At 49.0% G+C, this 71335-nt stretch overlaps 6 protein-coding genes and 1 pseudogene across 6 annotated transcripts; all 7 read left to right on the plus strand.

Annotated features, from left to right (window-relative positions):
• Positions 1 to 13715: 13715 nt before the first annotated feature.
• On the plus strand, positions 13716 to 14924 carry LOC123170537 (uncharacterized). The gene has a single exon (XM_044588395.1). The coding sequence runs from the start codon at positions 14092 to 14094 to the stop codon at positions 14803 to 14805; it is 714 nt and encodes a 237-aa protein (XP_044444330.1). The 5' UTR covers positions 13716 to 14091; the 3' UTR covers positions 14806 to 14924.
• A 968-nt stretch (positions 14925 to 15892) lies between these two features.
• Positions 15893 to 16977, plus strand: LOC123170320 (uncharacterized). Its single transcript, XM_044588170.1, has one exon. It carries the CDS (start codon positions 16199 to 16201, stop codon positions 16919 to 16921), a length of 723 nt encoding a protein of 240 aa, XP_044444105.1. The 5' UTR covers positions 15893 to 16198; the 3' UTR covers positions 16922 to 16977.
• Positions 16978 to 21985: 5008 nt separating this feature from the next.
• LOC123164105 (uncharacterized) lies at positions 21986 to 22889 on the plus strand. The gene has a single exon (XM_044581519.1). The coding sequence runs from the start codon at positions 22051 to 22053 to the stop codon at positions 22762 to 22764; it is 714 nt and encodes a 237-aa protein (XP_044437454.1). The 5' UTR covers positions 21986 to 22050; the 3' UTR covers positions 22765 to 22889.
• An 18226-nt stretch (positions 22890 to 41115) lies between these two features.
• On the plus strand, positions 41116 to 41961 carry LOC123164107 (uncharacterized). The gene has a single exon (XM_044581520.1). It carries the CDS (start codon positions 41123 to 41125, stop codon positions 41834 to 41836), a length of 714 nt encoding a protein of 237 aa, XP_044437455.1. The 5' UTR covers positions 41116 to 41122; the 3' UTR covers positions 41837 to 41961.
• A 1074-nt stretch (positions 41962 to 43035) lies between these two features.
• Positions 43036 to 43816, plus strand: LOC123171067 (uncharacterized). The gene has a single exon (XM_044588727.1). The coding sequence runs from the start codon at positions 43100 to 43102 to the stop codon at positions 43814 to 43816; it is 717 nt and encodes a 238-aa protein (XP_044444662.1). The 5' UTR covers positions 43036 to 43099.
• A 15711-nt stretch (positions 43817 to 59527) lies between these two features.
• Positions 59528 to 60388, plus strand: LOC123163761 (uncharacterized). The gene has a single exon (XM_044581147.1). The coding sequence runs from the start codon at positions 59567 to 59569 to the stop codon at positions 60275 to 60277; it is 711 nt and encodes a 236-aa protein (XP_044437082.1). The 5' UTR covers positions 59528 to 59566; the 3' UTR covers positions 60278 to 60388.
• A 2133-nt stretch (positions 60389 to 62521) lies between these two features.
• Positions 62522 to 68807, plus strand: LOC123165298 (uncharacterized; annotated as a pseudogene).
• Positions 68808 to 71335: the final 2528 nt, after the last annotated feature.

Raw genomic sequence — 71335 nt, forward strand, 5'->3', positions numbered from 1 at the left:
TGTGTCGCTGCCGCGTCGCCCCTTCGGGTCGTAGTGCTGCGATACATGGTCCCCGCCGCCGCCCCGAGGCCGTCCCCGCGGTTGCACCGACTCGCGAACCGCCGTTGCGTCGCCCCTTCGGGCCGCAGCGTCGCGGCCCGCGGTCCCCGCCGCTGCCCGAGGTCTTCCCGCCGTCGCCCCGACCCACCTGCCGCCGCTGCGTCGCCCCTTCGGGCCGTAGCGCCGCGGCCCGCGGTCCACTCCGCCGTCACCACGCGTCGACCTCCCATGGTATGCGCCGCGCCGTCTCCCTTGGCGCGGGAACGCCACCATCCGCGCCAGTCTTCATCACGCTGTCAGGGTTCTTCGCCTACTTCGAGCACCACCGCCGCACTCCTAACCTAGCCGCCGCCGCTGCCGTCAGGCTGCCGCCGCCGCTCTTCTTTGGCCGCCGCGGCCGCTATCTCCGTAGCCACCGCCGCCGCCCGTCCACCCCCTTCGTCTTCGTCCAGCACCAGCTCGTCGCTAGCGTCGCCGTCATCTACCCCGACCGCTTCATCTACTCCGACAACCGCGGGCGACATTGGCCCCGCCGATTGGCGCCACAACCGTCGTCGAGTCCTTCTCTGCTGGCCTCTCTGACCTCTTCGACATGGCGTACAGCTCGTGCAGGTCCCTCGTCTACGTATGCCCGGTGCTGGCAACACCGATGTGTGCCTTCATCCACGACGTGTCCCCGGGCCTGGCAAGCCTGGTCGGCGCTTCGTCAACTTCGTCTTCGTCCGTCTACGCATGCCCGATGTTGGCAACACCGGTGCGTGCCTTCGTCCACGATGTGTCCCCGAGCTTGGCAAACCCGCCGCGACGCGTCGTCAACAACATCTTCTTCCTGACGTATGTAGCGACCAGACCTCAAATGGTCTGTGCTGCTGTGCACCAGTGTCATCCCTGGATCAGTAATGCTGACACGCACAGTACAAATGGAGGATTTATAACAGAGTAGCAATCACACACTTATTACATCGAAAATCTCCAAAGAGATTAAGTATGATAAACATGGCTTAAGGCCATCTAAAACGATAACAGCGGAAGACTTGGAAGATAAGTGAGTCCATCAACTCCAGCGGCATCACTGAGTATAAGACCACGACCTAAGGCACCTTACTCGTCGTCTGAAAAGTCTGCAACATGAAACGTTGCAGCCCGAAAACGGGTCAGCACATAGAATATGCTGGCAATGTAACACATAAAGAATAATGAACAATAATAATGCTATACTACATGCATATATGGCTGGTGGAAAGCTCTATGGTTACAGTTTTGCGAAAAACCAATTTTATCCTACTTCAAAGGAATAAATTTTATTTAACTATCATGGTGGTTGTGAAACATTGAGATGGTTGACAGCATCTCAATCCCAATTAAATGACATCAATAACCCAACAAAATTAATTAGAAGTAACATAGTGATGAGATTCACATGATAATCCAAGTACTAGATACTCAAGTTGTCCATAACCGGGGACACGGCTAACCATGATTAGTTTGTACACTCTGCAGAGGTTTGTGCACTTTTCCACACAAGACTCGATCTCCTCCGTTGGATTACTCGCACTACATGGTGTTTGAGTAACGGATGACCGAGACACAGTCTTTCAGAAGTGTTTGCACCTTACGTATGGGTAGACAGTTACACCTACTTTCCCCTACATCTGCTAGTCTCCCACTGTAAGAGTTCACACAACTTAGTCAACTATGCTAGAGCCCATAATAGCTTGCGGCTGCACACGGAAGTTTCTAGCATGAACAATCTCATGATCCCTTTGAACCTGGGTGGCGGTCCAAAAGAAAAACAGGCAATCCTAGAATACCCAGGTACCTCAATCCACCCAGATGTGAGTTTTAGTTGCCACCTTAAGTAAACCATTATTAACAATCTCACATCTGTCATGAAAATCTCTCAAACCCAATCCACGTCTACGAGCATAGCATGGCAATATAATAGCAACGTAGAAGTAACTCCCAAGGGTTTGATAAGAAAACAGGTAATAGGTACTAACTCAACTACTTCCCAAAACCCACAATTTAATTAGATCCTAATCATGCAAGTGTTTGAGGAAAATAGATCTAATGCAATAAAAACTGGGTATGGAAGGTATATGATCAAAGTGTTACTTGCCTTGCTGATGATCCGCAAAACCTAGCGATTCGAAGTAACAAGCGGCACACTCCGGGTACTCTATCGCAAACAAACAAGCATACAATCAGTACTCATCTAATGCACAGGTAAAACTCGAATGAAAGATCCAACCAGAAAGTTCAACTTAAGAACTCCGGTTTGCAAAAAGAATCAACTCGAAAGAAGCAACGGAAGTCAAACTGCGAAAGAAACAAGCTTCATTTACTAATCTGGATCTAGGTCAAATTTTACAGTAGCAAAATCTTGTTTGAGTAGGTTAAACGGAAAGAGAATTTCGAGACGAAACTCTAGGCGCTTGAATCGCCTGATTCCGATAAACGAGCGAGAAGTTAAACAGAAACGAAGATTCGATCAGAAATCGAATCTGAGATAATCGCAGAAAAATCCGACAAAAAAGAAAAACGGACGAACGGTTAAAGAATGGACGTTCGTTAACAGAGAAAATCCGACGAACGCGTTCGTTAAAACGAACGGTTCGGTGAACGCTCGCAAAATAATAAAACCGAAAAAAACCGATCTAGGGTTTTTTTAAAAGAAAACCGGCAACGAGGCGAGGTGCGGCTACCTCATCGGGGGCGTGCTCCGGCGGGGCTTGGCTGGCTCCGGCGAGAGGCGGCGAGGGCGGCGGGGGTGCGGGGCTCGGGGAAGGGCGAGGGGCGGCGAGGGGCGGCGGCAAACGGCGGCGGCGGCGGCGGCTCGGCGGGTGCAGGCGGCGGCGGGCGAGGTGAGAGAGAGAGGGGGGGTGCGGGGTATATAAAGGGGAGGGGATGCGAGGCTTGGAGGAGGGGGCAAGCTCCGGCGGCGGCTCGGACTCCCGTGTCCGCCATGGACACGGCGGCGGCGGCGCGTCCCGTGCGCGAGGAGGAGAGGGGCGCGGGGTGGGCCGGCGGCCTGGCGCGCGCGTTTTTTTAAAACGTTCCGGGGAAAAATATTCGTAGAAAAATAAATAAAAGTCCAAAAAATATAAAATAATTTTTCCCCGTCTAGTTAGAAAATCTAGAATAGGGTGAACATTTTGTTAACACAAAATAAATATTTTGAAAACATGCAATATTTTTAATGCAATAAAAATTGCAAATAAATTCCAATAAATGATTTTAACATTTTACCTCGAGTATTTCAATTGTTTTGGAGAAGTCATGTTTTCTCCTCTCATTTATTTTTTAAAATGAAATATTTTTCCGGAGAGAAAATAATTAAAACCAAAATCCTCGTCTTATTATTTGATGAAAATCAAATATGAAAATTCGAGAAAATCCCCAACTCTCTCCGAGGGTCCTTGAGTTGCTTAGGATTTATCGAGGATTTATCAAAATGCAATAAAATATGATATGCAATGATGATCTATGTATAACATACCAAATTGAAAATTTGGGATGTTACAAACCTACCCCCCTTAAGATGAATCTCGCCCTCGAGATTCGGGTTGGCTAGAAAACAGGTGGGAGTAGTCCTTCCGTAGATCTTCCTCTCGCTCCCAGGTGGCTTCATCTTCCGTGTGGTGGCTCCACTGGACTTTGCAAAACTTGATAACCTTGCTGCGGGTAACTCGGCTGGCATACTCAAGAATCTTAACTGGTTTCTCCTCATAGGTCAAATCACTTTCCAGCTGAATTGCTTCCAGTGGCACAGTATCTCTCAGTGGTACCTCAGCCATCTCTGCGTGGCACTTCTTCAACTGAGAAACGTGAAATACATCATGAACTCCAGACAATCCTTCGGGCAATTCCAGCTTGTAGGCAACCTCTCCCATACGTTCCACAACTCTGTATGGTCCGATAAAACAGGGCGCTAACTTTCCCTTAACTCCAAAGCGCTTCACTCCTCGGAGTGGTGATACTCGAAGATAAACTCGGTCTCCGACTTCGCGAACTGTCTCTTTTCGTTTGGAATCAGCATAACTCTTCTGCCTGGACTGGGCTACCTTGAGCCTATCGCGAATCAACCTCACTTTCTGTTCAGACTCCTTAATCAAATCTGGTCCAAACAACTGACGGTCTCCAACTTCGTCCCATAACAACGGTGTTCTACACCTCCTTCCGTACAAGGCTTCGAAAGGGGCCATCTTCAAACTGGTCTGATAACGTTGTTATAAGAAAACTCCGCATATGGCAAGTTGTCGTCCCAACTAGATCCATAATCTAGTGCACAAGCTCTTAACATGTCCTTCAAAATCTGGTTGACTCTCTCGGTCTGTCCATCTGTCTGCGGGTGAAAAGCTGTACTAAATTCCAACCCGGTTCCCAATGTTTCATGTAACTGCTTCCAAAACTTCGAGGTAAATTGGGTTCCTCTGTCTGATACAATGGTCCTCGGAACTCCATGCAAACATACGATCCTGGTCATGTATATCTTTGCCAACTTAGCACTGGTGTAAGTGGTCTTTACTGGAATGAAATGAGCCACTTTCGTCAAACGGTCGACTACAACCCATATCGAGTCATAGCCTGAACGAGTCCTGGGTAATCCCGTGATAAAATCCATGCCTATTTTATCCCACTTCCATTCGGGTATCGGCAATGGTTGTAGCAATCCTGCTGGCTTCTGATGCTCTGCCTTCACTCTCTGACACACATCACATACTGCTACATATTCTGCAATATCCTTCTTCATTCCGGTCCACCAGAAAGTATTCTTCAAATCCAAATACATCTTCGTATTCCCTGGGTGAATCGAGTACGGTGAATCGTGGGCTTCTTGCAAAATCAACTTCCTGATCTCCGGATCATTTGGCACATATACGCGGTCCTCAAACCATAAGGTATCGTGCTCATCCTCACGAAATCCCTTGGCTTTACGTTTGCTCATCTTCTCCTTTATCTCTTCAATCTCCTTGTCTGTCTTTTGAGCTTCTCTGATCCTTTCCATCAAGGTAGACTGAATCTCCAATGTCGCTAAATAGCCTCTTGGGACTATCTCCAAACATAGCTCGCGAAGGTCCTCGGCTAACTCCTGAGGTAACTCTCCTGTCAGGAGGGTGTTGACATGACTCTTGCGGCTCAACGCGTCTGCTACTACGTTAGCCTTTCCTGGGTGATAATGCAATCTCATATCATAATCTTTAATGAGCTCCAACCATCTCCTCTGTCTGAGATTTAACTCCTTCTGCGTGAAAATATATTTCAAACTCTTGTGATCCGTGTACACCTCACAATGGTTTCCGATGAGAAAATGTCTCCATGTCTTCAACGCATGCACCACGGCTGCTAACTCCAAATCATGCGTAGCATAATTCTTCTCATGAGGTTTAAGTTGTCGTGAAGCATATGACACAACTCTTCCTTCCTGCATAAGCACTGCTCCAAGTCCTCGACGAGAAGCGTCGCAATAAACTTCATAATCCTTGCGTTGATCTGGCAGAATCAACACTGGTGATGTAACCAATCGTTTCTTCAACTCTTGGAAACTAGCTTCACAATCCTCAGTCCAATTGAATTTGGTGTCCTTCTTCAATAGCTCAGTCATGGGCTTAGCAATCTTTGAGAAATTCTCGATGAATCTCCGGTAGTATCCTGCAAGTCCAAGAAAACTCCGGATTTCTCCAACTGTCGTGGGTGATTCCCAACTTGTCACTGTGTCAACCTTGGCAGGGTCTACTGCTATTCCTTCTCCAGAAATAACATGTCCAAGGAATCCAACTTCCTTCAGCCAAAATTCACATTTGCTGAACTTGGCATATAACTGATGTTCTCTGAGCTTCTCAAGTACCAATCGTAAATGCTCCTCATGCTCTTCCTCATCCTTGGAAAAGATTAAAATATCATCAATGAACACCACGACGAACTTATCCAGAAATTCCATAAACACTTTGTTCATCAGGTTCATAAAATAGGCAGGTGCGTTAGTCAGACCAAATGACATAACGATATACTCATACAATCCATATCTGGTGGTAAATGCCGTCTTGGGTATATCCTGCTCTCGAATCTTTAACTGATGGTATCCTGATCGTAGATCGATCTTTGAAAATACTTTAGCTCCTTGTAGGCGGTCAAACAAATCATTGATCATCGGCAGCGGGTACTTGTTTTTGATGGTCACTTCATTCAATCCTCGGTAATCAACAACCATCCTCAGCGATCCATCTTTCTTCTCCACTAGAAGTACTGGTGATCCCCAAGGTGACGAACTTGGGCGAATATAGCCTTTATCCAGTAACTCCTTGATATGCTTCTTAATTTCCTTCAAATCTTTTGCGGGCATCCTGTACGGTCTCTTAGATATTGGCCCTGTGCCTGGCAAAAGTTCAATCAAGAACTCAATGTCTCTATCTGGTGGCATGCCTGGCAACTCTTCTGGAAATACATCCGGATAATCCTTCACCACTGGTACTTCCTCCTGTACAACTCCTGATAAGGAATTTACTTGAGTCCTCTTCGGCATATGCCGGGATACATACTTGATCCTTTTTCCTTCCGGGGTGGTAAGCAAAATCGTCTTGCTGGCACAATCGATGTTTCCTCCATACAACGATAGCCAATCCATTCCCAAAATCACATCCAAACCTTGCGACTCCAAAACTATGAGGTCTGAGGGGAAAACATGCCTACCAATGGCCAATGGTATCTGAAAACATCCTTGGGTTGCCATATACTCTGCTCCTGGCGAGGTTACTAACATAGGGGTTCTGAGAACTTTGGTGGACAGCTTAAATTTATTCACAAATCCCCTTGATATGTATGAATGCGATGCACCAGTATCGAAAAGAACGGTTGCAGTAAATGACTTAACCAAAAACTTACCTATTACTGCATCAGGCTGAGCTTCAACCTCCTCCATGCTCACGTGGTTCACATGTCCTTTGTTGAACGGGTTCGGCTTCTTCCCAGAGCTTCCATTGCCATTTCCATTTTGGGCTTCAGGACATTCATTGGCATAATGTCCATTCTTCTGGCACTTAAAGCAAGTGACTTTGCTCAGGTCCCTCTTGGCTGGGGTAGATGGGTTGGTGCGGTTCTGTCCGTTGCTTCCTCCATTCCCATTACCATTTTTAGAGCCATTATGGTTGTGCGAACTACCTCCTCCATGGGTATGCTGAAACTGTCCTCCTGGCTTCGGGGCAAAACGAGGCTTCTGCTGAGCTCCGGAATTATACTTCCCTTGTCCATACTTCCTCTTACGGTTTTCAATCTGCTGTTGCTTTCCTTCAATCATGAGAGCTCTATCTACCAGCTCCTGGTAGTTGTTGAAAGTTGCTACCATCAACTGCATACTCAGCTCATCATTCAGTCCTTCCAAAAACTTCTCCTGCTTGGCTGCATCTGTAGCAACGTCATCTGGTGCATAACGTGCTAACTTACTGAAATCCTCCACATACTGGCCTACGGTGCGTCCTCCTTGGCGTAGGTTGCGAAACTCACGCTTCTTCATAGCCATAGCTCCTGCTGAAACATGAGCTGTACGGAAAGCTTGCTGAAACTGGTCCCATGTGACAGTGTCAATAGGGTGCGTGGCTGTATAATTCTCCCACCATGATGCTGCGGGTCCATCAAGCTGATGTGCGGCAAAACGCACTCTTTCCGCATCTGTGCATCCTGCAGTGGTCAACTCCCTTCCAACTTTGCGGAGCCAATCATCTGCTACAATCGGCTCGGTGCTACTGGAAAACACCGGCGGGTTTAGCCTTAAGAAACGGGCTAAGTGATCAACAGGTGGTGGTGGCGGTGGGTTGTTGTTGTTGTTGTTGCCTTGGTTCTGCACTAACACTTGCATCAGGGCATTTTGTTGTTGAATCAACTGGGTGATCTCTGGCGGGAAAACAAATCCGGTGTCGCGTCTCGGAGGCATCTGATAGGTTTAGAAAAGATGAGAGTTAAGAATAGAATGAGGTCTAGAGAGAAAACACTACCCATATGCTCATGAGACAAATTCATTCAATATCACTCAATCAATTCAAACAAGGCAAAACAATCGATCTAACTAGCGTTACAAAGTGCTTGAACTATACTATTAAATGGGGGAAACTACTACTGATATGGTGGTCTAATAAAATTCTAATCCGTTGAAGACTCCATGATGTCCGCTCCAGCTTCATCAACGAAGTCATCTTCACTTGGTTCCGAGTCGGTGTCGTCGATGATGATGTAGTTATCCGGACAAGTGCATTCGTCGACTTCTGCTTTTGGCACTGGATTTCCCATGAATACTCCAATCTTCTTCTCCAGGTCGTCATTCTTCCCTACTAGTGCGATGATATCCTCCATATAATCCTCGCGTGTAGCCTTGAGTTCTTCTTGGAGCTCCTTGATCTTCGTTAATGCCTTCTTCAGTTCTTCCTTGTCCGTGCACATCTGGTTCTCCTGGCGACGAATATGTTGGTTCTACTCCTAGATGAAAGCTGCAATTGATCCATCCTTCTTGGTTCTGATCATCTCCCATTGTGCATCTCGGCGTCCACAAATTTGGTAGATTGTATCCTTAAGCTCCTGGTGATAGACTTCTCCAATGCGTCCCATGGCAATGTGTGCAGCCATGCTCTTCCCTAAACTCCAGGTTGGTGCTTCGAAAACCAATCTTATGGGTTCAGTAACTGGCACAAACGTCCTTCCTGGAATGTGAACTTGAATCTTCCAGCTCTCCTCTTCAGGTAATGTGGCGTTGTAGGTTCCGGTGATGCTTGGTATTCCTATGTTCAAGTACTTAGTGACTTCCTTCAAGTGTCGTCCAAACGGCGTGTCTTCATCTGGTTGCATGAACTTGCTCCTTGCATCCGCCATTCCTAAAAGAGTAGAAAGTGGGGAGGGGTCAGAAATGAGAAGAGAGAAGCTTTCTAGGGCTTAAGCTTAGTGGTCGTGTCCTACAGTCAACGTGTGCTCTGATACCAACTTTGTAGCGACCAGACCTCAAATGGTCTGTGCTGCTGTGCACCAGTGTCATCCCTGGATCAGTAATGCTGACACGCACAGTACAAATGGAGGATTTATAACAGAGTAGCAATCACACACTTATTACATCGAAAATCTCCAAAGAGATTAAGTATGATAAACATGGCTTAAGGCCATCTAAAACGATAACAGCGGAAGACTTGGAAGATAAGTGAGTCCATCAACTCCAGCGGCATCACTGAGTATAAGACCACGACCTAAGGCACCTTACTCGTCGTCTGAAAAGTCTGCAACATGAAACGTTGCAGCCCGAAAACGGGTCAGCACATAGAATATGCTGGCAATGTAACACATAGAGAATAATGAACAATAATAATGCTATACTACATGCATATATGGCTGGTGGAAAGCTCTATGGTTACAGTTTTGCGAAAAACCAATTTTATCCTACTTCAAAGGAATAAATTTTATTTAACTATCATGGTGGTTGTGAAACATTGAGATGGTTGACAGCATCTCAATCCCAATTAAATGACATCAATAACCCAACAAAATTAATTAGAAGTAACATAGTGATGAGATTCACATGATAATCCAAGTACTAGATACTCAAGTTGTCCATAACCGGGGACACGGCTAACCATGATTAGTTTGTACACTCTGCAGAGGTTTGTGCACTTTTCCCCACAAGACTCGATCTCCTCCGTTGGATTACTCGCACTACATGGTGTTTGAGTAACGGATGACCGAGACACAGTCTTTCAGAAGTGTTTGCACCTTACGTATGGGTAGACAGTTACACCTACTTTCCCCTACATCTGCTAGTCTACCACTGTAAGAGTTCACACAACTTAGTCAACTATGCTAGAGCCCATAATAGTTTGCGGCTGCACACGGAAGTTTCTAGCATGAACAATCTCATGATCCCTTTGAACCTGGGTGGCGGTCCAAAAGAAAAACAGGCAATCCTGGAATACCCAAGTACCTCAATCCACCCAGATGTGAGTTTTAGTTGCCACCTTAAGTAAACCATTATTAACAATCTCACATCTGTCATGAAAATCTCTCAAAACCAATCCACGTCTACGAGCATAGCATGGCAATATAATAGCAACGTAGAAGTAACTCCCAAGGGTTTGATAAGAAAACAGGTAATAGGTACTAACTCAACTACTTCCCAAAACCCACAATTTAATTAGATCCTAATCATGCAAGTGTTTGAGGAAAATAGATCTAATGCAATAAAAACTGGGTATGGAAGGTATATGATCAAAGTGTTACTTGCCTTGCTGATGATCCGCAAAACCTAGCGATTCGAAGTAACAAGCGGCACACTCCGGGTACTCTATCGCAAACAAACAAGCATACAATCAGTACTCATCTAATGCACAGGTAAAACTCGAATGAAAGATCCAACCAGAAAGTTCAACTTAAGAACTCCGGTTTGCAAAAAGAATCAACTCGAAAGAAGCAACGGAAGTCAAACTGCGAAAGAAACAAGCTTCATTTACTAATCTGGATCTAGGTCAAATTTTACAGTAGCAAAATCTTGTTTGAGTAGGTTAAACGGAAAGAGAATTTCGAGACGAAACTCTAGACGCTTGAATCGCCTGATTCCGATAAACGAGCGAGAAGTTAAACAGAAACGAAGATTCGATCAGAAATCGAATCTGAGATAATCGCAGAAAAATCCGACGAAAAAGAAAAACGGACGAACGGTTAAAGAACGGACGTTCGTTAACAGAGAAAATCCGACGAACGCGTTCGTTAAAACGAACGGTTCGGTGAACGCTCGCAAAATAATAAAACCGAAAAAAAACCGATCTAGGGTTTTTTTAAAAGAAAACCGACAACGAGGCGAGGTGCGGCTACCTCGTCGGGGGCGTGCTCCGGCGGGGCTTGGCCGGCTCCGGCGAGAGGCGGCGAGGGCGGCGGGGGTGCGGGGCTTGGGGAAGGGCGAGGGGCGGCGGCAAACGGCGGCGGCGGTGGCTCCCGTGCGGGCGGCGGCGGCGGGCAAGTGCGGCGGCGGCGGCTCGGCGGGTGCAGGCGGCGGCGGGCGAGGTGAGAGAGAGGGGGGGGCGCGGGGTACATAAAGGGGAGGGGGTGCGAGGCTTGGAGGAGGGGGCAAGCTCCGGCGGCGGCGGCGCGTCCCGTGCGCGAGGAGGAGAGGGGCGCGGGGTGGGCCGGCGGCCTGGCGCGGCTGGGCTCGACCCGGCGGGCGCGCGCGTTTTTTTTAAACGTTCGGCGGAAAAATATTCGTAGAAAAATAAATAAAATTCCAAAAAATATAAAATAATTTTTCCCCGTCTAGTTAGAAAATCTAGAATAGGGTGAACATTGTTTTAACACAAAATAAATATTTTGAAAACATGCAATATTTTTAATGCAATAAAAATTGCAAATAAAATCCAAATAAATTCCAATAAATGATTTTAACATTTTACCTCCAGTATTTCAATTGTTTTGGAGAAGTCATGTTTTCTCCTCTCATTTATTTTTTAAAATGAAATATTTTTCCGGAGAGAAAATAATTAAAACCAAAATCCTCGTCTTATTATTTGATGAAAATCAAATATGAAAATTCGAGAAAATCCCCAACTCTCTCCGAGGGTCTTTGAGTTGCTTAGGATTTATCGAGGATTTGTCAAAATGCAATAAAATATGATATGCAATGATGATCTATGTATAACATACCAAATTGAAAATTTGGGATGTTACAGCGTACCACTACTTCGACACCATTGCACCCGTGCTAACTTGGCGCCCCCTTGCGCCCGCGGCTCCACGGCGACTTCCTCGACACCGGCCACCTCGACTCGACATCGACCACGATATTCTTCGCACGGTTACCTCCACCACGGCTCCACCACCCACGCTCTCGGCTACCACGACAAACGTCACAATGGGCTACCGCCTTGCTTGAGCAACCTCGTCGGTTGCTACTCCAGCCACGACTCCGCGATGCGTCGGCCGTTACAACTGTGGGGGGTGTCTGTCGGCTTGCCTTCGGATTCTTTTTCAGTCTCACCGTCTGCGTCGCTACCGTTGTGACTGCGGGGGATGTTGAGTATCGTGATTGTATTAGGAAACATATGTTAGACTAGGAAATATTCTGGCTTGCCTTGTACTTCAAATAGATCATGTACTTCTATATATATGCCCACGAGGCTCAAACAATACAATAAACTATTCCACCAAATCCTGTCTCTCCTTTCTACTCCCTCCGTTCTGAATTACTCGTCGAGTAATTCGGAACGGAGGGAGTAATACTCTGTTCTGTTCTTGTCCGCCAGTTACATCTAATCCTAGCCACCTAGGTCAGATCGTAACACGACGGACCCACGTTCCATGTCTGGCTATCACTGGATTCCGTACGTAGGTAGTAGGAGTAGTACGTACGAGCGAGCTCAGTTTACTTGTGGGGTCCAGATGAGATGCCAAAGTATGATCGCAGTCGCAGCTACCTCCATCCTCCACCTGTGGCGCTGTGCGAGAGCATATATACAACCCTTGTGCGCGCCGCGCGTACCCATGCACGGTGCTGCGTGCGGTGTCATGTCGGGCGCCGGGCACCCTGCCGTGGCATCGCCATGTGCACGGGGAGAAACGTGGAGTGCCCTCCCGCGCGTGCAACGGCTACCGACGATGTCGTACGCAGGTACCCGGAGCGTTCCAACCGCAAGAGGTTGGGTGTAGCTGTAGCTGGACACATGGGGAGGCGTACGTCCAGCCACGCCGCCAACTCCAAGTCCAATGTAGCGGGCGAAGCTGCCGTGCATGCACAGATAAGGGTACGTGCATGATCCGTTTGAGCTCCATTTATCGTCCGTACCAACCACGCCTTTCCTTTCCCACGGAGCATCGTCGGCGCATACATGCATGCATGTATTTGAGGTTTCTTAAATGGAGCCGGGGATCCTTTGGGATCATCGAAGTCGGATCGGGTTCTAAACAAACTTTTTTTTGTTTGCCAGATACAGTACATACTTGTTGCTGGCCTGATATACACGGCGTGTGTGACGATAGATTCAGTGAGGCTGGCTGGCTGCTAACCATCAGAGATTGAGATTGGGAGAGATTTTGTTCGCTGTCTTCTCCTTCCTAGCACCTTACCTCAGTCTCAGGCTCAGGGGTACGTTACGTGTCTCTCTCTGGATCCAACTGCGGCACTAATTAATTAGTGCTGTTTCATTTTTCACGACGCATGTGTCAGCATGGGGACAGGCCACAAATCACGGTTATTTTCAAGATATAATTCAGATTGTGAACTCGGGTGTACAAATTTATATCAGCGAGTTCAGAGCCAAGCCAAATGTCGCACTAGCACTAGCAGATCGGTTGCTTCTTCTTCCCTTGGCCACACAAAATGCTGCTGCACATAGAAATACTTCCGTCATCTTGTCTTGGAAGTTACAGCAAACTGGGACTTCGCCATCTCCATTCCCTTGGACGCCACAGACCCTTTCTCATCCGGCAGCAAGAGGCCGAATCTCTTTCATCTGCAGCTACTCCCGGACATCCATACAGTTCTGTTCTGTGTTTCCATGTGTTGGCAACAACCAGGAAAGGAAGCAACCTTCCGTTCCATGTGTCCTCCAATGAGTTGGTCCATTCCATCACACAACGCTAGAACGTCGACGTTTTAGCAACTTTTTGAATATAAATATATGAGGGCAGGATCTTGCTTGCTTCGGATTGCCCCAACATGCCTCGGCACTAGAGAAATTTCCACGCACTTGAGCTATACTGTTTCTTGTGTTCATACTCATCTGAACCCAACAGACTCTTGAGCGTGCATCTTACCCTGCTGCCCATGACCACGAGGGAGAGCCATCTAATTTCAGTTAGGAACAGACAGGATGCTCTCTCGTGCAATCTGCCTTGTCGTCAACGGCACAACAAAACAGATAAGCAACAGCTTGTCTGGATGATATTCTTGGTGTCCACTGCTCTCTTCATCAACCAATTGCTTCAGCCTCTCCCATATAAATACAGGTACAGCCCCAAGGCTTCAGCACCAACAGCCTACAATTCTTTTCCATTACTACCATACACAAGAAAACATCACCAAACCTTCAGTCCTCAACAATGGCTTGCCATCTACGGTCGGCGAGCACGCCCTCCAGCCCTCGCTCCAGCAACACACAAGTCGAGCAGCAGCTCCAGAGCCTGAGCGCAACCGTCTCTTCGCCCTCAGCGACCATCGATACGATGTGCCATGGTTTGAGGAGGCTGGCAGAGATCTACAGCTGCATCGAGAACATGATGTGCACACCCAGCAGCCAAGCAAGTCTTTGCCACACCCTGCAAAGGGTGGCAGTGGAGGCAGAGCTCGGACGGTCCCTCGTCGTGCTCGACCTCTGCAACGCCATGCAGGAGACCTTCATGGAATTGAAGATGACTGTCCAAGAGCTCTTGTTGGCTCTCAAGAGAGGAGCTGACGCGTCTGCTCAAGTCAAGGCGTACGTCAGGCTAGCCAAGAAAGCACAAAAGCAGTTCAAGAAAATCAGCAAGAAGACTGCTTCCGACAAGAACGATTCCAGGGTGGTGATGCTACTTGCAGAAGCGAGGGAGATCACCATTTCGCTACTCGAGTCCACATCCTCGGTCTTGTCCAAGCAATTTGAGATGCCCAAGTGGTCTCTTGTCTCCAAAACATTGCACAAGAGCAAAGCCGTCTGCGAAGAGGAGCAACTGCAGGCATTGGAGCGCAGTATCGGAGATCTTGAGAGCGGAGTGGAGCTTCTGTACAGGAGATTGATCCAGAACAGAGTTTCTCTTCTCAACGCTCTTAGTTCATAGATACCCTGAGCTCTGGCTCCCTGCGGTTGGCATCCACCTTTTAAAGGATTAGTCAATCATCATGATAGCAATTTTGGTAGCATGTACACTTGTGGATATATGCAGAAAGTTCACTTAATCGAAAAGCAAAGAGAAACAATTTTGGCAATTTCATATTTTCTGGATTTTACCATTTATGCTGTTAACTGATTTTTGTTAAACAAGTGTCTAACAAAAGATCTCTCTCCTCAAACATACAATCTATTTACAAGCGACAGAACAATAACATGGAATTTGGGGCATTCTATTTTCAAAAAAAAAAAAAAGAATTTGGGGCATTCCTGTCACATAAAATGTTGTCTAGTTTATGATTTTACACTAGTGATGTTACAAGAAGTAATGGTGTTCCTAATGGCCTATGGGTCTCAGGTAATTATTTGCCAAGGGTCAAATTACGTGTCTCAAGCTCTAGCATGCTGAAACAAGCCAGCTCGAATCCACGACCTATAACCTTGTGATTATGCATTATCATTACCGAGGGGAATACCTAATGATGCTGATGACGAACAATAATTAAGCCAACACAGGCAACCAATAATACTGATCAAAACAAATCCACTGAAGATCCTTAATTCTTATCATGTTGTTGTACCTTCCCTTCTGCTTCCAAATGATACAATGAACTTCACGTTTTTATCACTATACTGGTTATGTTAAAAAAAATGGAAGCATGCACCATTAAGTAATATGTGCAATCAGAAGTCGACCAAACAAACGTCACTTGCACATTTTTAGTTTTCGCGACCCTAACTTTTCAAACATTTCGTTACATTCTTATTATTACATTTCTCGTTTATGCTTATCGTGCGTCATAAGTAATTTTCATTCAGACGATAACCTTAGACAGCCACGGCCAGATGAAATTTAATATGAAAACAAGAATGCATGTTGGTTATGTCAAGAATCTGTGTGCACTTAACATGGTTGTCCTTGCTGTGGATAGCTGAGACACGCCAGCGCTGCTGCACAAGCAGAAGACCTCACCCTAATGTTGAAAAATTAGCGCTGCTGCACAACCAGATGAATTATTCCTCTCAGCAACAGAAAACCTGCATTTTATTTCCTTGGACAATACTTCTTCATGATCATATATCGAGATCCGAAATCAAACGAAGCACCCGTGCACTGCACTGTGTTATCAATAACCAAGACATGCCAGCCATATATGCTAGCTCTCCTATGGAGGTTACCAGATGAGATTCTTGCTGTCGGCTGCTCTTTTCATCGTACATTGCTGTTGCCTCTCTGATATATATACAGGGAGAAGCCCAAGGCTTCAGCACCAACACACTGCCTACCATTCTCTTCCATTTCTATACAGAAGAAAACAGCAACAAAGCTTCAATCTCCAAGCATGGCTTACCATCTACGATCGGCAAGCACGCCTTCGAGCCCTCGCTCAAACAGAGCGGAAGTCGAGGAGCAGTTCCAGAGCCTGAGCACAACCATCTCTTCGCCCTCGGCGACCATCGATACGATGTGTGATGGCTTGAGGAGGCTCGGTGACATCTACAGCTGCATCGAGAAGATGATGTGCACACCAAGCAGCCAAGTCAGCCTTTGCCAGACCCTTCAAAGGGCGGCAGTGGAGGTGGAGCTTGGACGGTCCCTCGTCGTGCTCGACCTCTGCAACGGCATGCGTGAGAGCTTCATGGTATTGAAGATGACTGTCCAAGAGCTACTGTTGGCTCTTAGGAGAGGAGACGATGTGTCTTCTCAGGTCAAGGCATATGTCAGGCAGGCAAACAAGGTCCAAAAACAGTTCAAGAAGATCAGCAAGAAAACTGCTTCCAACAAGGACGACTGTAGGGTGGTGATGCTAGTGGTAGAAGCGAGAGAGATCACCATTTCGCTGCTCGAATCCACATCCTCAATCTTGTCGAAGCAAGTTGAGATGCCCAAGTGGTCTCTTGCCTCCAAAACATTCCAGAGGAGCAAAGTTGTGTGCCAAGAGGAGCAACTGCAGGCATTGGAGCACAGTATTGGAGATCTTGAGAGCGGAGTGGAACTTCTCTACAGGAGATTGATCCAAAACAGAGTTTCTCTTCTGAATGTTCTTAGCTCGTACATACCCTGAGCTCTAGTTCCCTGCGGTTGGCATCCACCTTTTAAAGGATTAGTCAGTCATGAGAACAATTTTGCATTGTGTATACTTTTGGATATGTATAGGAAGTTCACTGAACCGAAAAGCAAAGTCAATTTCATTTCCCTGAATTTTTTTCATTTCTGATAAACTCAAATATCATTCACATGGTTAGGTAGCTTGATACAACTATTTCAGTACAATGTGTGTCAGATAGAAATGATATTTATCATGGTAGACCCCACCTTCATTAATACTTTTGAGTATAAGATTACGGGTAGAGGCAACACCCAACACATAAACAAATATCTGGCACGGCAAGCTAAATGACCTGATAAACCTCAATTTTTTTGCGGGCAATTGTTTTGGTAGGTTGTGATTGCTTCCAACAAACAAACACGAAAAATATTGCTTCCCACTAATTACATATTTGCTTCCGATTTGTTTTTAGCGGGACAGATTTGCTTCCGATAAATAAACAAATAAATAAATTTAGTTGCTTCTGGATGATTTTTCTTTGCAACGCAAACGTGCCATGGAAACATTTTTTTATGGAAGCGCATGCAATGGAAATATATTATTCAGAAAAATCTGCTTCGAAAATAAAGGTACTTCAAAAATTCGTTCCAGATGTATATATTCTCAACTAAAAAAACAAGCGTATATATTCTCGATTGAAACTAGGACGTCTATACTGAAACATTGGGTTGTAGGCAACATGTAATCCCTTGAAGCATCAGGCAGTAATGCTGGAAGTATACCTGATTAGTGTGTAAGAGAAATTCATTTATTTGGGCGCATAGGAAGCCTAGTGTGCTGTTGTTTGAAGCATGGTTAGTATCTAACCCAAATTTTGTTGAACTGTGTAGGAAGCATAAATGTTTCGTGAAACCTACACCTCTTTGGTTATTGTGTTACCGAAGCTTCATTCTTTTGGGCAGGAAGCAAAATAGAGACATATGCGATACAAAATTAATAAGATGGTGTAGCATACATGCGCATCGAGGCCTGCCATGAGCATGCCCACATGCTGTTAAAATTTGGTGTAATTCGTGCTTGGCAAGAAGCACACCATGTTCAAAGGTGGTGGTTCGGATAGGCCGATAGGACAAGTCTGGATGCACAATTTTTCACATCAATAAAATAGACCCAAAATTTTTCCACACACTAGCATTACCATGCCAAGCATCCATGATAAATTTCATTGAGTTCTGACATTTCGTGCATTTTCTAGGGTTTTCCCGGTTAAAAAAATCCTAAAACACTAGCCGAATGTGACGCAACATGCGTTCGATGTCCAAATTCCTTCAAATTTGCATGGAGGCCTGCCATGAGCATGCCCACATGCTAGCAAAATTTGCTGTAATTTCGTGCGTGGCAAGAAGCACACCATGTTCAAAGGTAGTGGTTCAGATAGGTCGGTAGGGCAAGTCTGGATGCACTTTTTTTTTCACATCAATAAAATGGATCCAAAAAATTTCCACACATTAGTATTATCATGCCAAACATCCATGATAAATTTTATTAACTTCTGACATTTTATGCATTTTTTAGGGTTTTCTCGATGAAACCCCCTAAAACAATAGCCGAACGTGACGCAACATGCTTTTGGTGTCTGAATTCTGTCAAATTTTGCATGGAGGCCTGCCATGAGAATCCCCACATGCTAGAAAAATTTGGTGTCATTTTATGCATGAAAAGAAGCACACCATTGTACAAAGGTGATGGTTCGGGTAGGCCGGTAGGGCAAGTCTGGATGCATTTTTTTCACATCAATAAAATGGACCCAAATTTTTCCACACACTAGTATCATCATTCCAAGCATCCATTATAAATTTCATTGAGTTATGATATTTTATGTATTTTCTAGGGTCTTTCCGGTGAAAACCCCCAAAACACTAGCCGAACGTGACACAACGTGTGTTCTATGCCCGAATTCCTTCGATTTTTGCATGGAGGCTTGAAGTGAGCATGCCCACATGCTGGCAAAAATTTGTGTCATTTCATGCATGGAAAGAAGCACACCATGTTCAAATGTGGTGGTTCGGGTAGGCCGGCGGTAGGGCAAGTTTGGATGCACTTTTTTTTCACATCAATAAAATGGACTCGGATTTTTTTTCACACACTAGCATCACCATGCCAAGCATCCATGATAAATTTCATTGAGTTTTGGCATTTTTGCATTTTCTAGGGTTTTCCCCGTGAAAAGCCCCAAAACACTAGCCGAACGTGACGTAACGTGCTTGTATAAATGTTTATGAATTTGAAAAAAATACAGGCTTTTATAAAACATTTGTAAAAGTTGAAAGAGTTCCCGTATATGGAAAAAGTTCATGAATTTGAAAACAAAGTTTGCGAATTTAAGAAAATGTTCACGAATTTAAATGAAAAAGATTAGGGTAGAGCGTTCGGGTTGGACGAAAGGTTCCGTCTCAGAGTACATTTTTTCGACATTGTTCAAATTGACGAAATTTTTCTAGGGCCTTGCATCACCATTCTAAGGCAGCATGCCAAGTTTAAAAATCTGCATGGTAAGAAATAAAAATGATTGGAGGGAGTATAAAAAAGGATCGGAGAGAGTATTCCTTGCCAACAGAACATGTACGTGTTGTACTCCTTGCATGGTAAGAAATAAAACAAGAAATATATATTGATTTCCTTCCTTTCAAAGCAGCGCACATTTTTCTTATCTTCTACTGGAAGCATGGATGCATGAGTCCAACCGCATGCACAACAATAGGAGCAGGCTTGGGAAAAAGGTGCTACAAACCAGGAACGAGCAGAGTAAATAGGCAAAAAGGAAAACTACAGGAAAGATAAAAAGGATTGGAGGGAGTAATAAAAGCAACACAATTAAGGTGTCCTATTGGTTACGACTGTTAGTATTTTGTGTGGTGGTCTTGAGTTCGAATCACGTTGGATGCTGATTTTTTAAATTTTAATCATAAAGTAAAACTTGCGTAAATGGGCCAGCCCACGGCGGAGGTGGAAAATGTAATGTATGGGCGCAACCACGTACTTTCAAAAAAGACCATCCCGCTCTTTATTATGAAGGGGTATGGATTAATCTCAGCCATTGATGTGTTTAGGAGGATGTACCGAAGTAGAAGTCATTAAACTTTTGTCACTTCAGAATTTTCTGTACCCCAAAAGACCAAGGCAGTCTTGGCATTCAAGAGTTACATGTTCAAAATAAATGCATGCTTAGTAAATGGTTGCGTAAATTGCTTACCAAGAATGGGATCCGTGAATCGCTTCAAAACAAATACTTGTAGACCTCATCTAGCTCTTATACTCCGTTGTAATAACTCAATGTAAGTGCGACATAGGAGTATTACCCATGTCGGGGGCCTGAAGCTGGGAAACCTCCATATATCTCTTTTGTCTCCAACAAGATTAACTCGAACTCTGAACTCCCTCTCTGTACTGTCTTCCATGATCCCAGACACAAAGGACATGCCGACAGGTCGAGCTCCACCGCCCCCAATTAGCGGGATGACCACCGACGCCAAGGAAATGACACCACAGCAGAGTCCGGGAGTAAGATGGCCAAAGAGGAGGGTTGGGGGTAGCAGTAGGGCTCCCCATGGTGCTGCGAGATCTTTTAGAGTACCCCAAAATAAATATAGACCGTACATTTCTCTTGATCCAGTGGACATTATTGCTTGGTACTCCATCACTCATCCAACGGAGTACTAAGTTAAAAAGTACTGGAATACCTTGATTTAAGGGGCAAAACCGTAATCATATATAACATTCTAATATTATTTCATATTCGTGGTTCCCCTCATAACCTCCCATGTATTCTGGCATCTTCTTTTTTTCAATTACAAGCAAAACGTAGTATATTGATATGCACGCAGCGTCCGGAGATGCCGGGATGAGCCCATGCCGGCGGGCTATGCACGTCCTTCGTAGGTGAGTAACGGGAAAGCATCCGCGCCTGAGACGAGCCGGAACAAGATCTATGCCGTGAAGCCGATCGAGGACTCATTTCCGCAACCATGGCGCAGTACAGGGGTTGGCCGGTGGCGGCTCGACGGGCGGCGCAGCAGGGCGGCCTGCGGTAGCGAAGGATCAGGTTTGAGGACATTATTGCTTGGTACTCCATTGCTAGGCACCGAGCGATCGGGATTTCCGGCCGAACGAACGGGAGCTTTTTCTGGCACTCAATCTGGAGTTTCTGTTTTTCTTTTGGGAGCTGTATTTGGCATCCATGCGAGATCACAGGGAGAAAATCGGAAGTACCCGTGGGAAAATAACTAAGTTACCCTTCACAACGAACGGCAAGATCTGTTCGGTACTCCAGCACATGTTTTGGGAGTACCAAGGTACCGTAAAATAGCTCGGTGCTGATTGGACGGGGCACCACGACTGGCCAGTAGGTCGTTCTTCGACGAGTCTTCAACAGGATATTTTCAACCACAGGTATACATTGATATTTTCTTCTTATTACATTTCTCCTATATGCACCAAGCATGCTTCCATACGAATAGCGAACGAATATTTAAGGTAGCCAGCTTAAACTTAATATTAAAAGCAGGCAATACTGTTAGTGTAGTCGAGAATGTGCATCCACTTACATGGCTGTCCTTTTGTTGTGGGATAGCTGAAACACACCAGCGCTGCTGTGCAAGCAGTGCAACTCACCATAACGTTGGAGAACCAGCAGAGAACAAGACTAAACTAATCATTGCAGCAACACGAAACCCGCATTGCATTTCCTTGGCTAATCTTCCGTGATCACATATAACCCGTATCCAGATCCGAGATCAAACTGAACACTCGTGCAGTGCGCTGTGTCACCAATGACCTAGACATGCCAGGCACATAAGCTCACCGATTCACACTTGCTGCGCTAACCAAAAACACGTAGGCAACAGCTTTGTCTGATTGGGCTTTGGGTGGCCATGTTTCTTTCAACAGATCACCTTAACACGTATGGAGGTTAGTTGGATGAGATTCCTGCTGTCGACTGCTCTACCCATCATGCCATTGCTCCGTTATAAATACAGAGAGAAGCCAAGGATTGAGCATCAACAAACTGCAGCCCTTGTCTTGCCAACCTTTCTCCTCCATTTCCATACTGAAGAAAGTAGCATCAGAGCCTCAAAACCACAAGCATGGCTTACCACCTAAGATCTGGAAGCGCGCCTTCTAGCCCTCGCTCAAGCAAACCCCAAGTAGAGCAGCAGCTCCAGAGCCTGAGCGCAACCATCTCTTCGCCCTTGGCGACCATCGATACGACTTGCGAAGGTTTGAGGAAGCTGGCAGACATATACAGCTGCATTGAGGAGATGATGTGCGCACCCAGCAACCAAGTCAGCCTCTGCAGGACCCTGCAAAGGGTGGCAGTGGAGGCAGAGCTAGGGCGGTCCCTCGTCGTGCTCGACCTCTGCAACGCCATGCAGGAGACCTTGATGGAGCTGAAGATGACTGTCCAAGAGCTCTTGTTGGTTCTCAAGAGAGGAGAGGACACAACTTGCCAAGTCAAGGCATACATCCGTCTAGCCAAGAAAGCACAAAAGCAGTTCAAGAAGATCAGCAAGAAGACTACTTCCGACAAGAACGATTCTAGGGTGGTGATGCTAATGGCAGAAGCGAGAGAGATCACCATTTCACTTCTCGAATCCACATCCTGCATCTTGTTGAAGCAAATTGAGATGCCCAAGTGGTCTCTTGTCTCCAAAACATTGCAGAAGAGCAAAGTTCTGTGCGAAGAGGAGCAATTGCGGGCATTGGAGTGCAGTATCGAAGATCTTGAGAGCGGAGTGGAACTTCTGTACAGGAGATTGATCCAGAACAGAGTTTCTCTTCTCAATGCTCTTAGTTTGTAGATACCCTGAGCTCTAGTTCCTGCGGTTGGCATCCACCTTTTAAAGGATTATTAGTCAATCATCCTAACAGTTTTGCAATGTGTATGCATAGAAAGTTCAATAGCAAGCAAAAGCAATTTTGTCAATTTCCTATTTTCTGAATTTTATCATTTATGCAAGCTCCACGATATTAATCAGTATCCTGATTAAACGACTTGGTTTGTCCTCAAACATACTATGTACTTACAGGCAACAGAACAATAACTGATATAAATCAGTATCCTGCTTACATTACTTGGTTCAATAAAATGTTATCTACTTTATAGTTCTACACTACTGATGTTATAAGAAGTGATGGTGCCTCCAGAATCTGGAAGGTGAAACATGCCAGCTCCAACCCATGAGCTAGTGATAATGCATGATCATTATCGAGGGGAATACCTAATGATGCTGATGACTAACAATAATCAGGCCAACACATGCAATCGATAATACTGACCAGAACAAATCCACTGAAGATCCTTTCTTATCTTGTTGCTGTACCTTCCCTTCTGCTTCCTAATAGTACAATGAACTTCATGTTTCCGTCGTTGGATTAGTTTCAAAAAAAAAAAAAAATCAGTAGCATGCTTCTATTTTATGCATAGCATGCATCGTAGGTAATTTTCGTTCACACAATTATCTCAGAATTATACTTGCGTGTTGCGTCCAGAATCTGTGTGCACTTACATGGTTGTCCTTGCTGTGGATAGCTGAAACACGCCAGCAGTGCTGCACAGGCATAAGACCCCATCATAATGTAGAAAAATCAGCGAGCACAACAACAGAAAACCTGTATTGTATTTCCTTCAACAATACTTCATGATCACATATCAAGATCCGAAATCAAACGAAACACCCGTGCAGTATATTCTGTTACCAACAGCCAAGACATGCCAGGCATATAAGCTAACTCATTGATGTTTGCCACGCTAACCACAAGCAGATAAAGCAACACTCTCTTATGGAGGTTAGCAGATAGGATTCTTGCTGTCGGCTGCCCTGTTCATCGTGTCATTGCTGCTGCCTCTCTGATATATATACAGGGAGAACCCCAAGGCTTAAGCACCAACAAACTGCAGGTCATCTTGCCTACCATTCTCATCCATTTCTATACAAAAGAAAACAGCACCAAAGCTTCAATCTCCAAGCATGGCTTACCATCTACGATCGGCAAGCACGCCTTCGAGCCTTCGCTCGAACAAAACTGAAGTCGAGCAGCAGCTCCAGAGCCTGAGCACAACCATCTCTTCGCCCCCAGCGACCATTGATACGATGTGTGATGGCTTGAGGAGCCTCGGTGACATCTACAGCTGCATCGAGAAGATGATGTGCACACCAAGCAGCCAAGTCAGCCTTTGCCAGACCCTTCAAAGGGCGGCAGTGGAGGCGGAGCTTGGACGGTCCCTCGTCGTGCTCGATCTCTGCAACAGCATGCGGGATAGCTTCATGGAATTGAAGTTAACTGTCCAAGAGCTACTGTTGGCTCTCAGGAGAGGAGAAGGTGTGTCTTCTCAAGTCAAGGCATATGTCCGGCTAGCAAACAAGGTGCAAAAACAGTTCAAGAAGATCAGCAAGAAAACTGCTTCCGACAAGAACGACTCTAGGGTGGTGATGCTAATGGCAGAAGCAAGCCATTTCGCTGCTCGAATCCACATCCTCAATCTTGTCGAAGCAAGTTGAGATGCCCAAGTGGTCTCTTGCCTCCAAAACATTCCAGAGGAGCAAAGTTGTGTGCCAAGAGGAGCAAAGTTGTGTGCCAAGAGGAGCAATTGCAGGCACTGGAGCACAGTATTGGAGATCTTGAGAGCGGAGTGGAACTTCTCTACAGGATATTGATCCAAAACAGAGTCTCTCTTCTGAATGTTCTTAGCTCATAGATACCCTGAGCTCTAGTTCCATGCGGTTGGCATCCACCTTTTAAAGGATTGTTAATCAATCATGATAGAAATTTTGCAGTATGTATACGTGTGGATATGTATAGGAAGTTCACTGAACCGGAAAGCAAAGAAAAACAATTTTGTCAATTTCATTTCACTGAATTTTTCCATTTCTGCTAAACTCTAATATTATTTACATGGTTAGGTGCCTAGATACAACTATTTCAGTAGAATGTTTGTTAGATAGAAATGATATTTATTATAGTACACTCCACCTTTATTAAGACTTTTTGACTATAAGATTACGGGTAGAGACAACACATAAACAAATATCTGGCACGGCGAGGTAAAAGACCCGATAAATCTCAATGTTAACTTCAGTTAACACGCCACCATATTTCTTCATATCCTCGCTAAAAGAACTGCACCCAGCTGCACCGATCTCTGGAAAAAAAGTAGCGATGATGATGCTTCTAGAGATACCTAAAGGGGTTCGATTACACTTTTGTCTCTTCAGATTTTGGCGATAGGGGGAATTTTGTGTACCCCAAAAGACCAAGGCAGTCTGGGCATTCAAAAGTTAGATGTTAAAACTAAATTCAGGCCTAGTAAATGGATGTGTAAATTGCTTACCGAGAATGGGATCTGTCAATCGCGTGTTCGAAACAAATACTTGTAGACCCAATCTAGCTCTTATACTCCATTGTAATAACTCAATATCGATACACTGTAAGCGCGATATAGGACTATTACCCATGTCGGGGGCCTGAAGCTGGGCAACCTCCATATACCGAAAAAGGCTTTCGCCCCGCTTTATATATAAGGCAAACGCTTCATGATAAGCATAACTAGGGCTCCCCCCCCCCTCCTCGCTCTCGCGACCGCGTCGCCCCCCGCGGGCGGCCGGCCGCGCACCTCTCTCTCCCGCCTCCAGCCCCCCTCTCCCCTTCCTCCCCGCCGCCGTCGTTGGCGCCCGCGGCCGGCCTGGCCCCGGGGTCGCTGGTGGCGGCGGCCTTCCTGCCCTTCCCCTCCCGGTGGCTCCGGCGCGGGGCGGAGTTGCACCGGGGGGTGCTCCTAGGCGGCGGCTGTCCAGCTGGCGGCGGGGTTCCCTGTCGCAGAGCAGGCGGGCGGCTGGGCAGCGGCGGCGGCGGGGTGGCGCTGTGGCTCGTCCTGGCGGCGGCGCTCGGCCCAGATCTAGGCCCTACGGGGCCCATCTGGGCCTGGGCGGGCCGGCGGCGGGGCTGGTTGGTGGCGTGACTCCCGGGATGCAGGGGAGCGGCGTTGCGCGACGGGGGCTGGCGGCACCGATGCCAACTTGCTGCAGCACGGCCAGCGGGGCTTAGCGGGCCCGTTTCGGGCCTGGCCGGGCCAGGGGTGGCCTGGTATGCCCCGCTGCCGTGTCCGGTCGGCTACCGCGACAGCGCCGGAGGCTCGACTTCTCGCACGACGGCGGTGGAGGTGGTTCCCTTCCGGTCGGCATTGGTGCTGTTGTTCTCGTCGCGTGGCGCTTCTCTCCGGTCTTCTCGGCCTCGTGGTGGTCCTCGTAGTGAGACGGCGTGGGCGGCGGCGCAACCGCGGTGGCGCATTGGGTGATTGTTTGGATGGTTGGCTCCGGATGGGCGGTGGTGTTTGGTGTGCGGGAGAAATCCTTGCCGGTTCGTCCGGCGCCGATGCGGTGACACCGGCGGGTGCTACCATTCCTTCTTGAAGGGCGTCGGTGGTAGCCATCCCCTACTTTCCTCCGCACGCCGGGGGAAACCCTAGGACTTGTCCGGGCAGCAGCGTCGTCGGCGTCGCATACCTTCTTGGAGGTGCTGCTTGGTATGCGGCACTCGGAGCCTCGGGCGGTGGTGGGGTGTTTCCGGAGGGCGCAGCGGTGGCGGGCCTTCCGCGCTTTGTCGATCTGCCGTTGTTGGCATTATGTTTCTTCTTTTTTTGTCTTTGGGCTTGTTGTGCTGCTCGCCCCAGCGTCGAGATGTATCCTATGTTGGCTGGTTGCTTTGGAATACAAAGCGGGGGGAAACCCTTTTTCGGTATATAAGGCAAACCACCGCTTTATATATAAATCTAGGCAACCTCCATATCTCTTTTGTCTTCGATGAGATTCCCTCGAGCTTCGAACTCCCTCTCTATACTGTCTTCCGTGACCTTAGACACAAAGGACGCACCCACAGGTCGAGCTCCGCAACCACCGGCTTCCAGGAAAAGCCACCACGGCAGAGGCCAGCAGTAAGAAGGCCAAAGAGGAGGGTGGAGGGGTGGTGGTAGGGTTTCAAAAAACAGCTCCCCCCCCTCGTGTCGCTCCCGCAAGCGACCGAGGTGCCAGCGACGACGGAGCCTCATCTCCTCCTTGCGCGAGGGCTCGACACGGGCCGGCGACCTCGAGCGGTGGCGTGGGTAGGCCTGACGGCGGCACCGCGGTGCCTTGACCTGGGCGTGGTGGGCTGGACACGGCAGGGGCTGTGACCTATGGAGGCGGCGGCCGGCGGGGGCTCGGCCCGGATCTGGTCCGTCGCGGTCCAGGGGGCCTCCTGGCAGCTGCTTGTGCCGGCGGCACGGCAGCTGCGGCTATGCGGCGGTGGCCCTGGTGCTCCGGCGTGGTGTGGTGGCGGGTTGGCCTCGTCCCGACCAGATCTGGCAGGGGGGTTGGCGGACGGCGCATGACCAGGGGCTCTGGGGCCCTGGGTGCGTGATGCCGGCACGGATCCGGCGGGGCAGCTGCCTTGGTTGACAGTGGTCGATCTGGGGCTGCGGCGGTCGGTGTGCCTCATTGCGGGCTGTTCCTGGCGGGCAGCACTGATCTGGAGTATGGTGGAGGATGGCGGTCGGCGGCACCCATGCAGAGGGCCGGCCTATTCAGCGTTGGTGCTTGCCGTCGCGTTTGTGCCATTCTATCTTGCTCCTCCATTGTGTCGTCGGTCCGAGTTGGTGCCGTGCCGTTGGTTGGAGCGACGCCGGTGGCCATGGGCGTGGCGGCGTCTAAGCTCGTCTCGACAAAGGTCGGGGACTAGTGTGGGGCTTGCTCGATGGTGGCCGTCGGCAGCTACTAGGCCGTGTTCCCCCCTCCCCCTCCCTCCGGTCCACAGGGACTGGCTGGGGACACAGGCGTGGACGCCTCCTACGGTGGAGGTGATCACCCAAGCCCGGTGGCTGATGCCGGGCTAGGAGTAGAAGGATGTATCTTCCACTCTTCCCATCGCATGGTCTGTGCGTTACGATGTTGATGGCTGGTGGTGACTCGGGACATGGATGTCGGGGCGGCGACCCCGGATGGTGGTCCGCATGGTGGCTTTCCGGCAAGCTCCACGGCGATAGTGCTGACTACGTTTCTCGGTCGGCGGGGTGTAGTGCAGGGTGGTTCGGGCACACTTTCTGTTGCCCAGATCAGGATCTGGAGGCCGGTTCTCGCCGTGACTGTTCTGGGTGCCCCGTGGTGGCACGGGTGAGCTGCCGAGCGAAAGCTTCATGCTTTGGCGCCAGCGACGATGACATCTGCAGGTGCCGATATCTTCTTGAAGACGTCGTCGTGGCTCTCCTCTCCATGTCAGAGTCTCCAGGTGAAAACCCTTGTCCACCTCGGGCTTGGCAGCGTCGGTGCTCGCGTTCCCCTCTTGAGGGTGTTGTCATGGAGGGTAGGTGTCCTAGGTCGTGTCATGGCGTTGTAATCGTGTAGTCTAGTGCTAGTTTTTGGGTAGCATAGACGCGTGTGTTTATGTTGGCCACTTATATAGGGATCTTCTTTCTGTTAATGAGCAAAGAACCAAGTCCGAGGCTGAGCAAGGTCTACGAGCTCTCTTGAGAGAGGAGGAGCTCAAGTGGTCATTGCGTGCTAAAACGCTTAAGGTTGTCCAAGGGGACGACAATACACAATTCTTCCATATGGTTGCAAATGGCAAACATAGGAAGAAGAAAATCATACAGCTTGAACAGGACAAGGGAACAATAGTGGGACACGAAAATCTGAAAGCGTATATTTCAAATTATTATAAGCAACTCTTTGGACCCCGAATACAAGCACTGTGACGCTCGATGAATCTGTGATTGATGATATTCCTCAATTACAGATAGTGGAGAATGATATTCTCTCTGCACCGTTTACTGAAAAAGAGGTTCTTCAGGCAATATCACAAATGAAGCCGAATAAAGCACCGGGACCAGATGGGTTTCCAGCTGAATTCTATAAGAAATGTTGGCATATTATTAAAGATGATCTTATGCCTATGTTTCATGATTTTTTTCAACGGTCATTTGGAGTTGTTTCATCTTAATTTCAGTACGATAACGCTGCACCTAAGAAAGATGAGGCAGTTCGGATCGAACAATTCCGGCCCATATGTCTGTTGAATTTGAGCTTCAAAATTTTCACAAAGGTTGGAACCAATAGATTGACACAAATTGCTCATTCAGTGATCCAACCAGGCCAGACAGCGTTCATGCCGGGGCGACACATACTGGAAGGGGTGGTCGTGCTGCATGAAACGCTTCATGAGATCCACTCAAAGAAACTAGATGGGGTTATCTTCAAAGTGGATTTTCAGAAGGCGTATGATAAAGTAAAGTGGCCTTTTCTTCAGCAGGCAATGCGCATGAAGGGTTTTAGTGAAGCTTGGAGGAACCAAGTGGATACCCAAGTCCAGAAGGGTAGTGTCGGAATCAAGGTGAACGATGATATCGGTCACTATTTTCAGACGTATAAGGGGTTGAGACAAGGGGATTCCATGTGTCCTCTTTTGTTCAATATTGTGGCAGATATGTTGGCCGTCATTATTGGCAGGGCCAAGCAGCATGGCCATGTAGAGGGTTTAGTTCCTCATCTAGTCGATGGAGGAGTCTCCATTCTACAATATGCTGATGACACTATCTTATTCATGGAACATGACATGACAAAGGCACGTAATATGAAACTTATCTTATGCCTCTTCGAACAATTGTTTGGCTTAAAAATAAATTTTCATAAGAGCGAGTTGTTCTGCTTTGGGAAGGCCAAAGACGATGAACACACTTACAAACAATTATTTGGATGTGAATTAGGTGCTTTACCATTCAGTTACTTGGGTATTCCGATCCATCACCGTAAGCTATCCAATAAAGAATGGAAGTGTATCGAAGAACGAATTGAAAAAAAATTAGCTGCTGGAAGGGCAAGCTTATGTCATATGGAGGTCGGCTAGTCCTGATTAACTCAGTACTGACTAGTATGCCAATGTTTCTACTTTCGTTCTTCGAAATTCCGAAACGGGTTCGGAAGCGACTTGATTTCTTTAGATCTCGTTTCTTCTGGCAGTCTGATGAGGCCAAGAGGAAATACCGTCTCGCGAGATGGGACATCCTTTGCCGACCTAAAGACCAAGGGGGTCTCGGTATTGAGAACTTAGAAATTAAGAATAAATGTCTTATGAGTAAATGGTTATACAGGCTAGAGACTGAGCCGGAGGGTATGTGGTCACAAATCCTGCGCAATAAGTATTTACACTCGAAGACACTAGCTCAGGTTACCATGCGACCGACTGACTCGCCATTCTGGAAGGGACTTATGAGAACGAAGGACTTGTTCTTTCGTAGGGTCAAATTCTTGGTGGGCAATGGGATGTCAACAAGATTTTGGGAGGATACATGGTTAGGAGAGACGCCCCTGACCGTCCAATACCCCACCCTATATAATATTGTGCAACGTAAGGAGGATTACGTAGGCACAGTCCTTCAAGCCATTCCCTTGAACATCCAGTTTAGACGGGTGTTAGTTGGTGAGAGATGGACCGCCTGGATGCATTTGGTTCGGAGACTGATAGACGTTCAACTCTCCGACCAACCGGATGCGTCACAATGGAAGTTAACTAAGAATGGGATTTTTATGGTGAAATCATTTTATACGGATTTGATTAATTCTGGCCCACTCTCAAGGTCGTTGCACATTTGGAAGGTTAAGGTTCCTTTGCGTATTAAATTTTTTATGTGGTTTGTCCACAAGCAAGTGATACTCACAAAGGACAACTTAATTAAAAGGTGATGGGTAGGAAGTTCGTGGTGTTGTTTTTGTGATCATGATGAAACAATACAACACTTATTTCTTGATTGCCACTTGCCAAGCTACTTTGGAGAACGATTCATATAGCTTTCAACATTAATCCTCCAGTTGATATTGCGTCATTGTTTGGGACGTGGTTAGCTGGAGTTGAACAGATTACTGTGGCCCGTATTCGGATTGGAATATGTGCACTATTATGGGCTATATGGAACTGCAGGAATGATACGATTTTTAACAGACAACACACTTTAACTTTCTTGCAGGTCATCTTCAGGGCTACAGCTTGGATTCGTACGTGGTCCTTACTCACTCCTATGGACTCCAGGGAGCCTTTGGTTACTGGGTGCAACCAATGGGAGATGGTAGCTCGGGCTATATTCAACCGGTTCGGATGGCGCTCGCATAACAGGATAGGAGTCTAGGGAGCTTATCCTTCTTATTACCGTATCGGTTGCCTTTGTCAGCATGTAATTTTCCTTTTTCACTTTGTTCTGCCCCATTTACGAGCTATAAGACCTTTTTGATGATACTTTCTGGATTTTTAATAAGATGGTTGCATGCATCATCATGATGCAGAGGCCGGGGGCATGCCTCCATTTCCAAAAAAAAATTATATAGGGATCTGCTGCCTCAGAGGACTACCTCACCAGATTATATCGTTCAACCGTGTAACTTTGGTGTTGTTGCTTTATATATAAAGCAGGGGGAGAGCCTGTTTCGAGATGATGGTAGGGTTCCCCTTGGTGCTGGTTGGAGGGGGCGATACGAATGGCCAGTGAGTCGGGCTTCGACGAGTCTCCAACAGGATATTTTCAACCACAAGTATACATAGATATTTTGTTCTTACTAGTACATTTCTCCTATATGCACCAAGCATGCTTCCATACGAACGACGTACAATTATTAAAGATAGCCAGCTTAAACTTAATATTAAAATCAGAGCAAAATACTGTTCGTGTAGTCGAGAATCTGCATCCACTTACATGGCTATCCTTTTGCTGTGGGATCGATGAAACACACCAGCGCTGCTGTGCAACCAGTGCAACTCATCATAACGTCGGACAACCAGCAGAGAACAAGACTAAAATAATAATTGCAGCAACACGAAACCCGCATTGCATTTCCTTGGCTAATCTTCTGTGATCACATATAACTCATATCTAGATCCGAGGTCAAACCGAACACTCGTGCAGTGCGCTGTGTCACCAATGACCGAGACATGCCAGGCACATCTAAGCTCACTGATTCACACTTGCTGCGCTAACCAAAAACACGTAGGCAACAGCTCTGTCTAAATGGGTTTTTGGTGGCCATGTTTCTTTCAACAGATCACCTTAACACGTATGGAGGTTAGTTGGATGAGATTCCTGCTGTCGACTGCTCTACCCATCATGCCATTGCTCCGTTATAAATTCAGAGAGAAGCCAAGGATTGAGCACCAACAAACTGCAGCCCTTGTCTTGCCAACCTTTCTCTTCCATTTCCATTACCAAGGTGGCGACTAACCGTCTGAATGGGGTGGCTGATCATGTAGTCAAACCAACCCAAACAGCATTCATGCAAGGGCGAAACATTTTGGATGGTGTTGCTGTCCTTCATGAAACAGTCCACGAGCTTCATCATAAAAAATTGAATGGAGTCATTTTTAAAATCGACTTCGAGAAAGCTTATGATAAAGTAAAGTGGCCCTTTTTGTTACAAACATTACGTATGAAAGGGTTTTCCGATACTTGGTGTCGATGGGTTGAGAGCTTTGTGTCCGGAGGTAGCGTAGCTATTAAGGTAAACGACGATGTAGGCAACTATTTCCAGACAAGGAAGGGGCTCCGTCAAGGGGACCCCGCATCACCCATTCTGTTTAATATTGTGGCTGATATGTTAGCTACTCTTATTGAGAGGGCCAAGTTAGCAGGTCAAGTCACCGGGGTCATTCCTCATTTAGTAGAAGGAGGCCTATCAATTTTACAATATGCGGATGACACCATTTTGTTCCTGGACCATGACTTAGAAAAGGCCAGAAACCTTAAATTGCTGTTATGTGCCTTTGAGGATCTTTCTGGACTAAAGATTAATTTTCATAAGAGTGAACTCTTCTGTTTCGGCGAGGCCGCAGAAGTTTCACAAGATTATGCTGAAATCTTTGGTTGTCAACTCGGACAATTTCCAATTTGCTATCTGGGTATCCCTATTCACTATAGGCGACTGACAATAGCTGAATGGAAGCATGTTGAAGAGAGACTGGAGAAACGTCTGGCCAGTTGGAAGGCCAAACTCTTGTCCTATGGAGGTCGACTAATCTTGATCAATTCGGTCCTTACCAATATGGTTCTTTATATGTTATCTTTTTTTCATCTCCCAAAAGGAGTGCTCCAGCGTCTTGACTATTATAGATCAAGATTTTTTTGGCAGAGCGATAATGAAACCAAGAAGTATCGTTTGGCGAGGTGGAACGTATTATGCCGCCCTAAAAGCCAAGGGGGGCTTGGAATCCAGGATCTTGAGATAAAAAATGTATCACTGCTCAGCAAATGGGTATATAAATTACTCACTGAGAACGGTGTTTGGCAGGAAATCATTCGTAATAAATACGTGGGTTCCAAAGCAATATCCCAAGTCTACTGGAGACCCGGAGATTCACATTTTTGGAGTGGGGTGATGAAAGCTAAAGAATTCTTTTTCCAGTTTGGAACGTTTTCGGTTAGGGACGGCTCCCAGACACGTTTCTGGGAAGACACTTGGCTGGGGAACAACCCCTTAAATGTGCAATACCCAAGTTTATATCGGATAGTTAGACATAAGTTTGTCACGATTAAACAAGTGCTGGGACATGAAAACCCTGATATTTCTTTTCGTCGAACCCTCATTGGTCCTCGATTGGCAGCATGGGATGATCTGCTAACCCGACTGGGAGCCATCCAGCTGCCAGTGGAACCGGATATCTTTAAATGGAAATTGCATCAGAATGGTAAGTTTTCAGTTAAATCCATGTATGATGCACTGGTTCATAACGAGGTACCAATAGATAATAGGAAATTGTGGAAGCTTAAGATTCCCCTAAAAGTGAAAATTTTCCTATGGTTTTTCACTAAAGGAGTTATCTTAACTAGGGACAATTTGGCACGACGAAACTAGCTAGGTTGCAAAAAATGTGTTTTCTGCCACCATGATGAGTCGATTAAGCACTTATTTTTTAAATGCAAGTTTGCTCGATCGGTATGGGCCATTGTCCAAATAGCTTTGAGTCTATACCCTCCTCGTAGTGCACGTAATATGTTCGGCAACTGGTTGAGGGGAATAGATAAACAATTTTCTAAACACATTCTTGTGGGGGCGGCTGCCTTATGTTGGGCACTCTGGCTCACTAGGAATGATATTGTTTTTAACCGTAAATGCGTTTGTTCTTCTATCCAGGTTATTCATATATGCTCGCGATGGCTCCGTATGTGGTCTATCCTGCAGCGGCCGGAGGACAGAGACCTTTTTATGATGGCGTCTACATGGCTGGAGCGTTCGGCCAGGGAGATTTTCTACCCCCATGGATGGCGGTGTGATCTTCGAATTGGATTGGCCCCGCTATAGGCTTGTTTTATTGTTTACTTGTGGCTGTTTAGCCATATTTTTTTGATCTAGACTTCTTCAAACTTTTGGCTGTGTGCATCTAGCTATGCAGAGGCCGGGTGATCTTTGATGCGTCTGTATCAACTCGATATTTCAATTCAATGAAAAGCCCTTTATCGAAAAAAAATTCCATACCGAAGAAAGTAGCATCAGAGCCTCAAAACCACAAGCATGGCTTCCATCTAAGATCTGCAAGCGCGCCTTCCAGCCCTCGCTCAAACAAACCCCAAGTAGAGCAGCAGCTCCAGAGCCTGAGCGCAACCATCTCTTCGCCCTTGGCGACCATCGATACGACATGCGAAGGTTTGAGGAAGCTGGCAGACATCTACAGCTGCATTGAGGAGATGATGTGCACACCCAGCAACCAAGTCAGCCTCTGCAGGACCCTGCAAAGGGTGGCAGTGGAGGCAGAGCTAGGACGGTCCCTCGTCGTGCTCGACCTCTGCAACGCCATGCAGGATGTTAGGAATGGGCAACTGCATTCACAGGAGGGCCAAGGGCCAGTACATATACATGTGTATGGTAAAGTGCAAGAGAGACTATACACATCTAACACCCCCCTCAAACTCATGGTGGATCAACAACACTGAGTTTGGAGAGAAGAAAACTATGCTGCGCTTGAGTCTGTGCCTTCGTGAAGAAGTCCGCCAACTGTAACTCAGAGGGCACATAGTGAAGAGCGAGAGTCTGATCCTGCACAGCAGCACGCACAAAGTGGGCATCCACACCGATGTGCTTGGTGAGCTCATGCTTCACCGGGTCACGCGCAATACTGATAGCACCAGTACTGTCTGACAATAAGGGAGTCGAGGTAGTAACAGACACACCAAAGTCCTCAAGTAACCACCGTAACCAGATCACCTCAGCCGTCAGCATAGCCATGGCTCGCAACTCAGCCTCTGTACTCGAGCGAGAAACGGCAGTCTGTTTCTTTGTCTTCCAGGCAATAAGAGAGCCATCAAGAAAGACACAATAAGCAGACAGCGAGCGTCGATCAGAGGGATCACTAGCCCAGGTCGCATCAGAGTAGGCCTGGAGCTCAAGAGAGCTGGAGCGGGGAAAGAAAAGGCGTTGAGAGAGCGTGCCACGAAGATATCGTAGAACACGGAGGAGATGACTATAGTGGACAGAGGTGGGGGCTGAAACGAACTGACTCAGGATATGAACAGGATAGGAGATATCAGGACGCGTAACAGCAAGATAAACAAGACTGCCAACAAGGTGTCGATAGCGAGTGGGGTTAGGGAGAGGGTCACCATCAGAAGCACGAAGCTGAACGTTGAGTTCCATAGGAGTCACAACTGTGCGCTCATCACCGAGAGCAGCACGAGCAAGAAGATCCTGAATATATTTTTCTTGGAAGATGTAGAAGCCATCAGAGGTCGAGGAGATCTCAATCCCAAGAAAATAGCGAAGTGGACCAAGATCAATCATGAGGAACTGGTCGCGAAGGCGAGCCTTAACAAAGGCTATGCAGTCAGAGTCGTCACCAGTGATGATCATGTCATCAACATAGAGAAGGAGCAGAGTCCGACCACGAGGAGACGTGTGAACAAACAACGCGGGATCATGATCACTGGGCAAGAAGCCAGCGGCAGTCACCACAGAGGCGAAGCGCTCAAACCAGGCGCGAGGGGCCTGTTTAAGACCATAGAGGGAGCGGCGAAGTTGACAGACCAAACCATCAGGAGCATAGTACCCCGGTGGTGGCTGCATATAAACCTCCTCACGCAACTCGCCATTAAGAAAAGAGTTCTGAACATCAAGTTGAGAGATAGACCAATGACGAACAGAAGCAACAGCAAGAAGAGTGCGAACAGTGGTCATGTGGGCCACAGGAGCGAATGTCTCATCATAATCGCGTCCCTGCTCCTGCTGAAAACCACGGGCCACAAGGCGCGCTTTGTAGCGCTCAAGAGAACCATCAGAGCGAGTCTTAATCTTGTAGACCCACTTGCAGGTGATGGGACGGACACCGAAAGGGAGGGAAACCAGATCCCATGTGCCAGAGCGCTCAAGGGCAGCAAGCTCTTCGGCCATCGCAAGCTGCCATTCAGGCGGAGTCATGGCAGTCCGATAGGAAGTGGGCTCAGCAATAACAGAGAGACCGTACCGATCAGGAGAGTAGCGATCAGGCGGGGGGCGAGGCCGAGCACGGAGGTTATGAACCGGGGGAGGAGTGAAAGGAGGTGCACCAGAGGTGGAAGGCGCATCAGGGGAAACATCCTCAGAACGAGGGCGACGAGTATAGTGAAGAGGAAATGGTGAGAGAGGGCGACGGACTGGAGATGATGGTGGAGAGTTGGAGGAGGATGGGGAAGATGGTGTCGGTGGTGAAGGAGAAGGAAGGAGAGGTGCAGGCAGAGGAGGAAAAACATGAGGAGGCACATAGCAGGGTGTATCAGGGAGAAGAAGAAAAGAAAGATCGTCCACAGAGAAGCTCGAGGTAGAAGGACGTGGGTAGTAAGAGCGAGACTCGTCAAAGGTCACATCACGCGAGATGCGCAAACGACGACCAACAGGATCCCAGCAGCGATAGCCCTTGTGCTCATCACTGTAGCCAAGAAAAACACACTCAACCAACTGAGCAGTCAGTTTGGTGCGTTCTCGCGGGGCAAGAAGGACATAGCACACACATCCAAACATACGAAGAGCTGAGTAGTCAGGAGAGCGACCAGTGAGACACTCCATAGGAATACCACCCTGCAGAGCAGTCGATGGTTGTATGTTGATGAGATAGGTGGATGCAGAAACAGCCTCAGCCCAAAAATGGGGTGGGAGAGAAGCGGCAATCATCAGAGCACGAGCCGTCTCAAGTAGATGACGATGCTTACGTTCGGCAACGCCATTCTGAGCATGTGCACCAGGACATGAGAACTGGGCAAGAGTACCCTGTTCCGCAAGAAAACCACACAACAGCTGGGAGATAAACTCACCAGCCGAGTCAGCACGAGAAGTACGAATTGGCGTGGAAAACTAGGTGTGAACCATGGCAGCAAAACGTTTGTATATAGAGAGAACCTCGCTACAAGATTTCATAAAGTAGAGCCAAGTGTAGCGAGAGAAATCATCAATAAACAAGATATAGTAGCGGTGACCACCTTTCGAATCAAAGGGAGCAGGACCCCATACATCAGAATGAACTAAGTCAAAAGGACGCTGAGATACCGACTCACTGGTAGGATAAGGTAACAGGGTCTGTTTGCCAAGTCTGCAACCATTACAATGTAAAGAAACATCTCCAGATACAGACCCTAAGAGGCCCTGACGAACTAAAGAAGACAAGCGAGAGCCACATATGTGACCAAGGCGATGATGCCACTGCTGAAAGGACGCAGACGAAGAGGCAGCAAGAGCATGGGAGCTGGCTGAAGTGGTGGCAGCGGAAGGAACACAAAGCCAATCAACCTCCCAAAGGCCCTCTGACTCACGGCGCCGGGGGCCAGCACCAACCAAAGCCTTGGTACGACGATCCTGAATGGAGCACGAGTCGGTATCAAGAATGACACGACAACCAGAATCAGTAAGTTGGGCAGCGGAAAAAATATTCATGGTGAGGCGAGGAACATGTGAAACACTAGGAACAGAAAAAGATGGAGTGAAAAAAAGACCACGGCTAGCAACAGGAAGAGGTGTGCCATCAGCGGTAAGAACATTAACAGGCGAATCAAGAGGTCGGAGAGAAGACAGCACGGAAGAATCAGAAGACATATGAAAAGAGGCTCCAGAATCCAGAACCCACGAAGATGTACCTGACTGTGTAGATGCCTGCGGTGGTGGAGCAGTGGCTGCAGTCACAGCAGCAGCGGAACCGGTCGACAAAGAGCCTGAGGAAGCTAAGAGGCGCTTGAGCCTCATAATGTCCTGGTCAGCGAGTGACGGGGTCGAGGAGGATCCAGGAGTCCCACTGGAAGAGGAGCGCCTCTGGTCTCGCTTCTTCTCACGGCAATCAGACTCTGGGTGACCTGGCCGAGAGCAGTAGCCACAGAAGGTGTCACGGCGCGACCGGGCCCTCTCAGCATAAGGACGACCACCCCCCTGAAGGAGTAGGCAGGAGCGGTGGAGCGGTGAGGCGAGCAGGTGGCATAGGAGCTCGGGCGGCCAACACTGATGGAACCACAAGTAACCCAGCAGAGCGTAGGCAGTATCATCGAGAGCCTTGGCGGCATCGCGATCAGCCTGAGAAGCATCAGCAGCAAGAACCGGCGGTGCTGGCGGGGTAGGAGCCACAGGAGCAACAGGGCAAGGCGGACAGGGGACCTCGCCAGAGAGAACACCCCACAGAAGGAGACCGCGCATGTGGATACGCATAACCCCGCAAACTCAGCATAGTTGGTGCCATCGAAGATCACCGAGCACCGAGGAACGGCGACATAGCCCAAGAAGACATGAGGAGCTCTTTTTTTTGTCAACTGCTACAGTAGACTGCTAAAGGAGACCCCGATCCAGATCGGGATCGGGCTCGCGCTGGCTCGATCCAGCCCCGATGGAGGAAGCGGGGGGGGGGGGAGGGGGGAAGGGCGAGCGTGGGAGGGGCCGACCTTGGGCAGCACCGGCTGCAGCAGGAGGGGCGCGGGGAGGTGGCTGCCGGGCGCGGCCGAGCACGGGAAAGCGCAGGGCGGCGCGAGGCGGCAACGGCAGGCCGCGGCCGCGCTCGGGGCGGCGCGGGACAGCGACGGCAGGCCGCGGCCGAGCTCGGGGCAGCGCAGGCCGGGGCGAGACGGCGTGGCGGCGGGGAAGGAAAGAGCCGGGGGCGAGGGAGGAGGTGGCCGGCGCCAACGACGAGGTAGAGGGAGGCCGGCGACGGGGGACCTAGGCCGGCGACAGGGGAGCGAGGCACGGAGCTGCGAGCGTGCGGGAGCGGGAGAGGAACCTAAGCATCTGATACCATGTTAGGAATGGGCAACTGCATTCACAGAAGGGCCAAGGGGCCAGTACATATACATGTGTATGGTAAAGTGCAAGAGAGACTATACACATCTAACACAGGAGACCTTGATGGAGCTGAAGATGACTGTCCAAGAGCTCTTGTTGGTTCTCAAGAGAGGAGAGGATGCAACTTGCCAATTCAAGGCGTACATCCGGCTAGCAAAGAAGGCACAAAAGCAGTTCAAGAAGATCAGCAAGAAAACTGCTTCGGACAAGAATGATTCTAGGGTGGTGATGCTAATGGCAGAAGCGAGAGAGATCACCATTTCACTTCTCGAATCCACATCCTGCATCTTGCCGAAGCAAATTGAGATGCCCAAGTGGTCTCTTGTCTCCAAATATTGCAGAAGAGCAAAGTTGTGTGCGAAGAGGAGCAATTGCGGGCATTGGAGTGCAGTATCGAAGATCTTGAGAGCCGAGTGGAACTTCTGTACAGGAGATTGATCCAGAACAGAGTTTCTCTTCTCATTGTTCTTAGTTTGTAGATACCCTGAGCTCTAGTTCCTTGCGATTGGCATCCACCTTTTAAAGGATTAGTCGATCATCATGATAGCAATTTTGTAGTATGTACAATTGTGGATATCTGCAGAAAGTTTACTTCGAAAAGCGAAGAGAAACAATTTTGGCAATTTCATTTTCGGAATTTTACCATTTTTACTGATTAGCTGATTATTTGTTACACAAGTGACTAACTGACTTGGTTTCTCATAACTCGAAGAAAAGATTTCTCTCATCAAACATAGTATTTATTTACAAGCAACAGAACAATAACATGGAATTTGGGGCATTCCTGTCACATAAAATGTTGTCTAGTTTATACCTTTACACTAGTGATGTTACATGAAGTAATGATATCTCTAAATGGCCTATGAGTCTCAGGTAATTATCTCCCAAGGGTCATATTACTCAGAGTCACAGGTGTCTCAAGCTCTAGCATGCTGAAACAAGCCAGCTCGAACCCACGACCTATAACCTTGTGATTATGCATTATCATTACCGAGGGGGAATACCTAATGATGCTGATGAGTGATACTAACAATAATCAGGCTAACACATGCAACCAAGAATACTGACCAGAACAAATCCCCTGAAGATCCTTAACTCTTATCATGTTGTTGTACCTTCCCTTCTGCTTCCAAATGATACAATAAACTTCAAGTTTCTATCGCTCTACCGGTAATGTTCAAAAGAATTGCAAGCATGCACCATTAAGTTATATATGTGCAACCAGAAGTCGACCAAACCATTAAGTGATTTTTGGTTTTTGCGACCATAACTTTTCAAACATTCCGTTACATTCTTATTAAGTATTACATTTCTTGTTTATGCTTAGCATGCATCCCAAGTAATTTTCACTCACACGATAATCTCAGACAGCCAGATGTAATTTAATATTAGAAGGACAATCAGTGTGCACTTACATGGTTGTCCTTGTACGTGGATAGCTGAAACACGCCAGTGCTGCCGCACAAGCAGAAGACCTCATCCTAATGTTGAAAAATTAGCGGACAACCAAATGAATTATTCCTCTCAGCAATAGAAAACCTGCATTTTATTTCCTTGGACAATACTACTTCATGATCATATACCGAGATCCGAAATCAAACGAAGCACCCGTGCAGTGTACTGTGTTATCAGTTACCAAGACATGCCAGGCATATATGCTAACTCATTGATGTTTGCCATGCTAACCAAAAGCAAGTACTCTCCTATGGAGGTTAGCAGATGAGAATCTTGCTGTCGGCTGCTCTGTTCATCGTGCCATTGCTGTTGCCTCTCTGATATATATACAGGGAGAAGCCCAAGGCTTCAGCACCAACACACTACCTACCATTCTTTTCCATTTCCATACCGAAGGAAGTAGCATCAGAGCCTCAAAACCACAAGCATGGCTTACCATCTAAGATCTGCAAGCGCGCCTTCCAGCCCTCGCTCAAACAAACCCCAAGTAGAGCAGCAGCTCCAGAGCCTGAGCGCAACCATCTCTTCGCCCTTGGCGACCATCGATACGACTTGCGAAGGTTTGAGGAAGCTGGCAGACATATACAGCTGCATTGAGGAGATGATGTGCGCACCCAGCAACCAAGTCAGCCTCTGCAGGACCCTGCAAAGGGTGGCAGTGGAGGCAGAGCTAGGGCGGTCCCTCGTCGTGCTCGACCTCTGCAACGCCATGCAGGAGACCTTGATGGAGCTGAAGATGACTGTCCAAGAGCTCTTGTTGGTTCTCAAGAGAGGAGAGGACACAACTTGCCAAGTCAAGGCATACATCCGTCTAGCCAAGAAAGCACAAAAGCAGTTCAAGAAGATCAGCAAGAAGACTACTTCCGACAAGAACGATTCTAGGGTGGTGATGCTAATGGCAGAAGCGAGAGAGATCACCATTTCACTTCTCGAATCCACATCCTGCATCTTGTTGAAGCAAATTGAGATGCCCAAGTGGTCTCTTGTCTCCAAAACATTGCAGAAGAGCAAAGTTCTGTGCGAAGAGGAGCAATTGCGGGCATTGGAGTGCAGTATCGAAGATCTTGAGAGCGGAGTGGAACTTCTGTACAGGAGATTGATCCAGAACAGAGTTTCTCTTCTCAATGCTCTTAGTTTGTAGATACCCTGAGCTCTAGTTCCTGCGGTTGGCATCCACCTTTTAAAGGATTATTAGTCAATCATCCTAACAGTTTTGCAATGTGTATGCATAGAAAGTTCAATAGCAAGCAAAAGCAATTTTGTCAATTTCCTATTTTCTGAATTTTATCATTTATGCAAGCCCCGCGATATAAATCAGTATCCTGATTAAACGACTTGGTTTCTCCTCAAAAATACTAGGTAGTACGGAGTATGTACTTACAGGCAACATAACAATAACAACTGATATTAATCAGTATCCTGATTAAATGACTTGGTACATTTAAATTTAACCCTACTGATGTTAAAAGAAGTAATGGTGTCTCCAGAATCTGGAAGTTGACCGTAATAGCCTACGCGTCTCATGGAATTATTTTCCATGGGCCATATTACTCAAGCTCTAACATGCTGAAACATGCCAGCTCCAACCCACGACCTATAACCTTGTGATTATGCATTACCATTATCAAGGGGAAACCTAATGATGCTGATGACTATCAATAATCAGGCCAACGCATGCAACCAATAATATCAAAACAAATCCACTGAAGATCCTTTCTTATCATGTTGTTGTACCTTCCCTTCTGCTTGCTAATGGTACAATGAACTTCATATTTCCATCGTTGGATTAGTTTCAAAAATGAAAATCAGAAGCAAATGGATTACACTTCTACTTTATGCATAGCATACATCGTAGGTAATTTTCTTTCACATGATTATCTCCGCTAGCCAGATGGAACTTAATATCGAAAGCATAAATTATACTTGCTTGTGTCGAGAATCTGCATACACTTACATGGTTGTTCTTGCTGTGGATAGCTGAAACACGCCAGTGCTGCTGCACAGGCATAAGACCCCCATCATAATGTTGAAAAATCAGCGAAAACCTGTATTGTATTTCCTTCAACAATACTTCATGATCACATATCAAGATCCGAAATCAAACGAAACACCCGTGCAGTATACTCTGTCACCAACAGCCAAGACATGCCAGGCATATAAGCTAACTTATTGATGTGTGCCACGCTAACCAGAAGCAGATAAAGCAACACTCTCTTATGGAGGTTAGCAAATGGGATTCTTGCTGTCGGCTGCTCTGTTCATCATGCCATTGCTGCTGCCTCTCAGATATATATACAGGGAGAACCCCAAGGCTTCAGCACCAACAAACTGCAGGTCATCTTGACTACCATTCTCTTCCATTTCTCCACAGAAGAAAACGGCACCAAAGCTTCAATCTCCAAGCATGGCTTACCATCTACGATCGGCAAGCGCGCCTTCGAGCCCTCGCTCGCACAAAACAGAAGTCAAGCAGCAGCTCCAGAGCCTGAGCACAACCATTTCTTCGCCCTTGGCGACCATCGACACGATGCGCGATGGCTTGAGGAGGCTGGCAACCATCTACAACTGCATTGAGAAGATGGTGTGCACACCCAGCAGCCAAGTCAGCCTTTGCCAAACCCTGCAAAGGGCGGCAGTTGAGGCAGAGCTTGGACGATCCCTCGTCTTGCTCGATCTCTGCAACGCCATGCAGGAGAGCTTCAGGGAATTGAAGATGACTGTCCAAGAGCTCCTTTTAGTTCTCAAAAGAGGAGAAAATGCGTCTGCTCAACTCAAGGTGTACATCCGTCTCGCCAAGAAGGCACAAAAGCAGTTCAAGAAAATCAGCAAGAAGACTGCTTCTGACAAGGACTGTAGGGTGGTGATGCTGCTGGCAGAAGCAAGAGAGATCACTATATTACTACTCGAATGCACATCCTGCCTCCTGGCGAAGCAAATTGAGATGCCCAAGTGGTCTCTTGTCTCAAACACATTGCAGAAGAGCAGAGTCGTCTGCGAAGAGGAGCAACTGCAGGCACTAGAGTGCAGTATCGGAGATCTTGAGAGCGGAGTGGAACTTCTTTACAGGAGATTGATCAAGAATAGAGTTTGCCTTCTGAATGCTCTTAGCTCATCCTCATAGATACCCTGAGTTCTAGTTCCCTGCGGTTGGCATCCACCTTTTAAAGGACTAGTCAATCATGATAACAATTTTGCAGTATGTACACGTGTAGAAAGTTTGCTGAACCGAAAAGCAATAAAGAACAATTTTGTCAATTTCATTTTTCCCGAATTTTAGCATTTATGCACAATTTTTTCATCTTGCCGAGCCTAGAAGCTACCATCTATTATCGAAAAAGGCTTTCGCCCCGCTTTATATATATAAAGCAACGAACCACAAACATGTGAACCATACAACACCAACCCACAACGCACACACCCAAAACAAGATACAAGGGTACGGAAGATCAACAACATCAACCACAAGCGACCAAAGGATGAACAACAAGCACCACTACGGGGGAGACAGAGCCCTCAACCGTGAACTAGCCACTTCGAGGACCCAAATTGACCGCTAACGCACATGAGCTCCAAGACGATGCCTTCAGAAAGGGTACGACGCCGGAGCGCCGCCACCGCCCGATCCAAAGGATCAAGATTTTCACCCGGAGCAAACAGAGGACTAGGAGTAGCCGCGACCGCGTCTTCAGGAAGAGGACGACAACCGCGGGCATCGCCACCATCGGTCTGACCACCGCCAGACAGGGAATTCTTCCCGGTACACATGCTCCACCTCCGTACAGAGGGCGAAAAGTCACGAGAGACCTGCCGCACCACGACCATGCACCGCCGAGCCCTAGCCACCCCGCCGACCACATGACCAAGGCTGCCAGGCCGCACCCGAGCTGCAAGAACCGCCCACGAACACCGCACCTCCCACCATAGAGCCGCCGCCCTACATCCTGACACCTCATCGGCCATCGAAAGGGATGGGCCTCCACCAGCCAGCAGACCCCTACACAACTGAAGCCGCCAATGGTCAGCACGCCGCCACTGCGCCACGACTGGAACTGGGGGCACCAGGTTAGGAAAAGGGCGAGGAGGAGGAGCGGCGCAAACCTCGAACCAGCATCCCTGCTAGTGATGGGTGGCCTCATCGCCCAGCCCTCCTACCTACCTCCCCTACATCGCCCCCTGCAACGCCCAACCACGGCCGCCAGGACAGGAGCGCGAGGAGCACGCCTCGACCGTCCGCCCGATGGACGAGGGCGCCGGAGTGGTGAAGATCCGCCCCCGGAGATGAGCAGAAGAGGTGCCATGAACCGCGCTAGAATGGGCACGCAGGCAACGTCAACCGCGCTACACGCCGCAGCAGAGGCACCCGCGCCCGCCGGTGAGCCGCCGCCAGCCCGCCAGATCTGGCCGAGCCCAAACCAGGCCGTCACCGCACCCACGGGCGCGAGACCACCCTGTGAAGCCCACCGCGTCGCCACCAGGCCCTCGTGACCCCGCACCAGAACCCGCCGCCGCCACCGCGCCCCTCACCATCGTGATGCACCGCCGGATGCCATTGACCCGCACTAACCGCGCCCGAGCGCAAAGTGAAGGAGCCCCGCCGGCGCGTTAGCGTGGCCCGGCGGCGGCGAGGGAGGGAAGGGAGGAAGGGGGCGAGGCCGGCGGCTAGGGTCCCCCCCACCCGGTCGCCTCACAGGAGCGACGCAGGAGAGGGAGGAAGGGGGATCCACCGACAGATTGAATATCGACACTTCAGATACCATCTATTCACCCTTTGTGACGATGGAAGCAATGCATAATAGTTCGAGGAGACTTGTGGCAGCAAACAACTGCATCAAGGAGGTTGTGCGCCTGCCCAGCAGCCCGATGACCATTTGCCAGGCTCGGCAATGGAAGGTGTTGAAGTAAGAACTCGAGGAGTCCCTCAAATTGTTAATCGGTGCAATGCCATGAAAGAGAGCTAAAGATGAGTGTTCTGGCCACCGAGTGCTCTGGCGACCCCCAGGGCGACAGTGACCGCCCCGCCGCTCCCTTGCCTCCCCCGCCATCTTCGTCGCCGGCGTGGCCCATGGCCTGCCAGATGTCGCCCCCCCCCCCCCGCGCGCGCTCCCCGGCAACACCGATGAGATGCTGCACCTCCTCGTTGTCGAGGTCGACCGTGGGATCAAGGCAGACGGTGGTGGCAGCATCACGGACCTCGTTGACGATGGCGGTGGGAACGACTTGGTTCAGACCATCGGTCGAACAGGTGGTGGGCGTCGTTGCTGTGTATGCAGGGGACGCGTCGAGGATGACTTCAAGGACCTCTTGGGGCGTGGTGGTGGAGCAGGAGACGTCGGGGACGGGCGCCGACGAGGCATGCGTCGTGGTTGAGGCCGTCGGATTGACAAGCGGGGTGACCATGGGAGGGTCACCCACCCGTGCAACACCCAACACGGCACTCATCTCCTCCGCCTTAGCGCATAATCTCTCGAGATACCACAACAACTGCTCCTTGGCAGACATAGGATCCCACTCCGGTGGTAAGTCGGCAGGCATGGCGTCGTCGCCGGTGGAACAAATGAATCGGTGTGGAAGAAAAATTGGGGAAAATTTGGGTGGTGGAAAGGTGGTGGACTGACTCTAATACCAGATGTAAGGAACTAGTAGTACCTCTCTCGATCTATTAGTATCGCTCACGAATTCAGGATACAAGCTTCAGTTACAATCACCAACACGAGCTACAGGGAATGAGGAACAAGAGGAACACGAAGATAGGTGCCGCCGCCGCCGTTTCTGATCCACTGGATACCCCTGTCGTTGCTTCGCCTCTAGGTACTTGTAGCTAGTAGCGGTTAGCGCTGCACAGCCAGGCCCGGCCCATATGATATCCAAGGTCCAGCCCAAGTACATGTATGGGCTAGGGAAGGTCCCTAACAGATGTGTCCCCCCGCTCTCCGGCAACACCGATGGATGCGCCTACCACGCCCGTGAAGGTGCTGTGGGCGGACCTTGCGGAAGATGACGATCGTGCTGCCAGCCATTCCATCGAGCACCGCGACCGCATTCCCCCTCCCCCGGCATGTGTGACGGCGACTGAACCCCCAGGGGTGGGGGTTATGCTACCCTCGAGCGGTCCCGTCCGTGTCGTGGGCGTCGGAGCGCAGCTCGCTCGCCATCGGGGCAAGGTGCTGCCTTGAAGGGCAGGAATCGTCGCTGCCGCTACTCCTCTTGGGGTATTGCTGGCCGCTCTAGCCGCGGGTCTGCTAGCCTCTCCTAGCGGTCACCATCGTCGGACGCCACCGTCGTCTCCGCTACCAGCGTGCCACGCGGTTGGATTTGCTCCCCGATGCACGCTCTCCAAGGTCGGCACACCCCCTTCCGTCCTTTCATCGCAGCGTTTGGCTCCTCCCTATTCCATGTCACGCCCGACGCCATTCGCCATAGGTCCTGGGTGCCGGAGCTCTGCCCAACGGCGCCGGCTGCTCGAGGAGGGGAAACCCTCCCGACCAACCCTGCCTCCGCTCGGTTGGGCTGGGATCGGCTGGGCCAGGCCTCGACCGGCACCGCGCTCTTCACCCACCCCTCTCGGGCCATGGCCCAGATCGCTGGGCCGACGCGTGCTAGTCCTGCCCCACTATATCCGGCTATGCCTCCTGGGATCAATCAATATGGCCTCCCCAGGGTTTCCCCATTCCTGAATCGCTCCCAACCGCGTCTGCTCAGCGCCACCTGCTCCTGCTTCCCGTCCCTAGCTCCAACTCCCCCTACCGCCAACCCCCCTTCCCGTTCGACCTTGCTGTCGCCTCCCACGTCGGCGGCGCCGGCCATGCCAAGTGGGGCGACACGGTGACAGCCCCAAAAGGGGTCTTGGCGCGCGGCGGGATCAGCCTCGTCCATCCCCGGACGGCCAGCGGCGGGAGGTGGACCCCCGACGGTAGCTCTCCAACGGCGACCACCGGCGCTCGCCGACGCGGGAGGACCACCGCTCCCCAGCGCGGGAGGACCGCCGCTCCCCGGCAAGCCGCTAGCCGGGTCGCTCTGACTGCCGCAACCGCTCCCCACCCCCTGCGGAGGATTGGCGCTCCTCCCGTCAGCGTTCCCCTTCCCCCATGCATCGGCGGGATCGCAGCCTCTCCCCCGCCCGCCCGGCTCGCTCCCAGGCCCCGGCCCGTCAGCAAGAGCTCGCCCCGACGGTACCAACCGCCGCAAAACCAGCCCCAGTTCCTGCCTTCGAACGGGGGCAACGGTAACTGCGGGCGTCGGGGTGCCAAGAAGAAGCGGCCTGCCCATGCATCCGGTGGGCATCCGGCCCCTGACACCTCCGGCTCAACGCCTTTGGTTGCGGCCACCTCCCAGCCGACGGTTGTGGCCGACGGCGAATCCCCACCATGCTTCAACTGCGGGCTCTCCAGGCACTTACAAGTTTCGTGCACCAACCCACCGATGTGCTACTTATGCAAGGACTCCGGGCATCCCGCCTTGCTTTGCCCGGACCGCCCATGACGAGGAGTTGATGATGTATGGGCATGACCTTGAGGGCATGGGCTTCTTCCACAGAGGTCCCGGACATCCCCCTGCCCCCTCGCTACGGGCGATTGTGACGGTGTTGGGGGAAGGCGACGCATCCCCCCGAGATGATCGAGGCCGAGCTCAACCACCTGTGCTGCTGCCAATGGGATTGGCAGGTGACCCCGTCCTCTAGCCAGGAGTTCACTATGATCTTCCCCGAAGCCGCTGGTCTCGGCTAGTGCACGCGTAGCGCCGAAATTACCCTGGCCCTCAACAAGCTGGTGGTGGACATCTCGGAGCCCAAGCTCGACCCAAAGGCGGTGGTTGTCCTCAACACGGCATGGATCCTCATCACGGGTGTACCCGCCATTGCGAGATCCGAGCGGGTCATCCGCAACATGTCTCGAAACCTCGGCTAGGTCTTTCGCAAGGAGGAGGACCGGGTCAAGGTCAAATCCCTGGACTCCTCCAAGCTCCGGGCCACCGTTCGCATCTTCTTCAATGACCAAGGCTACGACCTCAAGATCGCCCCCGAGCCGCCCAACCCCGTGGGTCGTCCCCGCTTGAACGACGGATTCTTTGACGGTGGCACGGAGGGGGGGGGGGCGATGACGAATAGCGCAGGCGGCATCATCGTCGCTCCCGCCTCTTCGACGTGGAGGATGATGATGAGACTTCGGAACGCAGCCGCTCAAACTCCCGCGAGCCTCCGAAGACGGCACCGGGGAGTGGTGGGCTGGGGGCCGGCCGGACTCGGTTCGCGCAGCCTCTCCTCCTGTCCGGGCTGCTCGTTCGCTCCCCTCCGACCTCCTCCACTTTGGTGGACCTGACCCCTTCCCTGACTGGTGCTGGCTCCTTGCCGATCGCGGCGGACACGAGTGACACATCTAGTGTGGGCGTGATGGTCCTCCCGGCTTCATCCCCGCGCTCCCCTGCCAGGGCCTTCCACATCGCCGTTCCCGCTGCCACCGAGACCCCGGACAACCGGCTCGTCTCAGCTGTCCCGATCTTTGGCCCGGTGGTTGCCTCCCCCGAGCTCGAGTCGGCACCACTGCCTTTGGTCCTGCTCTCACTTGGGGAGTTGTGCGGGCAGGGGCCTCCAGCTGCGGGTGTGCTGCCACCCGCAAGCAGCCCGAGATGGATCCCCTTTGTCATGCCCCTGTCTCCTCGCCGCCCCGCCTGGCCATCTCGACTGCTCCTCCGCCGAGCATGCTGTGCTCCGCGGCCTGTGCCGTGCCTGCCCCGTCCTCCCCGTCGGCTGGGGTGGTGGCCGAGGCTACGGTGATCACCACCCCGGTGGCCTCCCACCCCACCCACCCCGGTTTTCTCTTCCGGAGCTTGAGCGGTTGAGCTCTCACCTGTTTGCTTGGCACCGGCTCCCTTCTAGTGGAACCACAGGCCATTCGGGTGGCATCCTTTTAGGCGTAAAGGATGCCACCTTCGAGGTGGGCGGCATGGACAAGGGAGAGTTTTTCGTCAGCATGGAGATTTTCAAAAGGACTCTCAACTTCAAATGGGAGATTGTCATAATCTACGGCCTCGCCGACCACCGCCGCTCCGAGGCGTTCCTCGACGAACTTCTGAGGAAGGTCTCGGACGCTCAACTACCTGTGGTGGTTGGGGGCGATTTTAACCTTATCTGCTCGGCCGAGGTCAAAAGCAATAATCTAGTCGACTACCCTTGGATGCAGATGTTCAACGACTGCATCGCGGACCTCGGTATTCGAGAATTAGATAGAGTTGGTGCCAGGTTCACCTGCCAGGTCGACCCGTCCGTCCTAGACCATGTCTTCGTTTCACCGGAGTGGGAGCTCCGCTGTCCCCTAGCTTCTCTCCGGGCCATCACCAGGATCGGGTCAGATCACGTCTCTATACTCCTCTTCCGAGAACGACCGTCCGCCACAACCCCACGGTTCCGCTTCGAGACTTTCTGGCTTAACTAGGATGGGTTCGTCGAGGTTGTCCACGGTCGGTGGATTGCAGCCCGCGGTTCCCATCACCGGTCCCTCTCGGCTGTGGACTCCTGGCACTTTTGCGCTAAATGCGGCGCCAGTTTATGAAGTGGTGGGGAGCTAACCTCAGTCGGAATTTGAGGGAGCATAAGAAAGCACTTCTCGAATCCATCTAGGCTTTAGACCTTCAAGCAGACTCCTCGGGCTTGTCTTCCGACGAGTGGCTGCTCCGGTATGATCTTGAGGACCAGCTGACGGTAATTTACACGGCCGAGGAGGCCTATTGACGCCAACGTGGTACCCAGAGATGGGTCTTCGAGGGTGACGCCAGTACGGCATACTTCCAGGCCATCGCCAATGGCCGGCGGCGCCGTAACACTATTCCCCTCCTTTGGGACGGTGATAACCTCCTCCAACGTCCGGCTGAGATTCACGCGCACGTCAATGGCTTTTATAAAGCCCTCTTCTCATCTCTGGCCCCAGATATTTGGGCCGAGCACCGGCGCGTCCAGGCGGCCGAGTGCGGCCCTCACGGCCCCTTTTACCGAGGAGGAGGTTCTGTTGGCCATTAAGGGCATGAATCCGACGTCCGCCCCAGGCCCTGATGGCCTCCCGGTAAAATTCTTCCAGACCTTCTGGACCGCCATTAAGCATCAAGTGATGACGCTCTTCAAGGAGTTCTATGTGGGCTCCATCGACCTGTCCCGGCTTAACTACGGGATCATTACTCTCATCCCCAAGGTGTCTAGGGCCGCGGACATTCGCTAGTTTTGCTCGATCACGGTGATCAACGTGATCTTCCGCATCATGGCAAAGGGGTACACCAATAGGGTGACCTCGTTAGCTGGCCACATCAGCCATCACAATCAATCAGCCTTCATCCAAGGCCGTTATATTCAGGATGGGGTGTTGGTTTTCCATGAAGTCCTTCATGAGGTCCGCTCTAGACAACAAAAGGCGGTTTCCTGAAGATTGACTTTCATAAAGCCTATGACACGGTGCTTTGGCCCTTCCTTCGGGAAGTATTACTCTGCAAGGGTTTCGATGACCGCTAGGCCACCCATGTCATGCAGATGGTGCATGTGGGCATACCTGTAACGCCCACGATGCGGCTATATCTCCTACGTGTCGAGGCACGACTTAGAGGCATAACCGCATTGTGGTTTTGTCGCAAGAAGGGTCATCTTCACACAATCCCATGTAATGAACAAGAATGGGATAAAGAGTTGGCTTACAATCGCCACTTCACACAATACATAAATATAATTCATACATCATCCAAAATACACACATAGACCGACTACGGTCAAGATCCAAATGAAAATAAGACAACCCCAAATGCTAGATCCCCGATTGTCTCAACTGGGCTCCACTACTGATCATCAGGAAAAGACACATAGTAACGACCACGTTCCTCATCGAACTCCCACTTGAGGTCGATCCCATCATCTGCACTGGCATCGTCGGCACCTGCAACTGTTTTGGTAGAATCTGTGAGTCACGAGGACTCAGCAATCTCACACCCGCGAGATCAAGACTATTTAAGCTGATAGGAAAGGATGGTTTAGTGAGGTGGAGCTGCAGCAGGCAATAAGCATATATGGTGGCTAACATACGCAAAAGAGAGTGAGAAGAGAAGCAGCGGAACGGTCGTCATCTAGCAATGACCAAGAAGTGATTCTGAACTCCTACTTACGTCATTCATACCTCAAACCGTGTTCACTTCCCGGACTCCGCCGAGAAGAGACCATCACGGCTACACACACAGTTGGTGTATTTTAACTGTGTCAAGTGACAAGTTCTCTACAACCGGACATTAACAAATTCCCATCTGCCTCATAACCGCGGGCACGGCTTTCGAAAGATAATACCCTGCAGGGGTGTCCCAACTTAGCCCATCATAAGCTCTCATGGTCAACGAAGGATAAACCTTCTCCCAGGAAGACCCGATCAGTCTCGGAATCCCGGTTTACAAGACATTTCGACAATGGTAAAACAAGACCAGCAAAGCCGCCCGAATGTGCCGACAAATCCCGATAGGAGCTGCACATATCTCGTTCTCAGGGCACACCGGATGAACACTACGCACAACTAAAACCAATCCTCGAGTTTCCCCAAGGTGGCGCTGCAAGTGGCTCTAGTTTGGACCAGCACTCAGAGGAACACTGGCCCGGGGGTTTAAATAAAGATGACCCTCGGGCTCGCGAAAACCCGGGGGAAAAGGCTTAGGCGGCAAATGGTAAAACCAAAGTTGGGCCTTGCTGGAGGAGTTTTATTCAAGGCTAACTGTCAAGGGGGTCCCATAAATCACCCGACCGTGTAAGGAACGCAAACTCAAGGAACATAATCCCGGTATATCAGTAACTAGGGCGGCAAGAGTGGAACAAAACACCAGGCATAAGGCCGAGCCTTCCACCCTTTACCAAATATATAGATGCATTAATTAAATAGAAGATATTGTGATATCCCAACATATCCATGTTCCAACATGGAACCAACTTCAACTTCGCCTGCAACTAGCAACGCTATAAGAAGGGCTGAGCAAAAGCGGTAACTTAGCCAAACAACAGTTTGCTAGGGAAGGATGGTTAGGGGCTGACATGGCAATATGGGAGACATGATACAGCAAGTGGTAGGTAGCGCAGCATGGCAATAGAGCGAACAACTAGCAAAGCAAAGATAGAAGTGATTTCGAGGGGTGGTCATCTTGCCTGCAAGGTTCTCAGAGTTGTCGAAGGCTTGATCCTCGTAAGCGTACTCAACAGGTTCCTCATTCACGAACTCGTCTCCTAGCTCTACCCAAGACAAGAACACAAGCAACGGAACCACAATCAATCACGAGAAATGCACAAGCAACATGATGCAAAACATGAATGATATGCAAGATATGATATGCGATGCATAAGCGTGCTCCGGAAGGAAAATGATGAACACGGCAGTAACTTGGCAAACCAAGCATGCCACTGGAAAGATGAGATGATTTCGGTCGAAATCGATATAAAGATCACCGGAAACGGATGCACGGTTTGCAAATGGCAAGCAAAACAAGAATGACACGAATCTGCGATTAACAGCATGATAGCACTTAGAATGCAACAAGTAACAATGCTACAGCACTCCAACATAGCAACAAAGCATATGGCAGTAATCTACAGGAGATGGTTGACAAAAGATGAACACTGAGCTACGGCTAGATCACAACATAACAAGCTCAAACAAGCATGGCAAAAGTGCAAAAGATAACAGGTTCACAGACTTAGTGAAATTACTGGACATGGCAGAGAACAGCATCAGGTAGCAATATTCAGAGCACGAAATCAACATGCTACAGGAACTTAACATGGAAAAACAAGGCATGGCAGTATTCTACTAAATGCATATGACAAAAATCCTTTACTGACGATAAGCCAAAAGGACAAGAAGATATTATGGCAACCTTGTGAACATAGCAAGTTTCGTTAACAGGTTTCAGACTTGGTAGAAAACAGAGCATGGCAGAAACAATAATATGAAGGCATCTTGGTGAGCTTGATGCACTCACCACAAGGCAATGCATGACAAAACAAGCATACCTACAGCAAGATTGCATGTTTATAAAGCTATCCATGGCAAGAACAAAAGCGTAGCCTGTATGGATCAACTACAACAAGCTTGGCAAAATTGAATATCATGTTAACAATCTGCCAGAAATATTTTATAGCAAAAGTAGAGCAAGATTGAGTCATGCTATGGCACTCCATAATTGCAAAAAAGGGCAGGAATGGATCAATTACAACAATATCTACAAAACATCCTTACTGAACATCACCAAAATATGCATGGATCTCTCTGTAGCATCAAGTTTATATGGCAACAAAATAACAGCAGACAAAGACTTGGAGAAATCACTGTCCCTGAAATCAGAAACATTACGGAGCCTACTTTGCATGCTTGTGCTAGTCACCACAGAGATCACAAAAATACATGGCATACACCACTGGAGAGATGGCATGTCATACAACAAAACACATGTAGAGCTCATGCCCATAAGATGCACAGATTAAATGATACAAAAATGACAAATCTCCAAGTTCTGCTAAGAACCAGCAGATAACAGCAACTAGCACTCTTGCACCAGAGATTTGGGCATCAAGATGGCTTCAAATGAACATGGTGCAATGGAACAAAATGAAGAGCATCATGAGACGAACAATTCGACATATTACACGCGCAAAACGGAGCTATATGCAGAGAGTTACGATGCTTTGAACATGACAATATACTGTAAAAATCACATGACTTGGGAAAATTCGGGGGTCTCGGGAAAGTCAACGCACGGTGCTCACCAGATCCGATCGGGGCCGGCTCGGCTCGGGCTCGTCGCCGGCGACGGGAGAGGAAGGGGCGACGGCGGACGGCGTTGGGGGGAATGGAGGAGGCCGGAGAGGACGTGGGATGGCGGCGGCGGCGGAGGGGGGCGCCGCGGCGTCGGGCGGACGGCGGCGGAGATGGCGGCGGGGCCAGCCGGCGAGGCGGGCGAGGTGCGGCGGCGGCGCACGGGAGCGGGGGAGGCGCGCGGGCGGCGGAGGCGCGCGGGCCCGCGGGGGCCGGCGGCGGGCCTGGCGGGCCGCGGCGGCGGCGCGGGGACGGCTTGCCACGTGTCAGCGCGCGAGTGGGCGAGGACGGCGGCTGGTTCGTCCGGCGGCGGTACGGACACGTCCGCCCGCGGAGAGGGAAGGGGACTAGGGTTGGACTGCGAATGTTACGGGAGGAGGATGCATTTATATAGCTAGAGGGAGCTAGGAGAGTCCAAATGAGGTGTGGTTTTTGCCCACACGATCCTGATCGAATGACCTAGAGCATGGAAGAGAGTTTGGTGGGTTTTGGGCTGTTTAGAGAGGGGGTTTTGCTGCAACACACAAATGGACTTTGCGGTTACCCGGTTAACCGTTGGAGTACCAAACGACCTCCAAATGGAACGAAACTTGACCGGTGGTCTACCGGTGGTATACCAAGGCCACTTGACAAGTCTCGGTCCATTCCGAGAACGTTTGACACCCGCTCACGAAAGAAAACAAGAGGGGTGCGCCGGAGGAGATGGGAGCGCCGGATTGCAAAACGGACAACGGGGAAAATGCTCGGATGCATGAGACGAACACGTATGCAAATGCAATGCACATGATGACATGATATGAAATGCATGACATGAACAAAATACAAAACGACAAACAAAACCCGACCACGGAGGGAATATCATAACACATAGCTGAAAATGGCAAGAGTTGGAGTTACAAATATGGAAAGTTACATTCGGGGTGTTACAATACCGTGGTTAACATTAACAGGGAGATCGGCCCTTCTTCCCCACCCTATGTGGGGTTAGGCAACGCGACCCCTTCTCCCCCTTTCTGTTCAATATGGTGGTCGACGCTCCTGCTACCATTCTAGACAAGGCCGTGGGTCATATCCGCAGTGTGGTCCCACACCTTGTGGGAGGGGGTGTGGTCTCCCTCCTACAATACACCGATGACACCATTATTATGGTGGAAGGCTCCGCGGCTAACATCACTAATCTAAATTCCTCCTTTGCTTCCAACAGATGTCGGTCTCACAATCAACTTCGACAAGAGCGAAGTGATGGTTATGGGCTACTCCCTTGCCGATCGCCGGAGTATTGCCGACCGACTTAATTGCCAACTGGGATCTTTACCCATAAACTACCTGGCGATTCCCATTAGTGACTCTCGGCTTCCCGTAGCGGATTTACGACCGTCGGTGACCAAGCTCCAACACCGTGTCAAACCATGGCAGGGCAGATGGTTGTCCAAGGCAGCTCGGACGGTGCTCATCAACTCCTCACTTTCCAGCCTGCTCCTATACATCATGAGCTTCTACAGCCTCCATGAGACCCCCCATCACGAGATCGCCAAGTTCCAGGCGAGATTCTTTTGGGCTAGGGAGGGCGACAAGCAGAAATACCATATGGTGCGTTGGCCCAATATTTGCAAACCTCGTGACCAAGGCGGGCTCGGTATCATGTCTTCCAAATGCATGAACATTGCCCTGCTGACTCGATGGTTGTGGCGGATTGCGAATGGGGAGGGCGGCCTTTGGCTTGACATCATCCAGAACAAATATCTCCGGGGCCAACCGCTCGCCTTCTGTCAGCGGTCGTCCGGCTCTCAGTTCTGGCAATCCATCGTACAACTGCTTCCAGTTCTCCGCATCGGGACCTCCATCTCGGTGGGGTCTGACGCCTGTACCCTCTTCTGGTTCGACAGATGGGTTGGGAATCACCCCTTCGCCGCCCGGTTCCTAGACTTTTTCTCCATCGTGGTGGAGCCTGGGATCTCCGTCGAGGTGGCCCTTATTGACTTAGGGCACCTCGCGTTACGGCAGCCATTTGGGCCACCGGTGTGACAGGAGCTCCTTGAGTGCATTGCTCTGCAGACCCCGGATATGGATCGGACGAGCGATCGCATCTCCTGGCACCTGGAGCCCTCGTGTCGGTTCTCCACCAAATCGCTATACCAGGCCATTGTGGCAGCTCCCGGCCCAGAGACCCTTGTGGAAATCTGGGCGATTAGACTACCACTGAAGATTCAGATCTTTCTGTGGCAATGGATCCGGGGACGGTTGCCTTCAGGGGTGGAGGTACTCATGCGGAATGTCCCTGGCGATGGGATCTGGCCCTTGTGAGGGACGGAAGAGGACTTGAATCACATCTTCTTCACCAGCGTGTCCGCGCAATTCCTTTGGAGTTGCTTCCGGGAGGTGGTCGGCGGACGTTGGTGTAACAACAACTTCTCTGACCTCTTCGTGAAAATCCAAGCCTCTCCACAACGTATCCGCCACATTAGGAGGCTTGGTATTGGGGTGCTTGCTTGGATGCTTTGGACGGTCCGCAATAAACTTGTAATCCAGCGTGCGCCCATTCGACGTGCTACTGACGCGGTTTTCAAAATGTGTGGTTACTTGCAGCTCTGGTGACGGCTTAGCTATCCTCAAGACCGAGATGCCATCGACATCCTCATCGCAGATCTTCGTGTGATGGCCCCCCGCCTGACGCCGCCGCTTCCTCCACCTCCGCCTGAGCCGCATTAGCCCTTCGTGGCCGATGCTACCCTGTTTTCTTTATTTAGGGCGTGTTGAGCTGTGCCCACAGCAAAACCCTCGTGGACCTTGTTAGTGTGCTACCTTTGCGTGTGTGTGCGGTGTGAACCTTTCTTGGATCTTGTGGCTGGTGGTTTGCTTTATATATAAAGCGGGGCGAAAGCCTTTTTCGGTAAAGATGAGTGTTCAGGAGCTGCATTTGGTTATGAAAAGGGAAGATGACGCGGCCGTGTGGCTCAAGATTCTGTCCCACATCCGCTGTGTCAAGCAAGATGCAGAAACATGTCAAGAAGGTTGGGAAGGTAACTGGTTTTGATCACAATGACAACAGCAGGGTGATCAGGATACTTATAGAAGCACAGGAGGCCACTGGCCATGCTAGGTTCTGGCAGGTGGTGTCTTATTGTCTCCCAGACATTCCAGAAGAGAAAACCCGCATGCAAGAAGGATCTGTTGCAGGCACTGGAGATCATCGCTGATCTAGAGAGTGGAGTCAAGACCATGTTCAGGAAAATGATACAGAACAGAGTCTCTCTTCTCTTCTGAGTGCTCTCAGCTTGTAGAGGCCAAACTGCAATTACCTGTGACTGTGATTGGCATCCACCTTTTAGAGGATTTGCTGATCATCCCACTAAAGTCCAATGTAAATACAAATGGCAAAACATATCATCAGAACCAGCTTTTTGGTACATCCCTTTTGGTCAATTTTTGTCTTCATGTATGCAGATGCCACTGTCGTCTACGTTATATCCTGGCGGCTTGCTTCTTTGCGGGATTTGGTGTAATGTTGTCTTCTTTACCACTTCCCTTTTGATCATATATACTTGATATTGATATAGCTGGCAATGGAACAATCACCTGAAACGTGGAACGGTTCAGGAGAGAATAACGTTTTCTTAACACAACTTCATACTAAATAAAAATGCTCTCTGACTTTAGACAAGTATTTAGCATGGAACTCGCACTATTAGATCAGGATAAATATGTAGCCAGAAGCACACCTTAGACGTTTGTGTTCTGTGGTTTCGAGGAAACTGCCATGCTACTCACATGGGAAATGCTTCAAGAAAAAAAATGGGGAAAATATATTGAATCAACAAGAAAAGTTTGGACATTGAACAGGTGTGGCAAATGACCAACAACCAGATTGTATGCCTAATACAAGTTACACATCCAAGCACTAACAATCTAGACAAGAGTTGACAAGCCATCTAAAGCTGTAGCAGCTCATTTCGTGCCCACATATATATTAGATATCTATGCAGATTTTGTTGTCAATACTTGGAACATAACAATGTGATAAGGTCAGCTAGATGCACGCAATGCACTACAAAATTGTAGAACACGTGGATTATTTCGACGGATCGCTGAAATAGGTTATGTAGGAATTGTAAAGTCAACTCCTCCTACCTAGCAAGTACAACAAAGAAGCAACAAGGTTGCTTCCTCCTCATTTTGCTTCATGTTGCCACCTGTTTTGATCCATGAACAAACTGCATCTCGTGCCGATGACTTTGCTGCAAATAATGGAGACATGACAGCGGATAGCCTCATATGCTCAACTAAAGGTCATTTCGGCAGTAAGGAAGAAACTGAATATAATCAACTTTTTTGGAGAAATTCAGTACCAACAAGGTTTTGCTTATGTACAATGTCACTATATAAATATATATTTACATTGGAGATTTTTTGGAGATGATTTAGGGCATGCTTTTGCAAAAGTAAAAGATCATTAGAACAGGTAAAACACATTGCAAATTCGTCGGTACAATTACTTAATATGAAGATGACATACAAAACCCAAAAAGAAGGGGACAATATGTTGAACGAACAACAAGCAGACTATCCTTGTACAGTGGATCTTGCTCAACGCCACCTAAACATGCCAGATCCAAACATCAAGGTTTGACATTGTAATTAGAACAGCTTTGCACCGACGATGCAAGCAAAAACACATAGATAAAGCTATGCATGTACTTGCACCAGGATCCAGCATTATTATAAACCACCAAGAAGATTCTTGCTGTTCATCACTGAAACATGACAACGTGACATCTCACCGGGAAGATAGCCAGCGCACCAGTGTAACACGCTAAGAGTTAGACAGCTATAATGTTTTAATCACTATGCTGCTCCCAGATCAAGAACCTTGATCGGCAGCAGCTGGAATACAAAATTTCATGATTCCCTTTGTCTACCATCGAAACTATGCTGCATCACATCCATCCTCTGTATATATAGGTCTCAAGACAAGACTATACACATCAAGACAACACTTGCTCTTTCCTCCTCAAGTCCTCACTCCTTCCAACTCAATACAGAGATTAGTTTCCGAAGCAGATATGGCTTTTGCTCTAAGATCAATAAGCTTGCCTTCAAGGCATCACACCACTGAGGCGGAAGTACAAGAAGATTTGCACAGCCTAGAGACAAGTGTCTCTTCATCTATCACCATCGAGACAATGTGCGATGGCCTGCAGAGGCTTGGAGACATCTACGGTGCTGTTGAGAAGATCATCCAGTTGCCAAGCAACCAAGTCTGTTCCTCCCAGCAGAGGAAGATATTGGATGGAGAGACGGAATGTTCTCTCGAGCTTCTGGATCTCTGCAACAACATGCAAGAGATCTTCGTTGAGCTCAAGGCCATTATCCAAGAGCTGCAAGTGGCTCTAAGAAAAGGAGATGATGCAACCATCCAAGCCAAGATCCAGTCTTACACCAGACTGGTGAAGAAGGCTGGTAAACAATTCAAGAAGACTACCAGGAAGGCGACTTCAGACAAGACGGATTGCGGAATGGTCAGTCTATTGATCAACGCAAGGGAGATGACTATCTCTCTACTTGAGTCCGTGGTGCACCTTTTGTCGAAGCAAATCGAAGAGCCTAAACAATCCCTAGTTTCCAAGGCATTTCACAAGAAAAAAGCTGTTGTTTGTGAGGAGCAATTGCAGGACTTAGAGTGCAATATCAGGGATCTTGAGTGTGGAGCAGGACATCTGTTCCGGAAATTAATCCAGAGCAGAGTTTCTCTCCTAAACATACTTAGCTCATAGATCTCCACGAGACTTGTCACTCATATCATGTTATTGGCATATGATTTTTTGAGGACTAGCCAATCTCACATTTTCCCCAGATGTATATACAATACAGATGTACAAAAATACAGAAACAAATCCCAAATTTTGATCTATTTCGTGCCCGCAATATATTTTTGTGCTGTCATAATAGTTTGGTTGAGACCCTTGTTTGCCGGATCTTGTTTTGCGTACATTATACATGCCAGTACGAAGTCAGAAAAAGCTTGTAGTTTTCAGAATAAATTACTACCCCCCCAAAAAAAACACAGACGCATATTTATGAAGTGTCGCTGTTATTTGTTTTTTGTTGTGTAAGAACAGATACATATGTGAAAATTACAAATTACTGCAGAAAAACTAAATCTCCATTTAAAATCAATATCTGGGTATTGAAGGTATATAAAATAATTTCGGACGTGGCTCGCGGGCGCACGGGCGCCCGATCGCAGCCCCGAGCGCTCTCCCAGAAAAGGAAGGAGCCACCCGTGCGCGCGACCAGACAGCCAGAAACGGAAATCAGCCACCCGCGCGCGAAAACAACCACACTCTGCTGTCCCCCGTGTGATTAGGAAGATGCTCTGCCACGTCAGTTCGCATGCATTAATTTGAGTTTCAAAAAATTTAAAAAGCCATAACTTTTGATTCGAGTATCGAAATTCAGATCCGTTTTCACCATTGGGTTTCTTGCAACGAGTTCTTCAAAACTAGATCCCATATGGATAGGTTTCGATGAACTTTTTTTTTGAGCAACTCTGTGTGGTATATAGGCAACTTTAGTGTTATCTGTAAGCAACTCTTCTTGTTTGTCTAATATGACTTCCTATCATCTTGGTTTGTGTAAAAACCAAGCAACTGACCTAACAAACCAAGCATCTGTCCTAGTAAACCAAGCAACTGTCCTAGTAAACCAAGCAACTGTCATAACAAAACCAGTCGATTGTCCTAATAAATCAAGCATCTGTCCTAACAAAACTAAGCAACTATCCTAACAAAACCAAGCAACTGTCCTTGCAAATCCATGCAACTACATTATCAAAACACAAAATGCATAATGTCTAAGCAAACCAAGCAACTGACCTAACAAACCAAGCAACCATCTTAACAAAAAACAAACAATTTCAATAACAAAACCAAGCAACTGTCCTGGCAAATCCATGCAACTATCCTATCAAAATATGTTGTCATCACCAAAGTTGGCTACCGAAGATGCTTAGTTGCCCATATACGGTCAAAAATATTATTTGCCGTGATTTCTAAGTGGTATATGACATACTTGCTTGATAAATTCATTAGTACATATAATTTAATAAAAGTTGCTTATGTTTAAAACTAAAGTTGCCTCGTTTAGGATCAAAGTTGCTTATTTTTTAAAAATTATCAAAACGTGCTCATATGGGATCTAGTTTTGAAGATCTCGTCGCGAGAAACCTAACGGTGAAAACGGATCTTTGTTTCGACGCTCGGTTGAAAAGTTATTACTTTTTTTAAATGAAACGGAATAAAGAGTGTGTCAGCACATGCATGCGCGTTAGTATCTCTTCCGTAATTATGGGACGCGGTCCCCTTAGCTGTCGCTATCATCAATAAAAGTTGAACGCATCTGACGGCTGGAGCGCGTGCGCTCGCGCGAGCGAACGAGCACAGCTGCACGAGTCAGACTTTAGGAATAATTTCATATCATTTTCTAGCATGTAATCCTTGTCTCCTTGATAAAGGCAATCCTTAGTTTTAAAAATGGTGTAATTTGAAATGGAGTTGGTGACCAACCCCCCCCCCCCCCACGTCTGCTTGCGAGGCCTCTGCATCGCTCCCTTCGGGCTATACCAGCGGTGAAACCCTTGCAGAGTCCAGCAGCCCCTCCCTCGCCCATCCACTATCTAATAGTGGACAGCAACAGACTCAGCCACACAGCTCATTCTTGCTGCCAATAGTTGGGACATGGGAATGTGATTGCTCATCTCGACGAAAGTGCTTGCATTAAAAACTGTACTGAACACAAGACAACTTTGGTGTTCTAATCCACCGCTGCCAGGTCTCAATCCATGATAGACAGCATCCGGGAGATGAAATGGCATGATTCTTCGTGTCTACTAATCAAGTGCCACTGCTTCCACACATCTCTATAAATAGGCCTCGGCAGAATGGTAGACACAGCAAACTAAAAATTTCCGCTTTCTCCTCTCTCCAACCACAATACCAGCAAAGTCTTCAAGATCAGATATGGCTTGCCACCTAAGATCGACAAGTTTGCCATCTAGGCCTCTAGCTAGCGAGGCTGAAGTTGAGCAAGAGCTTCACAGCCTAGAGGCAAGCATCTCTTCCTCTGCTACCATCAGCACAATATGTGGTGCTCTGAGGATGCTTGGAAACATCTACAATGGTGTTGAGGAGATTATCTGCCTGCCTAGCAACCAAGTTAGCTCCTCCGCATCCCTTCTGTGGTGGGGGCCACGGGGATCCCCTTGCTAAGAAGCCGAGGGCGGTGGCAGAGCCGCTCGCTGTGGCTTACTCGTCCTCTTCCAAAGGGACGGCGGGCGAGCCCATTCCAGTGGAGGATGTGCCGGAAATCGAGTGCTTCAAGTGTGGCCGGCTAGGCCATTTCCAATCCAAGTGCACCTTCAAGCCTCTTTGCGTCCTGTGCAAGGAGGAGGGCCAACTGCCCAACGCGCGGCCGTGCACCCGATCTGCAGATTATGGGCAGTGCCATCTCAGGGGAGGACTTTTTCTGCCTTCAGTTTGCGGAGGATTCAGAGGAAGAGGGGCCTGTGGATCAGAAGGTGGAGAACGCGGCCATCCTCTCGGCGGAGCGGGGCAAGCTTAACCTACGGGTCCTCCAACAGGAACTCAAGCAAATCGTCGCAGGCGAGTGGGATTGACAGGTGTCTCAGGTGGGAGACGATGATTTTCTGGTGGTGTTCCCCTCGGCTGATCTTCTGCACATGGCCAAGACGAGTGGAAAACTCTTTCTTCCTATCCATGACATCACTGCTAGGGTGCGTGACATGTTGCATGAGAAGATCCAGCCGATGGTCATGCCGGAAGCGTGGGTGAAGTTGCATGGCATCCCTCAGAAGCATTGCAGAGAGGATCGCATCAAGGAAGGTTTCAAGATGCTGGGGCGTCCGATCGTGGTCGATGAGCTTTCACTCATTCGGTTGGGGCCGGTGAGAATGAAGATCGCTTGCAAAGCGCCTGGGAAGTTAAATGGCACGGTCGAAGTGTGGTTCAACCATGAAGGTTACCAGGTCAAAGTGGAGGTGGAACTCCCGCTTACCCGTGGGGGAGGGGGCGGGGCTGGTGGTACTGGTACGTCTGGCATCCCCCACCTCCTTCCAACCCAGAAGGGTCTGATCCCCCGTTCCCCCCTGGTGGCCCTGGCAAGCCGAGTGGTGCTGCGGGTAGCAAAGAGAAACCGGGTGATGATGGCCATGGCGTTAAGCAGGATGTGGAGATGGGAGTGCAAGAGGAGGAGCTGGAGGACAGTATGCAAGACACTTCCATTGATACTGAAACTTGGGACAAACTGGGGGCGACGGAAGGACGTGTGATGGTGGTGGCAACCCAGGACACAGCGGTGAGTGCTCTTGCCCTGGCGCGCGACCTGGCAGGGGCCTTCAACGAGTACGGCTCCAACCTGGTGCTGCAAGTGTTGGGGAACGTAGCATTTCAAAAAAATCGCCTACGATCACGCAAAATATATCTAGGAGAAGCGTAGCAACGAGCGGGGAGAGTGTCCACATACCCTCGTAGACCGAAAACGGAAGCGTTTAGTAACGCGGTTGATGTACTCGAACGTCTTCGCGATCCAACCGATCAAGTACCGAACGCACGGCACCTCCGCGATCTGCACATGTTCAGCTCGGTGACCTCGAACTCTTGATCCAGTTGAGGCCGAGGGAGAGTTTCGTCAGCATGACGGCGTGATGACGGTGATGATGAAGTTACCGACGCAGGGCTTCGCCTAAGCACTACAACGATATGACCGAGGTGGAAATCTATGGAGGGGGCACCGCACACGGCTAAGACAACTGTCAACTTGTGTGTCTATGGGGTGCCCCCTTCCCCCGTATATAAAGGAGTGGAGGAGGGGGAGGGCCGGCCTCCTATGGTGCGCCCAAGGGGGGGAGTCCTACTCCCAGTAGGAGTAGGTTTCCCCCTTTCCCTAGTTGGAGTAGGAGAAGAAGGAAGAGGGAGAGGGAGAGAAGGAAAGGGGGGCCGACCCCCTTCCCAATTCGGATTGGGCTTGGGAGGGGGGTGCCCCCACCGTGGCCGCTTCCTCCTCTCTTCCACCATGGCCCATTAAGGCCCATTAACTCCCCGGAGGGGGGGGGGTTCCCGGTAACCCCCCGGTACTCCGGAAAAATGCCTGAACCACTCGGAACCTTTCCGGTGTCCAAACATAGCCTTCCAATATATCAATCTTTATGTCTCGACCATTTCGAGACTCCTCGTCATGTCCCTGATCTCATCCGGGACTCCGAACAAACTTCGGTCATCAAATCACATAACTCATAATACAAATCGTCATCGAACGTTAAGCGTGCGGACCCTACGGGTTCGAAAACTATGTAGACATGATCGAGACACATCTCCGGTCAATAACCAATAGCGGAACCTGGATGCTCATATTGGCTCCTACATATTCAACGAAGATCTTTATCGGTCAAACCGCATAACAACATACGTTGTTCCCTTTGTCAATGGTATGTTACTTGCCCGAGATTCGATCGTCGGTATCATCATACCTAGTTCAATCTCGTTACCGGCAAGTCTCTTTACTCATTCCGTAATGCATCATCCCATAACTAACTCATTAGTCACATTGCTTGCAAGGCTTATAGTGATGTGCATTACCGAGAGGGCCCAGAGATACCTCTCCGACAATCGGAGTGACAAATCCTAATCTCGATCTATGCCAACTCAACAAATACCATCGGAGACACCTGTAGAGCATCTTTATAATCACCCAGTTACGTTGTGACGTTTGATAGCACACTAAGTGTTCCTCCGGTATTCGGGAGTTGCATAATCTCATAGTCAGAGGAATATGTATAAGTCATGAAGAAAGCAATATCAATAAACTAAACGATCATAGTGCTAAGCTAACGGATGGGTCTTGTCCATCACATCATTCTCTAATGATGTGATCCCGTTCATCAAATGGCAACACATGTCTATGATTAGGAAACTTAACCATCTTTGATTAACGAGCTAGTCAAGTAGAGGCATACTAGGGACACTCTGTTTGTCTATGTATTCACACATGTACTAAGTTTCCGGTTAATACAATTCTAGCATGAATAATAAACATTTATCATGATATAAGGAAATATAAATAACAACTTTATTATTGCCTCTAGGGCATATTTCCTTCAGCAGGTCCCTGTCCGGATCCAGGAGCCAGTGGCGATGGAAGGCGTCCTGCGCGAGGCGGGAAGGGCCTCAATCCCCTCTTCTCCGGTGGCTGTGGCCGCTGATGCTGGTTGTGTGCTAAATGAAGCTGTCATCACGCCGGCTTCGGGCAAGCGTGGCTCCGGGGGCTCGGGCAGGCAGCCCAAGAAGACGGCAGGCAGGAAGCTGGGGTCCAAGAGCACGACTCATGCGGTTCGCGGCACGGCGGCGTCTCTGCGTGGCGAGCTGGGGACGGAGTTGGCGGCGGCAGATGTGGGCGCCAAGGCCAAGCGGTCCAAGGCGACACCGGTGGTGCAGCGGGAGCCGAGCGCTAGGGCGAAGGCCAAGCTGGGAGACCTGTCTTCCATGGAGAGCGCCAAGCTTCGCATCGCCGACAAGAATCTGGACGTTTCAGGTAACCCACTTCCCTCCTTGAGATCGTGCATGAGCTGAAACGTACCAAAGGGAAAGGGGTTTTGCTCAACTCGACTTTGAGAAGGCCTATGACCGAGTGAACTGGGAGCTCGTGCGGGAGGTGCTTCTCAAGAAGGGGTTTGAGGCGGGCTTTGTGCATTGTATAATGCACCTGGTCAGTTGTGGGCAGACCGCGGTGATGATCAACGGAGAGATGGGTAAGTTCTTTCGTAATAAACGCGGCCTCCGCCAAGGAGACCCAAGCTCTCCGCTGATCTTCAACTTCGTAGCGGATGCGCTAGCGGCTATGCTTTCAAAAGCTAGAGTGGCGAGTCACGTTAAAGGGCTAGTGCCACACCTCATCCCAGGGGTGGTGACGCATTTGCAATATGCAGACGATACGATGCTGTTGTTCGAGCCGGACAACCATAGTATAGCATCTATCAAGCTGCTGCTCCTTGCCTTTGAGATTTTGTCGGGGCTAAAAATCAACTTCCTTAAGAGTGAAGTTATCACTACGGGCATGGACCAACAAGAGAGTACACGGATAGCTAATTTACTTAATTGTAAGCTTGGGAGCTTCCCGATTAAGCACGTAGGGCTCCCGATCACTCATCGGAAAATCTCTATTTCCGAATGGGAGCCTCTATACGGAGAAGTGGCTAACAGAGTTAGCCCATGGCGAGGGAGATTCATGTCGTCTGCTACTAGATTGATCCTGACCAACTCTAGCCTGTCCTCCCTCCCTCTTTTCACGATGGGGATGTTCCTATTAGCGGATGGGGTTCATGTAAAGTTAGACACCCCCCGTTCCAAGTTCTTTTGGGAAGGAGCTAGAACAAAGAGGAAATACCATTTGGTCAAGTCGGCGGCGGTGTGTAGACCCAAATTTTTTGGTGGTCTGGGAATCACAAATTCAAAGCTTATGAATGTCGCCTTGTTGACCAAGTGGTGGTGGAAGCTAGCCAATAGTGAGTCCGGTCTATGGGCGGACCTGCTCCGAGCGAAGTACTTCCCGGACAGTAACGTGTTCAATGCCAAGTCCTCGGGATCGGCGTTCTGGAACGGTATCCAGGCGGTGCGTCCGGCGTTTGCATTAGGTGCGAGTTTTGAGGTGAAGAACGGCATGTCAACGAGGTTTTGGTTAGACAAATGGCTCGTTGATAGGCCCCTTTGGCAAGTTTTCCCGCAGCTATACAATGTGGCCTCGGATACCAACGTTTTGGTGGGGGACGTCCTACGCTCATCTCCACCGGCGATTCACTTCTTGCGGCCACTATCGACGATAGAAGCAGCGAGTTGGGACTCGCTGCAGGCCCAGTTCTCTCAACGCCAACTCAGCTTGGGAGCTGATAAGCTGTCCTGGGACTTGACTGCGTCCCAAAAGTTTTCGGTCAAGTCTCTGTACAGCAAACTCCCAAGGGAAGCACGCTAGACATAGCTAGGGGGCTATGGAAGGCTGGGCTTCCGCTCAAGATTAAAATCTTCCTCTGGCAAATGTTTGGAAATCGCCTCCCGACGGCCGATAATGTAGCCAAGTGCAACGGCCCGTCTGATGGGTCATGTGTAGTATGTGAGCTACACGAGGATGCGAACCATGTTGTCTTCCAGTGCGCGTTAGCTAAGTTTGCATGGTGTGCCGTGAGGGACGTGTTCCAACAAAATTGGAACCCTAGATCGGGAACGGATCTTTTGGCTGTGTTGCAGTCGCAGCACGGGGCCAACGCTAGGGTGTTATGGCGATGTGTGGGAGCGTTGCTTTGGTCCCTTTGGATGATTAGAAATAAGATGACAATTGAGAAAAAGTTTCATGCTCACCCGGCTGACGTGATAATCAAATGCCATCTCTTTCTTCAGATGTGGACACCTTTGGGGAAACAACGCGATGCTGAGCTAATGAAGACCACGATGGAGAAGATCGGCAATAGTATCTCGCGACTCCGGCAATTGGCTTGAGCTGGTTCATGTCTCTTTTGGCTTCGACGGCGTGGAGGCGACCTGCTGCTACTCTTGTGGTCGCCTCGGTTGGGGCTTGTTTTATCTGAACTTGGTTATGTGATGAGCATATGGCTGGTGTGGCCTAACTTTATTTGGTTGTAAGATATTTGAACCTTGTGATGCTGCCAGTTGGCTTTATTAATTTAAAGCCGGACGCTTCTAGCGTCTTCGTTCCAAAAAAAAAGTTAGCTCCTCCCAGTAGAGGAAGATGTTGGATGGAGAGATGGGATGCTCTTTTGAGCTCCTGGATCTCTGCAGCACCATGCAAGAGATCTTCGTCGAGTTGAAGACTATCATCCAAGATCTGCAAGTGGCTCTAAGAAAAGGAGATGATGCAGCCGTTCAAGCCAAGATCCAGTCTTATACCCGCTTGGCAAAGAAGGCTAAGAAACATTTCAAGAAGATATGCAACAAGGCTGCTTCCGGGAAGGCAGAGTGTGGAATGGTCAGGCTGTTGACCAAGGCGAGGGAGCTGACGGTCTCTCTACTTGAGTCCACACTCCACCTCTTGTCGAAGCAAATCGAAATGCCTAAACAATCTCTTGTTTCCAAGGCATTTCACAAGAAAAAGGCAGCTATTTTTGAGGAGGAGCAATTGCAGGAGTTAGAGTGCAGTATGGGAGATCTTGAGAGTGAAGCAGGCCATCTGTTCAGGAAATTAGTCCAAAACAGAGTTTCTCTCCTAAACATTCTTAGCTCATAGATACTCCCTAGTAACTCTTGACGCCATGTGATTAGCATCCGCCTTTTTGAGGAGTAGCTGACCTTGGCACAATTTTCCCAACATGTATACAGTAGAAATGTACAGCAAATTATAGAAAGAGAAACCAAAGTTTTGATCCATTTGACCATTTCATGCTTGAAGATGTGTTTTGTGATGCGTGTATGCCTAATTTCGACAATTATGGTTGGTGGATCTTGCTGTGTGTACATTAAACATGCCAGGTCGAAGCCACAAGGGCTAATCTTGTGTTTAGCAGAATAAATCCATTTAATTACCCAGATTCCCCACCACCCCCTCACATCACATGGATGTGCAGTCCGGCACTAGAATTGAATATTCTTGTTTCAGAATGGATATGATTTTTTTTAATTGAATCTCTACAGTATCATTCAAGTATATCACAGTGTACATTATTACGAATCCAGAGGCCCAAAAATGGCACAAGCATGTACCCTAGCACCTGGATTATTTTGCCCGTTCTTAACGATTCACAATAATCTGAGGAAGATTCGGTCGCACAAACTTTAACAGGCGTCAAATTTCGCTTTTTTTCATATCATTCTACAATACATACACTAACGCCAATGGATGTTGTATTTGTTAAACAAGAAAGAAGAGCTGTCTCCCTTACAAGTACTCCCTCCGTCCCATAATATAAGAACGTTTTTTACACTAGTGTAGCGCCAAAAACGTTCTTATATTATGAGACAGAGGGAGTACTCACTTAAGCGGATATGTGAGTGGTAGAGAGCGCAATTGCGCAACTTATTAGTTAAAGGTTGAAGGTCGGGGAGTAGAGGGAGACCTCGTGGAGAAAGAACCGAGAGCCGGAGCAGGCTGGACGCTGGCGGCGACCTCTGCGGCGGCGCATCTTCCGTTTCTTCGTTTTCCCCACCACAAACTTTTTTTTGTTTCCTCTTTCCTTTTTTTTGAGAAATTGTTTCCTCTTTCCTCTGTGTGTTTTTTAGGGGAATTTCCTGTGTGTTTTGATGAGGCCAGAGTCCATTTTAGCTTGGCCCATTGAATACACAATCAGTCTGACATCATCATGCCTGTTCGTTCATACTCGGCCCATGAGCAGCATCCAAACTAAACTGACAAACAACATGAACAAGCAAAATTCAATATAATGCAATCAAGCTCTTACTAAAAAAATCATGTATTTCTCTGCCTAAAAAAAATCATGTATCTCTCTACAAACTAAATCATGTATTTGTAAAATAACTACTCTCTCCATTCGCAAATATAAGATGTTTTAACTTTTTTATGAGTCAGATGTATATAGACATGTTTTAGTGTGTTTGTTCACTTATTTCAGTTTGTATGTAGTCCATATTGAAATATCCAAAACATCTTATATTTGTGAACCCCCGCGTCGCCTTGCTCGGGCGACACGGGGAACCAGCGCCGTCGCCGCAAGGCTCTCCACTTCCTGCTCCCCCGCTTCCCAGCCGCCGGAGGGGCCAGCTGCAAAGCCCACGCATGCCCTAGGGAAGGTGGCGGCAGGGTATTTCCTCTGGTGGATCGGGGCGCGTTCGTCTCCAAGACGGCAGCTTCGTTTGCGGCGGCGGGGGAAGTCCTCGGCGCGTGCTGTGGTGTCGTCGCGGTGGGCGTGCAACACGTGCAGCGTGGCATGGCGGCTTCCGGGTGTACGGCGGCTCCCGGTGGTTTGGCGACTTCCTGGAGGTTCGTTTCTACGCGTAGCTACTACATATGGTGGCCGCTGCCTTGGTGTTGTGGGTGCGGGGCGGCAGATCCGTCGGTTGGGGGCTAGCATGGAGCCGGTTGTGCGACTTGGTGGCGATTCAACCGGCTGGGAGGGAAGGAGATGCGGCCGGTGAGAATCGAGCTCCGACTTCGGTCTTGGCGGGCGATGACGGTGTTTTATGCACCGTTACCTTGTTGAAGGCATCGTCACTGTCGTCATCATCTCCTCGCTCGAGCTATTCCAAGGGGAAACCCTTGATTTAGGTCTCCCGGAATGAACCATGGAGTGGCGCGGCATCTACCGCACCGATGACAGTGGGTCTCGGCAGCATGGTGAAGCAGAGTCTCGCTGACGGATGCATCTTTATGGACGAGCGCAGGGCAACGGCGCTGTTTGGCATCGTAGTGGCATCGACGGCTGGCCGGTCTGACATGGATAATGCGGATTTCTATCTTTGAGATAGGACAACGGCTCGATGGTAGTGGCGGCTTCCGAAACGTGTGCATGGGGTGCACGCTTTGGGTCTGTTGTACCGGGAGTGTGTTCCAACTTCCAAGTACGTCATGCGTGCAGCTCGGCGGTGACCCTAGTTTTGGATGGTGGGGCGTGATGACATTCCCCATTGTCGAGTTTGTAGGTGTGGATTGGTGGCTTCGGGTTTTTTGATGTATGTTCTTGCCAGTTGCATAATTTAACAAAGATGGTTGTATACATCTATTGATGCAGAGGACAGGGGTTTTAACCCCCTTTTCAAAAAAAAAATCTTATAGTTGTGAATGGAACAAAGGTAGTATTATTT

The sequence above is a fragment of the Triticum aestivum genome, chromosome 7D (genome assembly GCF_018294505.1).
Source record: "Triticum aestivum cultivar Chinese Spring chromosome 7D, IWGSC CS RefSeq v2.1, whole genome shotgun sequence".
Lineage (NCBI taxonomy): Eukaryota > Viridiplantae > Streptophyta > Magnoliopsida > Poales > Poaceae > Triticum > Triticum aestivum.

What these genes read in the sequence shown, in the direction of transcription:
- LOC123170537 (XM_044588395.1), top strand. Translation starts at nt 14,092, where the DNA reads ATGGCTTGCCATCTACGGTCGGCGAGCACGCCCTCCAGCCCTCGCTCC.
- LOC123170320 (XM_044588170.1), top strand. Translation starts at nt 16,199, where the DNA reads ATGGCTTACCATCTACGATCGGCAAGCACGCCTTCGAGCCCTCGCTCA.
- LOC123164105 (XM_044581519.1), top strand. Translation starts at nt 22,051, where the DNA reads ATGGCTTACCACCTAAGATCTGGAAGCGCGCCTTCTAGCCCTCGCTCA.
- LOC123164107 (XM_044581520.1), top strand. Translation starts at nt 41,123, where the DNA reads ATGGCTTACCATCTAAGATCTGCAAGCGCGCCTTCCAGCCCTCGCTCA.
- LOC123171067 (XM_044588727.1), top strand. Translation starts at nt 43,100, where the DNA reads ATGGCTTACCATCTACGATCGGCAAGCGCGCCTTCGAGCCCTCGCTCG.
- LOC123163761 (XM_044581147.1), top strand. Translation starts at nt 59,567, where the DNA reads ATGGCTTTTGCTCTAAGATCAATAAGCTTGCCTTCAAGGCATCACACC.